The following is a 72,089-nucleotide window of genomic DNA, read 5'->3' on the forward strand; positions in this document are numbered from 1 at the left end:
TGACCAATATGAGGAATCTCACCAGATAACTACAGAAAGGAATTAATACAGTCTGGAACCATGCCAGTGAGAGAGGGAAGGGCTGAAACAGGGTCGACCAAGTAAGCAGGACAATCTGCTAAAAGCCAGATTCAGTTTGACATATGGTGATGTTATTGGGCATTTGATATATGGTTATTAAGGCCTGTTTTGCTTTATTGTAGGCTTTTTGAATTCCCATTTCCCATTCTATAGTTGACTTGTATGTGACTGAAATTTGACATTACCTTCACCATCCCCGTAGGCATATTTCCTGTTTTATTTTTTAATGGACAAATCTAATCCAGTATTTTAAAGGAGTTATTTATGGACTTCTCTAGGAAAATTCATTTACCTCTCCTCTATTAACCAGAATTCATGTCAGAATCATGGCAATTACCAATATACGTTATATTGAATTTTTAACATATCTTTTTTTCCCTACTAAATGATGAAATCATTGAAAGAAACTCTACTAGTATAACCTCTTTTTGAAGTTTTTAACTTTGTTCAAAGTAAATTATCAATATATAATTAACTTATAATTAAAATTTTAGAATGCAATCATCTGTGCCTCAATCTTTGTTTATACTGAGTCCATTGTGGAATTGAATATTGGGAAGACGGAGTCTTTTAAAAATGTAAAGGTAGCTTTATAAATGTATGGTGATTGTAGAAATATTATAACTTCTTTAAGTTAAAATATAATTAATTAGGTAAGGCATAATCCCTTTTGGAAAAGTACTGAATGACTTGTTGGCTACATGATTTTAAGTACTAAAATTTACAGAAGGGAAGGAGTAGGAGGTGTTTAATATGTTCATCTTGTTCATGGTATCCAATCTCTGCTCCAGGATACTGGCTACTTGTGGACTCCATTCAAGTATCCCCTTCTTGCTGTCTGGCTTTCATTTGGGTGTGGTCAATGCAAAGTACAGGCAGGCATCAGAAGGAGGGAGGGGAATGAGGTCCAAGAATCTACTACCCTGGCTTTCTTCCTCTGGGTCATCACAGTTGGACATGTCCTTCTACCACATTTCATAATCCCTGCCAACCCCTGACCCTCTCCTACTTTTATCTTTCAGGGCTCTATAACCAAACCACTCCAGTTATTTCTTCAGACCCAAAAGTGGGAAAATTTCCCTGCTATCATCAGCTCCAGGAGTATTGTACTGATCCACATTGTATTCTCTAAATCTGCCACACCCTTGAATATAGTCTCTTTATCAAACTCTCCTCAATTATAATTATATAGTTCAGGAATGTTGTTGCTTGCTGACAAAGAAGATATTGAAAGTATTACATGTAACATTTGACTATTATTTACAGAACACCTCCACATGGGAGGTGTCCTGAGGTAACATGAAAATATAAAAAGCAAAGGCTGTATCTTTATAAATTAAAGCCGAAATTTGAAAAATTCAGGTTCTTAACTCATTAGCTTTTTCCACGTGGCCTCAAATAATAACTTCCATTTTTTTTTTGCCCCTGTGCTGCACCAGTGTGATTTAAATTTTCACTATATTGGGCAAAGGACTACATGTGGTTATGTGGATGTAGCCACAAGTCTCAATAAGAGGAAATGGAAAAACCAAAGTGTGGTAGAAGTTAAAACACTACCACCACCATACATATATAAAATCAGATTTACATTTTTTAAGGACTTCTTCCCAATATCCAATACCGGAATGGATTCATTATAAACAAAGATTGAGGAACAGATGATTGCATTCTAAAATTTCATTCAATTTTATGAAACCATGCAACAAAAATTTTAGTTCTTCTCTCTTGGACGTCTTTCCTGGATATTTTCCAGTGTGTTATGAGTACAAATTTAAGAGGCCAGTTGAGAAGTGCTTCTTGAATTTGTAGAACTTTTCCTGCAGAAAACAAGTGGGGATATTTTGATTAGATGTGGGTGAAAAATAATTTATTTTAAAGTGAGAGGGAAAAGTTTGACTAATAGGAAAGGAAATTATGCATTATATGGGAATACATATTAACTACATTTAAGACTTATTAAATTGTTTTTTTTAAATATATGGAGAAAACACTTCACTGATAGTGAAATAGATTGTGAGCTCACCTTTATGCCAGAGGGACTTGACTTTTATCCAGTTAACTAAGTTACATTTATTGCTATTGATAGATACCAATTTTCTTATTTCTAGTTCCACATATTCTATGTACCCTTATTTTAACAATATAAAGTTAAAAATGTGTTCTATTGAATGTATATGTGGGGTTGAGAGGGGTTTAATTTTCGGGCTATAAATATCAAAGTTAACTAATACTTAATCAATTTACTTTTATTTCTCAGTCATTTGCTATTTCGAGTAGAAATGATATATGTCTTTGACTGCCATTAATACACATAAATATGAAAATTCTATAATTTTTAAGACCATGAAAGTCAATCAATAATCATTTATTTACTATTTTTAATAGTATTTATTCAGAAAACACATTTTAGTTTCTACTCAACGCCAAGTAATACCTAAAAAAAAAATATAAGAATCTGATCCTAAAAATACTTGGAGTTTAATGAAAAAACAGTCATTTAACTAGATAATATAGTACAAAGAGCTGCCAGCTGAATATATACATTTATATATGAATATATACATTTATATATGAATATATACATTTATATATGAATATATGGATATAAAATCACAAAGGTAAGAGCAATTATATTAGTCAAGATAAGTTATGCTGTGGTGACAATCCCCAAAATCGATGTGCCTTAACATGATTGTATTTTATTTATCTTTCATTCTGTATGTTAAATGCAGGCAGGCAGGTTGCTCTAGTTATTGATGACATCCAGGGATTGAGCTAACAAAGGCTTGATCTTGACACATGCTTTAATAATCACCAATCACAGAACATTATGACAAACTACACACTGAATCTTAAAGCTTCTTCCTGGAAGTGACACATTTTACTTGCCTTTATGTTTCACTGGTCAAAACAAGTCATAAGACGCTCATCTTCAGAGGAAGTGAAGAAGACAACATGTTTAGAAAAGGAGAACTAAAATATTTGTTAGCAGCCTAAATGATTAACGTGGTGTTAAATTGTTAAATCTGAACTCAGAGAATATTCCACAGAGAAGGTAATACTTGAGATAACTCCTAAAATAGGAGAAAACATGCTTTTTTTTCAGGAAGATTAGTTATTTCAAAAAATTTTTGTACCCTGGTCTGTTCTATATGTCCTTGTACTTGACTTATTTTTTTATTTAATAATTTGGGATAATAAACAAGGATTTGTCTTTCTAATTATTAGCCAAAATCTTTCCACACACACACTACATACATATAATAATTTGTAATTTTAAAAAGACTAAAATATTTCACCAGTATTTTGTTTTAATAGTCTATGTCCTTTGTCACATACTCAAACTGATACCAATGTTATTATATGTTTACGAGTGTGTTCTAAGTTATTTCTGAGAGGTTTGTGTTTCCTCTCACACTAAATAATTCCCTCTAGTTGTTTGTTCTATGTCATTTTAAAAGCAAAACTAGATGCTACAAACTTGATTTATTTATTAAATGACCTTCATTAGTTTTTTGATGTCCCAATATACTGGAAGCCCTTTATTAAAAAAGAAAGGAGAAAAATAAATGCATAAAGTATTTTTTCTTACATACCAGAAACTGTTGTTTTGTTATTGTTGAATAGAATTTGAACTTGGTAAAGTTGATGTCTTCTTCAAAATTCAAAAACGTGACAGTGCTAGAGCATATTTTGGACCTGGGAAATTCAATTTACCAGGCCATTTTAGAACATTCATTAGAAGGTAAATGTTCTATTTGAGAGTTCATCTGTGGCTGAAACTACAGCATATTTGATATATTTTTAAAATAGTCAAAAATAAGCTTCAAATATAACATTAGAAAGGTTTTCAAAGACATTTTCTCTTTTCCATGAGAAAAGAGTTGTAGTCTTATTTTTATTTTCCTTAGGAAGATAATATTGGAGGGTGGGATTTTTCAATAAAATATTCATAGTTTTCTTTAAAAGCTGTTTTAAAAAAATTTACCAACTATTCAGATAATGCTGCCAACATTCTACCAGTCTTTCCAAAGGAATCAAGTTGATTTCCATCTTCTTCAGCTGCAAATACAGCTTCCTTTTCTTTATGAAACTCCCTCTTCTCACTTTATTGCCTATTTCTATACTTGTTTCTCATTTCCACAACTACCTACTTCTATTCTCTTTAGTCAGACTACAACTTGTTTCCTGAATGTCCTGATTTTTATTTTTTATTTTCAATTCTATCTTTTGGGTTTAGAATAGTTTCTTCTCGTGTTTCAATGAAATGCCACTGGTTTCTCCTTCAAATTCCTTGGTTAAAAGGAATCAGAAATTCCAAGGCACTGGCTCCTGGATGCACTCAGAATATGCATTCACAGCCCTTGGAATGCTCACAAATATGTATTATTATATATGTTGTACAGAAGAGGAAATTAAAGTTGAGAGGTAATTATTATAATAAAAATAATTATAATAGTTAATGTATTTCTATCTTCTAGGAACTGTGATTTGCCTGTTACAGGAATTATCTCATGTAATCCACACAATAATCCTAAAATGTAGGTAGTATTGTCACCCTTTTAAGGAGAAAATGAAACTCAAAAATAGTAAATAATTGGTCTATAGAGTGTGGACTTTTAACTAGTATTCTATGAAGAGGTCCCCCAAATAGTATTTACAAAATAACTCATAGGTCAATTAACATAATTTCTATGATTTTCCTGAATATTTATTTATTAATTAATCCTAACTCTAATGTCAGATTAATATATACCAAAACACCACATGTGGAATGCTGATTTGTCCTGAGGTTAAAAAAAAAAAATTGTCTTAGTCTGTTTGGGCTGTTTTAGCAAAATACCACAGAATAGGTAGCTTATAAATAGCAGAAAATTATTTCTCACAGGTTTGGAGACTGAAAGTCCAAGCTTAAGATGCTGGTATGGTCACATTCTGGAAAAGGCCCTCTTCCTGGATCATAACTGATGCCTCCTCTGTCCTCATACAGTGGAAGGGGCAAAGGATCTCTCTAGAGCCTCTTTTATAATAGCACTAATACAATTCAGGAAGGCTGCACTCTCATGAACTATGAACCTCCCAAAGTCCCCACCTCATAACGCTATCATCCATGGAGGTTAAGTGTTCAACATATGAATTTGGGGGACACAAACATTCAGACCATAGCATTTGGTAATTTCACCACACAGTCTAATAACCAGTATTCTTACATTTTTTAATTGCTTTTAGCACATCGAGATGCCTCACAGTTATATTACAATTAGTTAAAAAATTTACAAAATATACTATTTTTAAATGCTATTTAAAAATAATCTACTTTGTTATGACACAGGAAAAGACCATAAAACAATATTTAGAAACATAAAAATGTTTGCTGGTCATCTTGTGGCCAAATCTTATGAGAATTATCAACCTTCGAGGTAAAGTATGCAATTTTCTTTTTCACTTAAAAAGCACAATTGCATCACTTTGCTGAACTTTTTATGGCATTGTGAAGATTAATCACATCCATACCTTTTCCCCTTTAACTCTACATGACTTCCACTCTGGATGGAGTATATTTTCCAGTGCCATGATGTTGGGCTTGGCTATGTGTTTTTCTTTGCTTAAAGTAATCTTAGTAAACATGATTAAACAGGTGGGTATGGTTTTCCTTGCTCTCTTGAGCATGTATATTTTGCTGTAAGAATGTGTCATGAGTAACTTCTGATTAAAAGATAATAATAATTAGAAAACACACAGCAGAGTTGAACCTAACTCACAATTCAGAACCAAGACTAGTTGATTCCCTGTAGACCCACAGACTCTATAAATATTTGAGATTGTTTAGCAGCAAAAAGAACACAGATATCAAGTGGTAGTCAATAGTATGCTGAAGAGCAGGTATAAACAAGAAAAATCAGTCCCTTTAAGAAAAATGAGTAGCCACCTTTTAGAATGGTATCCTTTAGAAAACTTGGAGTGTTTGCTCTTACACTTTGCCAAGTTAAACCAGGGATTCCAGCTCATACAGTTATTATCACTTTCATAGTCATTGATTCAGCACTTAACAATGTTTTTATAATTAATTTAGTATATTAGCTATGCATGAAACTCTTCATTTCACTCCTGTGACTTGTAGTTAACTCACGCACAGTGGGCTAACAATCCCTTCCCCTTCTCATCTACGATGTCTTTATAACTTAAATCATTCATGTCTCTAAGTTAATTCCAAGTACCTAATCAGATAAAATTTCATTGATGGCATTGCATTTGTCTTTTCTCCTGTTTATGTTAACTTTCTTCTTGTATTCCAACAATCATATTGGAAACATACATAACATAAAAGTTATGAATGTAGGCTCCGTAATTAAACTGTTTAAATTCAACCACAATTATTTAATCTTGTTAAGCTTCAAATGTCTGCTTTTGGATGGGTTAATATTAATACTTGCCTTTACTGTTATTGCCAGTATTAAATAAATCAATACATTTCTTAGCACCATGGTTGACACATAGTAAGTGCATAGTGGGCAAGTGAAAGGGAGACTATAAGTCCAAAGACTACCATTCTGGTTTATCATACAAGGACCATAACAATATAGTCTAAAACCTCCTTGAGAAACCTACACTATCAAATAACATCCTCGAACACTAAATGTCATGCATACAATTCCTCCTTGCTTTAGTATATGCTTTTTTATTCTGTCTATAATATCTCTATTTTTCCCTTTTTTCTCCAGCAGGTAACTTCTCTATTTAAATATTCAATTCCTATATTACCTCCTCTGAGGGAACCTCTGTGATACATCTCTGATGAATTAGTAATTTCATCTTCATTATCCTATGATTTTTTTTACTATAATTATGAGGTTCTATGTGAAATATCCATCAAACGGTCAGATGCAAGATTGTTTGGGGTCGTTTTTATTCATCTCCATAACACTAATTCCTTTGGACATAGTCAGTATGTGTTTACTAAATGAATGAATGTGTGTATGCAAAAATGAATGAGAATGATTTTTCACTTTTTGTGAAACAGATATTAATATGTGAAGACTCTCTACACATTTGTATTTCCTGCCAAAATTAGTAAATACAAAATCTTCCATGAATTTAATTTTCCATGCATCCACGTATCCTGAGATCTGTGAATACCATAGAAACTTTCCAAATATTATTTTATATATTTTAATGAGTTCATCAGTACTCATAGTTATATAATTTCACTATGTTGGATCTTGTTGTTTTACTCAAAATGACTCTTTCAATTTGTCATATTTGACATTGCAGGTAAATATTAATCATTTTAAGAGTTTCTGTGAATTTTACCATTCTTTGCTATACTCTCCAAATTGGATATTCTCTGTCTACACTTGGAGAGCAAACTTGGTTGTCTTTTCAAAATCTTGAATAATTTTGATACTAATTTAACTGTGATAGACTAACTCCAGCATCTTGATTAGCCTCAATATTTTTAGTGCTCAATGAGGCATTTTTGTCAATGGTTTAAACATTACAAAATTCAGAAATGAACATCTGCTATTCATTTCTTCTTCACCACATAAAAATTCAATTCCAGAAGAAAATCAGAAAACCCTCCAGGATAGTTGCCTCTCCATATTGTCTTTATTTCACTCATGTCTGAAATTGTGTCTGTAGAGTTTAGTTATAACAATAATCTTGTCAGACTGGGTACTCACTATGTGCCAGACATTGGGTAGATTTTAGATAAATTACTCACTGAATTCTAAGTTGACAGTAGGAAGTAGCAATCATTATCTTCAAAACATATAGATAGATGAATGGACAGGTAGATATGGAGCCTCAGATAAGTTAATTTACCTTCAGACACATATTTAAAGAGCAGCCAAAACTGGCTTTGAATTTAGTTCTGAAAAATCCCAAATGCCTTAATCTTTTAATGTACCACATGGCCTCTCCACTATTTTCCACTTAAAAGAGAAATTTAGTTGTTTAGTTAGAGTATGTAATAAAGTATTTCATAACCAAGACAATTCCAAACACACACACACACACACACACACACACACATACCCTCCCCCTTCAAAATGACTTTGGTCCTCACTCCCCAAACTGGGCAAAGTTTTGATGTATAATTATAATATACCAGACATACCCTAGAAGACAAGAGCATAATTTTATCCTGATATTCTTTTGATATAAATGAGCAGGAAAGGCAAAAAATATTCCAGTCTTCCTCCTATTAACCAAAGGAACATCTGAGCAACCTTCTTGAAACAAAGTCTTTGATGTAATTTATGGATCTTAGCAAAGTTCTGTACAAAGCACTGTTGTAAAGATGAATAAGTGCATTATTAGAAAGTTAACAGAAATATAGATCCTTGGTACAGTAATTTAAATAGAGTTCATGATGTAACTTAAGTAAATGATGAATGTAATTTGGAGGAAAATAATGATGAATTGCACATATATTGGACAGAATGTTAATTTTTTATCAGATTAAGGATATTAACTGAATAAAAAGGAAAATTTTATTTTTAAAATAAATGCTTGGTTCACTTGTTTCATAGTATCCTGTACATTTCCAATATAACACTTATTTTATTTATAAATTAAATAAATTCATTTGCTTAATGATTGTTTTTTATTAATAAAACTGTTTTTCCAGAGCAAGAACTAAATTTATCATGTATCCCTAGTCCCAAGCACATAGTGGGGGCTTAGTGATTATATTTTTGCATAAATTAGTGAATGGATTTATTTAGACAGTCTTACAACTGATCTAATAGACAACAACAAATACAAAATATCATATCAGCTTAGAACATAATTTTAAACTATTTTAAAGTGTAGTATAAAATAAAGTTCCAAACCCAGTTTTGCTATGTACTAGTAATATGACCTTAGACAAGTTATTTGATCTCTTAGTGCCTAGTTTCCTCATTTTAATTTAATAATGTCTACTTGCTAGCATTTTGATAAAGTTTTCATGAATTGAGAACAGTGTTTAGTATAGTGCCCAGTAGGGACTATATAAATATTAGATCTTATTTTTATTTTTCATTAAAAACTTGACATTTTGAGGTCCCGCCATCAGGTGTTTGGAGCTCAGCTGAGGATGTGGGTCCTGGTCATGAGGCTGAACAGCCCTGGGGTGTGGGAGGACAAAGGGATCCAAGTCGTATCTTTCCTGCTTTGGGAATCAGTGTCCCGGCTGTCTGGTGAAGCAGAGAGATGGGCACCTGGGGTCCCTCCCGGCCCCATGGAACATCAGAGAAGGTATGAACTCTGAGCTGCAGAAACAGGATCCAGTAGAGAAGAACCAAGTTTGCTGTTGAATCTGCTAGACAGGTTCCTGGAGCAAGAGTGAAGAGATCAGGTCCCATCACTAGGACATTTTAGATTGTGGCTGATAATCTCTACCACACAGGAGCATTGTGAGAAATGCATATGATGGCAAATACAAGGTGACAGACACTCAGTAAAGAAATATATATATATAATTCCATTCTTTCTTTTTGTCAGTGTGTACGTGTATACTTCTTTGTGAGAGTCTGTCTGTACAGCTTTGCTTTTACCATTTGTCTTACGTCTTAGTCAGTATATATATTTTTTAGTATAGTTTTAGCACTTGTTATCATTGGTGGATTTGTTTTTCAGTTTGGTTACTCTCTTCTTTCTTTCTTTCTTGTTTTTATTACTTTTTAATTATTTTTATTTTTAATAACTTTATTTTATTTTATTTTTTCTTTCTTTCTTTCTGTTTTTCTCACTTTTCTTCTGAGCCGTGTGGCTGACAGGGTCTTGGTGCTCTGGCTGGTTGATAGGCCTGAGCCTCTGAGGTGGGAGAGATGAGTTCAGGATATTGGTCCATCAGAGACCTCCCGGGTCCACATAATATCAAACAGTGAAAGCTCTAATAGAGATCTCCATCTCAATGCTAAGACCCAGATCCACTCAATGACCAGCAAACTACAATGCTGGACAACCTATACCAAACAACTAGGAACACAGGAACACAACCCACCCATTAGCAGAGAGGCTACCTTAAATCATAAAAAGGTAAAAAACACCCCAAAACACACCACTGGACGTGGTCCTGTCCACCAGAAAGACAAGATGCAGCCTCATTCACCTGAATACAGGAACCAGTCCCTTCCAACAGAAAGCCTACACAATGCACTGAACCAAACTTAGCCATGAGGGGCAGACACCAAAAATAACAGGAACTACAAACCTGCAGCCTGCAAAAAGGAGACCCCAAATACAGTAAGTTAAGCAAATGACAAGACAGAGAAACACACAGCAGATGAATGAGCAAGGCAAAAGCCTACCAGACCAAACAAATGAAGAGGAAATAGGCAGTCTACTTGAAAAAGAATTCAGAGTAATCATAGTAAGGAAGATCCAAAATCTTGGAAATAGAATGGAGAAAATACAAGAAACATTTAACAAAGACCTAGAAGAACTAAAGACCAAACAAACAATGGTGAACAACACAATAAATGAAATTAAAAATTCTCTAAAAGGAATCAATAGCAGAGTAAATGAGGGAGAACAGAGAAGTGACCTGGAAGATAAAATAGTGGAAGAAACTACCGCAGAGGAGAATAAAGAAAAAGAATGAAAAGAATTGAGGACAGTCTCAGAGACATCTGGGAAAATATTAAATGCATCAACATTCGAATTATAGGGGTTCCAAAAGAAGAAGAGAAAAATAAAGGAACTGAGAAAATATTTGAAGAGATTATAGTTGAAAACTTCCCTAATATGGGAAAGGAAATAGTGAATCAAGTCCACACAGAGAGTGCCATACAGGATGAATCCAAGGAGAAACATGCCAAGACAAATATTAATCAAACTATTAAAACTTAAATACAAAGAAAAAATATTAAAAGCAGCAAGGGAAAAACAACAATTACCATAAAAGGGGTTACCCCTAAGGATAACAGCTGATGATTCAGCAGAAACTCTACAAGCCAAAAGAGAGTGGCAGGACATATTTTAAATGATGAAAGGGAAAAACCTACAACCAAGATTAATCTACCCAGCAATGATCTCATTCAGATTCAACAGAGAAATTAAAACTGTTATAGAAAAACAAAAGCTAGGAGAATTCGGCACCACCAAACGAGCTTTACAACAAATGCTAAAGGAACTTCTCTAAGCAGGAAACACAAGAGAAGGAAAAGATGTACTATAACAAATCCAAAACAATTAAGAAAATGGTATTAGGAACATATATATTGATAACTACTTTAAATGTAAATGGATTAAATGCTCTAACAAAAAGACATAGATGGCTGAATGGACACAAAAACAAGATCTGTATATATGCTGTCTACAAGAGACTGACTTCAGATATAGGGACACATACAGACTGAAAGTGAGGGAATGGAAAAAGATATTCCATGCAGTTAGAAATCAAAAGAAAGCTGGAGTAGCAATTCTCATATTAGACAAAATAGACTTTAAAACAAAGACTATTACATGAGAAAAAGGAGGATACTACATAATGATCAAGGGATCAATCCAAAAAGAAGATGTAACAATTGAAAATATTTATGGACCAAACATAAGAACACTTCAATACATAAGGCAAATGCTAAAGGCATTAAAGGGGAAACTGACAGTGACACAATCATAGTAGGGGACTTTAACAACCAGCTTTCACCAATAGACAGATTATCCAAAATGAAAATAAATAAGGAAACACAAGGTTTAAATGATACATTAAATAAGATGGACTTAATTGATATTTATAGGATATTCCATCCAAATACAACAGAATACACTTTCTTCTCAAGTGTTCATGGAACATTCTCCAGGATAGATCATACATTGGGTCTAAATCAAGCCTTGGTAAATTTAAGAAAATTTAAATCATATAAAGTATTTTTTCCAACCACAATGCTATGAGATTAGATATCAATTACAGGAAAAAACCTGTAAAAAATACAGACACATGAATCAAAACAATATGCTACTAAATAACCAAGAGATCACTGGAGAAATCAAGGAGGAAACTAAAAAATACCTAGAAACAAATAACAATGAAAATATGACAACCCAAAACCTATGGGATGCAGCAAAAGCAGTTCTAAGAGGGAAGTTTATAGCAACGCAATCCTACCTCAAGAAACAAGAAATATCTCAAAGAAGCAACCTAAATTTACACCTAAAGCAATTGGAGGAAGAAGAACAAAAACCCCAAAGTTAGCAGAAGGAAAGAAATCATAAACGTCACATCAGAAATAAATGAAAAAGAAATGAAGGAAACAATAGCAAAGATCAATAAAACTAAAACCAGGTTCTTTGAGAAGACAAACAAAATTGATAAAACATTAGCCAGACTCATCAAGAAAAAAAGGGAGAAGACTCAGATCAATAGAAATAGAAATGAAAAAGGAGAAGTAACAACTGACACTGCAGAAATACAAAGGATCATGAGAGATTACTTCAAGCACCTATATGCCAATAAAATGGACAACCATAAAGAAATGGACAAATTCTTAGAAAAACACAACCTTCTGAGACTGAACTAGGAAGAAATAGAAAATAAAAACAGACAAATCACAAGCACAGAAATTGAGACTGTGATTAAAAATCTTCCAACAAACAAAAGCCCAGGACCAGATGGCTTCACAGGTGAATTCTATCAAACATTTAGCAAAGAGATAACATCTATCCTTCTCAAACTCTTCCAAAATATAGAAGAGGGAGAAACACTCCAAAATCCACTCTACAAGACAACTGTCACACCAATACCAAAACCAGACAATGATGTCACAAAGAAAGAAAACTATAGGCCAATTTCTCTGATGAACATAGATGCAAAAATCCTCAACAAGATACTAGCAAACAGAATCCAACAGCACATTCAAGGGATCATACACCATGATCAAGTGGGGTTTATCCCAAGAATGCCAGGATTCTCCAATATATGCAAATCAATCAGTGTGATACACCTTATTAATAAATTGAAGGAGAAAAACCATATGATTATCTCAACAGATGCAGAAAAATCTTTTGACATATTCAACACCCATTTATGATAAAAACCCTCCAGAAAGTAGGCATAGAGGGAACTTACCTCAACAAAATAAAGGCCATATATGACAAACCCACAGCCAACATCATTCTCAATGGTGAAAAACTGAAACCATTTCCTCTAAGATCAGGAACAAGACAAGGTTGTCCACTCTCACAACTCTTATTCAACATAGTTTTGGAAGTTTTAGCCACAGCAATCAGAGAAGGAAAAGAAATAAAAGGAATCCAAATCAGAAAAGAAGTAGTAAAGCTGTCACTGTTTGGAGATGACATGATACTGTACATAAAGAATCCTAAAGATGCTACCAGAAAACTACTACAGCTAATGAATTTGGTAGAGTAGCAGGATCCAAAGTTAATGCACAGAAATCTCTTGCATTCCTATACACTAATGATGAAAAATCTGAAAGTGAAATTAAGGAAACACTGTCATTTACCACTGCAACAAAAAGAATAAAATACCTAGGAATAAACCTACCTAACAAGAAAAAAGACCTGTATGCAGAAAACTATAAGACAATGATGAAAGAAATTAACGATGATACAAACAGATGGAGAGATATACCATGTTCTTGGATGGGAAGAATCAACATTGTGAAAATGACTGTACTACCAAAGCAATCTACAGATTCAACACAATCCCTCTCAAACTACCACTGGCAGTTTTCACAGAACTAGAACAAAAAATTTCACAATTTGTGTGGAAACACAAAAGACCCTGAATAGCCAAAGCAATCTTGAGAAAGAAAAATGGAGACAGATGAATCAGGCTCCCGGCTTTCAGACTATATTACAAAATTACAGTAATTAAGGCAGCCGCAGAGCACAGGGAGATCAGCTCTGTGCTTTGTGACCGCCTGGAGGGGTGGGATGGGGAGGGTGGGAGGGAGGGAGATGCATGAGGGAAGGGATGTGGGAACAGATGTATATGTATGACTGATTCACTTTGTTATAAAGCAGAAACTAATAAAAAAATACAGGAAAAAAAAAGAATTTATCTTCTAAAAAAAAAAAAAAGACAGTATGGTAATGGCACAAAAACAGAGATATAGATCAATGGAACAGGAGAGAAAGCCCAGAGATAAACCCATGCACATATGGTCACCTTATTTTTGATCAAGGAGGCAAGAATATATAATGGAGAAAAGACAGCCTCTTCAATAAGTGGTGCTGGGAAAACTGGACAGCTACATGTAAAAGAATGAAATTAGAACACTCTCTAACACCATACACAAAAATAAACTCAAAATGGATTAAAGACCTAAATATAAGGCCAGACACTGTAAAACTCTTAGAGGAAAACATAGGCAGGACATTCTATGACATGAATCACAACAAGATCCTTTTTGACCCATCTCCTAGAGAAATGGAAAAAAAAACAAAAATAAACAGTGAGGCCTAATGAAGCTTAAGAGCTTTTGCACAGCAAAGGAAACTATAAACAAGATGAAAAGACAACCCTCAGAATGGGAGAAAATATTTGCAAATGAAGTAACTGACAAAAGATTAATCTCCAAAATATACAGGCAGCTCCTACAGCTTATTGTCAAAAAAAAAAACAAAAAACAAGCAAATCCAAAAATAGGCAGAAGATCTAAATTGACATTTCTCCAAAGAAGATATACAGATTGCCAACAAACACATGAAAGAATGCTCAACATCACTTATCATTAGAGAAATGCCAATCAAAACTACAATGAGATATCATCTCACACCAGTCAGAATGGCCATCATCAAGAAATCTAGAAACAATAAATGCTGGAGAGGGTGTGGAGAAAAGGGAACACTCTTGCACTGCTGGTGGGAATGTGAATTGGTACAGCCACTATGGAGAAGAGTATGGAGCTTCCTTAAAAAAACTAAAAATAGAACTATCATATGACCCAGCAATCCCACTACTAGGCATATACCCTGAGAAAACCATAATTCAAAAAGAGACATGTACCAAAATGTTCATTGCAGCTCTATTCACAATAGCCCGGAGATGGAAACAACCTAAATGTCCATCATCGGATGAATGGATAAAGAAGATGTGGCACATATATACAATGGAATATTACTCAGCCATAAAAAGAAACGAAACTGAGCTATTTGTAATGAGGTGGATAGACCTAGAGTCTGTCATACAGAGTGAAGTAAGTCAGAAAAAGAAAGACAAATACCGTATGCTAACACATATATACGGAATTAAAAAAAAAATGTCATGAAGAACCTAGGGGTAAAACGGGAATAAAGACACAGACCTACTTGAGAATGGACTTGAGGATATGGGGAAGGGGAAGGGTAAGCTGTGACAAAGCGAAAGAGAGGCATGGACATATATACACTACCAAACGTAAGGCAGATACATAGTGGGAAGCAGCCGCAGAGCACAGGGAGATCAGCTCGGTGCTTTGTGACCGCCTGGAGGGGTGGGATGGGGAGGGTGGGAGGGAGGGAGATGCATGAGGGAAGGGATATGGGAACAGATGTATATGTATGATTGATTCACTTTGTTATAAAGCAGAAACTAAAATAAATAAATAAATAAATAAATAAAAAATAAAGGTTCTGAAGAACCTAGGGGCAGCACAGGAATAACAACGCAGATGTAGAGAATGGACTTGAGGACATGGTGAGTTGGAGGGGTAAGGTGGAACGAAGTGAGAGAGTGGCATGGACATATATACACTATCAAATATAAACTAGATAGATAGTGGGAAGTGGCTTCATAGCATAGGGAGATCAGCTTGGCGCTTTGTGACCACCTAGAGGGGTGGGATAAGGAGGGTGGGAGGGAGACACAAGAGAGAGGATATATGGGGATATATGTATATGTATGGCTGTTTTACTTTGTTATAAAGCAGAAACTAACACGCCATTGTAGAGCAATTATACTCCAATAAAGATGTTAAAAAACAAAAACAAAAACTAGGCATTTTGTTCTACACCACGATATCCAGCCACACTGAGGGGATGGGGTTGATGAAGATGACGATGTGTAAGTGCTAATACCTAATCTCTTTTTTTTTTTAAATTTTTTGCTTTATAACAAATTTAATCAGTTATACATATACATATGTTTCCATATCCCCTCCCTTTTGCGTCTCCCACCCACCCTCCCTATCCCACCCCTCCAGGCGGTCACAAAGCACCGAGCTGATCTCCCTGTGCTATGCGGCTGCTTCCCACTAGCTATCTGTTTTACGTTTGGTACTGTATATATGTCCATGCCGCTCTTTCACTTTGTCACAGCTTACCCTTCCCCCTCCCCATATCCTCAAGTCCATTCTCTAGTAGGTCTGTGTCTTTATTCCTGTCTTACCCCTATGTTCTTCATGACATTTTTTTTTCTTAAATTCCATATATATGTGTTAGCATACAGTATTTGTCTTTCTCTTTCTGACTTACTTCACTCTGTATGACAGACTCTAGGTCTATCCACCTCATTACAAATAGCTCAATTTCATTTCTTTTTATGGCTGAGTAATATTCCATTGTATATATGTGCCACATCTTCTTTATCCATTCATCCGATGATGGACACTTAGGTTGTTTCCATCTCCGGGCTATTGTAAATAGGGCTGCTATGAACATTTTGGTACATGTCTCTTTTTGAATTATGGTTTTCTCAGGGTATATGCCCAGTAGTGGGATTGCTGGGTCATATGGTAGTTCTATTTGTAGTTTTTTAAGGAACCTCCATACCGTTCTCCATAGCGGCTGTACCAATTCACATTCCCACCAGCAGTGCAAGAGTGTTCCCTTTTCTCCACACCCTCTCCAGCATTTATTGTTTCTAGATTTCTTGATGATGGCCATTCTGACTGGTGTGAGATGATATCTCATTGTAGTTTTGATTTGCATTTCTCTAATGAGTAAAGATGTTGAGCATCCTTTCATGTGTTTGTTGGCAGTCTGTATATCTTCTGTGGAGAAATGTCTATTTAGGTCTTCTGCCCATTTTTGGATTGGGTTGTTTGTTTTTTTGCTATTGAGCTGCATGAGCTGCTTATACATTTTGGAGATTAATCCTTTGTCAGTTGCTTCATTTGCAAATATTTTCTCCCATTCTGAGGGTTGTCTTTTGGTCTTGCTTATGGTTTCCTTTGCTGTGCAAAAGCTTTGAAGTTTCATTAGGTCCCATGTGTTTATTTTTGTCTTTATTTCCTAATCTCTTAATGAAGACTTTTCTGGCGCCAGTTTTCCATGAAAACAGTCACTTTTTCTTAGCAGTAATTGCCTTTCACAATTAAGCAGATTAAGATAATTCTCTTGAAATTTTAATAAATGAGTGGGAATAGGTTGTCACAATGGAAAAATGTAAATATTGTTGTCCGACAGGCTTACTTTCAAATTCTGGGTATGAGTGTGATCTTAGATGAGTAACTTTGTGAACTGTGCTTTCTTCATCTTTGAAATGGGATTTGTTGAAATTGTTTTTTTTAAAGATTATAACATCCAGAATCTTAGCACAGTTTAATTTCTGACAGCGAATTTGAGACCTCTTTTTTTATTTTAATATGCTTACTCACCAACAACTGCCTCCCTAACCGCCTAAAACTGCATGGTCTAGTGGTTTAAAATGTGCTCTCTCTGGTCCCAGAAGAATGGGTGTTGGATGGTAGTAACTTGCAGTAAGGTAACATGATTTAACAGCCACAGCACTGAAAGAAGCATGCATCTGCTGAGTCAAAATTCTGTCTTCTGCACATTCTCATGCATTGGACCTTGAGGAAAGGACTATATTTCTAAGCTTTTGGGCAACTATGTTGAGATATTGAGCTTATAATTATTATTATGCTTCACCATAATAAAGGCCAAATGAGAAAATATAAGAGGGGATGCATTCAAATCTCTAATATGCTACACAAATGATAGGTTGGGAAACAAATATTACAAAAATGTAATATTTGCTTGGGGACCCATTGAGGCAGACACCATTCATTTGGAATCCAACAGGCATTGCTAGGGAATATGGCTGGGCATTCGGTACTCTAGAATTAAAACAGGAGCTATCAATATGTCTCCAGCTATTGTGAGGTTCATTCATGATTCATTGTGCTTAAGTTTCACTGCTAACAAATCCAGCCCTGCCCACTCAGTACAGCTTTATTTACCAGCCTCATTGCACATCTTCCACATGATATGAAGTCATTCATTGGGGATACATACTGTGTTGCAGGAACCACTTTTTTTTAAGCAAGAAAAATACTGTTATTATCCTGTTTCCAGGTGAAAACTTTAATTTTTTGATGATATCTTATGTTTATACCAAACAGATTAACATAGGCACCAATAAAACAAACAGCTTAGTCTTTACTTCAAGTGTATCAATTATAACACTAAAGTCAAGAGATGTATTAGTTTGCTGAGGCTTCCATATCAAAGTACACTGACTGGGTGATTTAAAAAACAGAAGTTTATTGTCTCACTCTCTTGGAGTTTAGAAGTCCGAGATGAAAGTGTCAGAGAGTTGTTTTCCTCTCAGGCCTCTCACCTTGACCATCTTTTACCTGTGTCTTCACAAGGTTTTTATTGTATGTATCTACATTCTAATCTCCTTTTCTTACAAAGATATTGGTCACATTAGGTTGAGACGAATCCTAATGACCTGACTTTAACTTAATTACCTCTTAAAGACCCAATACAATCACTTTCTGGGGCACTGGGGTTAATTTTTGAAGGACACAACTCAGCCCAAAACAGGTAGTAATGCAACTGTAAAGCACACATTTCTAGGGGAATTTGATGAAGTATTTTAAAACATTTTATCCACTTATTTAATTAACAAAAGTTTAGCAGACATATACTAAATAACTTGGAGCAGGTAACTACATTATCCTCTGAGAAATAATAGTGTGGAGATGTATGAAACATAAAAATCAGAATTTTACAATTTTTAATAATCTTCATAACCACCCTGAGATACTATGCACATTTTAAGAAAAAGTAAATGGAGATAAAAGAAGTTACTTGTTTAGAATCATCTAGCTGGTAGCTGGCAGTCCTGCTAGTCAACCCTAGAACTATCAAATTCTGAAGTCCATAACTTTTTATTAAAAAAAAAAAATTTTTGCTCTACTATGCTGACCCTATAGGAATGCATGGAAGCTGAACTAATCAACTATTATTAGGAACTTCAAAGAATGGAATATTTACAAAGGGATTGGCTTCAAGGGTAAGCTTTAACGTATGACCTTAAAACAAATACTCATAAACCACTGTACTCCCAAACAGCCCTACATTGTGCAGCCCAGAGGTTCAAAATCTTTTCTCTCTGGTCTCAGAAGGATGGATACTGGACAATAGGAACCTCTGCTGTGGTTTAGCAACCAGAGCATTAGAAGATAAATCGAAAAATTTTAGAGACTAGCAAGGAATTCAGCAATACAAGCTGAAAGAGCAAAATGAAGAAAATGATAGGCCTGGGAGGACAGGGTGAGATCAGGGAGCAAGGAAGACTGACTCATTAATATACATGGAAAGACATGGTGTGAAATATCTCAGAAAACCAGCTCTGGGAGAGATTATGGAGGACATCGAATGCCACGTTAAGGGATTTATATAGTAGTATCTAGGCCAGTGGTTCTAAACATTTGTTGTGCAAAGGAAACACCTGGAGGGCTAGCAACCTATTCCCAGAGTAATTTATCTTGTACCTCAGAAAATTCTGAGGCTAGGCTTCCATACGTCCCACACTGAGAACTACGTCTGTAAACGGTGTATAGACAGGAGGGGCTGGAGAGCAGGAGAATGACAATACTGGCAAATGAAGATTGGGAAACTGGGAGACCAGTTAGGACATTACTTCAGTAGATGTGAAGGTAGTTATAAATTCCAAATATTTCACATTTTAATACATGTATAGTATTCTTTTATTCAACTTAATGGAAGAAAAGTTGCTTGTTATTTTAAACCAAGATCGAAACTGTGTTCAGTCTCAATCTCAGAAAGCATTTTAATTCTCTGTAAGCATCTTGGCTGCTTCTCAGATTGTTTTTCTTTAGCTTAAATCTAATAAGATAATAAAGTCACTAAGAAAGGATTAGTGATCCCTGACCTGTTCCTCTAAGATGCTTTTACCACTAGTATTATGAATCAACTGAGCTGACTTAAGTAAAATAAACGACATCCTTTACTTTGTTTAATCTGGCAGTCAGAAAGACCGAGGTCTTTCTTAATGTTCCTGCCAAAGTTTCCTTTGAGTTCATTGCGAATCCTTTCTCTTCTTGAAGGTACATGGTCTCCTATTCTAGTTGTCTGCCCTGTTCCCAAGAGCAATTCTGGGAGAAAGTGAGGAAGCTAACTCAAGGGTATACCTGTACAATTTTCCACAAATACATGGGTGCTTCAGTTAATCAGAATGCCATCATAATTACGGCTTCAAGTTAATGAGATTTTCTCATTAACAAAAGATTAAACCCATACTTCTTTTGGTTCAACCCATGTTTAAAATCATGAGACAGAGACTAATTTATATTCATGTCTATAAGTGTCCTCTCAGAAACAACGCCTGTAGAGTTTCACCCATGATGGGTACACAAAACACAACAATAACAACAAAAAGCAAAACAAAACTGTTGAACTGGACTTCTGCCTTCATACATTCAATCTAATGAATAATATTTAATCACTTCACAGTAGAGAGAGTCTAGTCTCTTTCCTCTCTATATGTCCATAAATATCATCTGTTAATAAAATATTGTTATGATTATGGAAATAATATATATCTTTCTGGAACATTTAGAGACTAGAGACAGCAAAATTAAGAAATTAAAAATAATCACATCCTAACATGAAAGAAATAAGTTTTTTTAAATTTTATTTATTTTATTTATTTTTGGCTGTGTTGGATCTTTGTTGCTGCGCAGGGGCTTTCTCTAGTTGTGGCGAGTAGGGGCTACTCTTCGTTGAGGTGTGCGGGCTGCTCATTGTGGTGGCTTCTCTTGTTGCAGAGCACAGGCTCTAGAGCACAGGCTCAGTAGTTGTGGCACATGGGATTAGTTGCTGAGCGGCATGTAGGATTTCCTGAACCAGGGCTCGAACCCGTGTCCCCTGAATTGGCTGGAAGATTCTTAACCACTGCACCACCAGGGAAGCCTGAAATAAATATTTGTATTTAAAAAATTTAAGTATTTAGTTTTTAAAGATATGCATTTTTTGCATATCCTTCGGACTGCATATTTAAGCAGAATAACTATATGCATAAATATGTGTAGAATCATGCACACATATATCCATATATTCATAGTTTGTGATACAACGCTGATGCCCACATTCAGCTTTTGCCTAGTACAGCAAGTTTTAGCCAAGGGGTTTTTGTATGGTATTACTGATTACAATTAATAGTTCACTTCCAGACATATCAAATTGTGTTTCAATGTATCCATTAATTCATTTACTTATTCATTCAACATTTATTGACTCACTGCTCTATCTAAAACCCTGTGGTCAGCATCATTGTAAATACACATATGCAGAGTGCATACTCTCAAGCTTCAAATAGTTAGCTTATAGAGTAGTTTCTAGGCCTATGGAAGAGCCAGTTTTGTCTTTCCACTAGAAGCCTCTCAGCAGTGCCTCTGTAGTCTATATAATTCATTTGCTTACAAGGCTTATGACTCTTCAGAATAGAAGAGGAATTCTCACATACCAAGGAGAATTTTTTTTTATTTTTATTTTTTGTCAATCAATCAGCTGACTATATTGACAAGATACTGATTGGTTACATGTTGAAGAAAACATACAATACAAAATACAGGGCTTCCCTGTTGGCACAGTGGTTGAGAGTCAGCCTGCTGATGCAGGGGACATGGGTTCATGCCCCGGTCTGGGAAGATCCCACATGCCACGGAGCGGCTGGGCCCGTGAGCCATAGCTGCTGAGCCTGAGCATCCGGAGCCTGTGCTCTGCAATGGGAGAAGCCACAACAGTGAGAGACCCGCGTACCGCAAAAAAAAAAAAAAAAAAAAAAGTTGCTTCCATCTCCTCCCACTACCCACCCACCCCCAAATACTCATCATCGTGATTTGGTCAGAACAGGGCTCAGAGCCAGAGGTCAGGGTGACCAAGGACAAAGGAGAAGGGGGCTGTGGGCAATGGGTTCGTGGCTGTCACATCAATGCTGTGGTAATGCTGTGGGTTCTGTCTCAGCTGTGAGTCAGGGGGCAGAGGTGGGGTACGCTGCAGTCTGATGACAGCCAGCTGAGGGAAGAGATGTCTCCCCCTTCCCTGGCCTCTAGGGCCTGCCCCATCACCCAGAATGAAGCGTATGCATGACCCATATGCTTCTTCTTGTGTTTCTCAAGAATATTATGGAACCATGCAAATAGAGAATGTCTCAAGAACAAGTTCCTTCTTTAACATGTGTTTTATTTGAGGACGTGCATTACAAGATGGCTGTACATGTAAGAGAGGAGTTAGGAGCTGGAGAAGGAGTTCTTGAGCCACTCAACAGCAAATATTTACCCTTTGGGAGAAGAGATGGGTCCTCATTCTCTGGTCATTACTTACTGGGACCATGGAGTCTGGAGTTCGGTAAAATAGACAGTTATTCTATTTTTACTGTTAAGATCTGGGAGAGTATTAAACAAAACTATGACTTTTGTACCTATCAAATAGTAGCATCATGATCTATTTACCATCGTTCTGGTTGAAACAAACTATACTATAGTATAGTATACCCTATACTATAGGGTATTAGGGAATTTTGTATCAGTTCAGTAAAATCACTTTTAAAATTAATATATCTGATTTCATTTTGAACTGTATTTTTTTATTTTTTGTTTTATTTCAGAAGCTTGGTCCAATTTTTGTAATTTAGATTATTTGGGGATTTAACAAAACGTTTCGTTTCTATCTTATTTCCGGTTCTTGATATCTTAGATAGATATAAACTAAAGGTCACTTTATCTTGATTTGTTTTCAAAGATAATGCCATGCTATTTTTCTGTCTGAGAAATGTTCTATTCAATCGTAGCAAGTTTGTTGTATAAAATTCACCATTCACTCATTCATTCATTCAATAAATACTTACAGTATGTGTACAGTGCATCAGATTCTGTGTTAGATGCTAGATTCTGGACTAATAGAATGACATGATGACTTAAGATGACATAGAACAAATACTTTGAATGAGTATGCAAATGAAGCCAACTAAGTACAAAACAAGGGTATCATAAAATTGGTGGTGTTCTAAACAGTTCTTTGAAGAGAATAGGATGCAGGATGTATTGAGAATGAACTAACTTGACATGTTTGGGAAATATGGAGTAGTATGGTGTGGTAGGTGTCAAGACTGGGCATGTTGGATGATAGAAAATGTGAGTGTTAAGAAGAGGACAAATTATGAAGGGTCTTATTTGCAAGCTATGGGATAAATGTGCTATAGCAACTATGAAGGCACTATTTTCATCAGCTTCCTATTCAGGATTTTGGTAGTCGTCAGACTTTTTTTACAATCACATTTCATAAAGTGGTGATAATTAACAAGGATAGGATTTTCATCTTTCTTCTCTACCTGTTTTCTTATGATGTGTCCTTTTCCTAAGAATGACTTTACCCACTATATCTATGCAGAAAATTCCTGCTTATCTTTTAAAACTGATTTCAAGATCACTGTTCTAGGAAACGTTTTCTTATCTCCTATTCATCCTGGCAGCCACACCCCTCCTCTGTGCCCTTTATCCACATAAATATCCAATTCATTACAATTGCACTGACATTGTAACTGTCAGATTCCTTCACTGATCTAAGAGATTTATGAGAAAGCGATTGTTACTAACTCATCCTTGAATGCCTTGTTTCTAGCTTATGGAATGAAATGGAGCAGAGAGTCAATCAATGCTTGTTGAAAGAATGACAGAGCCATAGCATTTCTAAAGAAAGACTGGCCCTCTAATCAATACCGTTTTACCGCCTCTATACTTTGACATCGAAAACATCATCAACTGGATTATTTTAAAATAAATTGTATGCTCTGTTTTCATATGTTTATTACATAATGAATATATAGTCAAAAGTTAAGCAATTCTAAAGAACATAGGGCAGAAAAAACATACCAGAATCCTAGAACTTAGCGATAATCAACGGTAGTATTTTAGAATTTGTGCTTGCAGTTTACTAAATTTTATTAAGGAAAGGTCGATTTTGTTTTATTTTGTACTATGTATGGTACTTGGCAACCAGTTTAATTAAACTTATTATCTCGTAAAAATTTTCAGTTTATTAATATTTCTTCCTCATTTCATTTTTTAATGACTGCATGATGTTGCATCATATGGATTGGTTATAATTTCTTAGCCATTTTCCTCTTTAGGACATCAATGTTTGTTTTTAAAAACTTCTCATTGTAATAATCACATGAAGAAGATTGTTTACCTCTATCTTTGACTGAGCCTGTGACTGATTTTTTATGAGGTTTATGTAGAAATGACATTGATAGGTAAAGGAGTGCCAGAGTTAAAACCTTTTATATATATTTCTAAATTGCCAACTGGAAATGTAAAATAATTTATACTGCCATCAGCAATAACTAAGAACCTGAGTTTCCTTGAACAGTTTTATATTATTATTATTAAAAACTGTCAATTATGTGAAGTAGGCATATCATTTTAAAATTTGCATTTTTTTAATGATAGAAAAGTTTGGATAATTGGATATTTTCATATTACTAGACATTTATTATTCATTGTGTGATTATATGTTGTAATTATTAATTTGCAAATTTACAATACTGTCTATTGAATGGCTGTCAATTGTTTATTTGTTGTGACTTATATTTTTAAGAATAACTTTGTAATATATTGCATAGATTTTCCTTTTTGATTCTAATGCTAATGGATTGGTCACGTCACTTTTTATTTGTCTGTGTTTTACAGCTAAACACTAGTAATGACAATGGATATCCTTGAGTTTTTCCTTGAGTTTGACTCTAATGTGAATGTCTGTATAGCATTATTCATAACTTATTTTAGCTTTTAAGGTCTGAGATAGATGATCTTTCTTATAAGAAAATATCATTTTACTCTTATTTCACTGAATTTTACTTTGTTTAGGCATAGATGATGCAGTTCATCAAATATTTCATACATTTAACTAGGTGTAATTTTTTTATAACTGAAGAAATCAATGACATGAATTGATACTCTAATATTGAAACACTTCGCATATCTGAATAATTTCCTACATTTTTATGGTTCCTTATTCTTTCAAGGAAATGAAAGAAAAATATTTTCATCTATAGTCGTAAATGAGTTTGCTCATTTTCTTTTATTGAAATTTCTTTGCCATGTTGTGACTTTAGGGTTGATTGACTGGATAAGTCCTATGATTTGGAAATTTACAGACTTTCTTTTCTCTTTCAATTAAGTTAATAATCTATAGGTGAGTTAAAATTATTACCTTTGAGAAATGGAACACTCAGTTATAATTATCTCCATCTTATTCCAAACCACTATTATATATTTTGCTAGTAGTATTTTAGTAGCCTCCTAACCAGTGTCCTTACATCCACCCCTGTGAACCTACATTCTATTTTCCACACAGCAGCCAGTGACCCTTTCAAAACACACATCAAATTATGTCAACCTTTTGTGTAAATTCCTCCAAAGGCATCTCATGTCACTCAGAGAAATAGACTAAACATTCTTACCATGAATTCACAATCTACAATTTGTACTATAGAAAATAGTACTAGTCACTAATTAATTTATTGAATGTACAACTAAAGCATGAATATAGCATAGTTAGGTGGGGGTATACTCCACCCCCTGCAGCATTACCTCTTATTCCTCAACCCCAGATAGAGCTGGCATAGAACTCACTCACTCTAGAATCTTAATATATCTATTCAATGTTATCTGAATCTTACAGAGGTGGTGGTGGGGTGTTATTGTAGGAAATGTAATAGGCCATGCAGAAGATAAAATGGAGTCATAAGCTAATATAAGTATACACACAAATGTATGCAGGTATGTATCTGTATGCATATATGTGTGTGCACATACACTATGTACAATTTAATGGAAGCAATACATGCATATGATTTAAAAAACACATGAATTGTGAAATAATAAGTCTGGGAATATTTGTTCTTCAGTAATGTAAACTTGAAAATCTTTTGGCTGGAAGAAATCCAACCCAAACAACGCCATACCTGAAATTCCATGGAACGTCCTAGCTCCATTGTATTCGATTCTCTCTCCAGATAGATTATTTTGGTTCAGTTATGTAATTAACCTACTTCATATGACTATAAATCACATCCATATTAAATCCAACTTTGACATCTAACATATCTTTACTCCTGAACGTGTATGGAACAACATGAGATGTAAGTGTAATTTCAGGTACTTCTTCATGTCTTTACACTTATAAAAATGTTAAAATCTTATCAGCAAGTACCTTTTAGATTATAAAATGAAAAGTTGGAATCATAAACATAGAAAAAAATGCTGGTTTGCATAGCAGTTTTTAATTGGCAAATTGCCTGAGAATACTACTGTGCATAATCTTTGCTCTGGTCCTGTAACTTGCTTGCAGAAAATGTTTAATTATGAATTTCCATTTATATTTTTAATACTTGACTAATAACACTACAAAATAAGGTCTTCCAATCCATTCCACTATACAGCATATAGAATGGCAGGCTCTGACTATTATTTTAGGCCTGGTCAACAAAAACCCAAAGCACAAAATATTTATTGTATGTGAAACTTGGTGGAGAGAGATAATCAATTTGGTTAATTCAGTCTTAAAGTCTGTAAGGATGAAGTAAAAATAAGCAATTCTGAAGCACATTATCAAGGTAGTAGCTCTGAGTAGACTTGGCTTAAGCTATGACTATGTTATACCAAAAACTGCTTCTTGTTTCATTTTTTATAGAGAAATGTTTATATTGATTTCTTTTTATGCAATTGTCTTCATATTTATTTCCTTTTCTGTAAACAATTTAGAAGAAATTGGAGACAATGGATGTCTTCCTATTGGAATGGAAGGAGAAGGGGGAAGATGGCAGTGAGGAGAAAAATGAACTTTTCCCCAGAGAATGAGGTCTTCATTTTTTAATAAATGTTTGTCAAAGATCTACTCTGGCCAAACTGTGCTACAATTTATTGAGTCAAATATACACAAAAACAATAATAAAGAAATAAATTGCTTTAAAGGATCTAGAAATAAATGTCAGAAAAACATTAAAAAAATTAAAGGGCCCTGACATTTCAAAGTCTTGCTGCATAGATATTGCTTTAATAACTGATATGTTTGGCCAAAGAAAGTTGTTAATTATGTTTGGAAAAAGTAAAAGGGAAATCACTGTTTAGATTCTTGCTTTTTTCTTGTAAGACTGAGTTCATGCACAGTAAATGTTTGGAATGAAGGGATAGGCAGATGAATTATGATTACTTATCTACTTGTGTGATGATTGTTAGGTCTATTACTTTAACTCCACCACTACTCTCCCTTCAATGTTTGTTTTTAGCAAGACAAAATGCATACAATTTTTCCTTTGTCATTACTACAGATGCTTATGGGATGAAACTGATGAATGTGTGACCTTTCAATGAATATCAATATTCTCATGTCAAGTTTCTGATCTAAAAGTGTTACCTAAACTTAGAAGCCTGTCTTTGTAGAACAAAAGGGGAAAAGATAATGGTTAAAGCAAAAAATAAAAATTACTTGCAACATAACATACTAATATAATAGAACAAATTGAATAATGTAATTAAAATCACACCAGTAAGCCATTAATTTAAATAGGCAAAGCGCCTCCTTAGTTAAGTTGTCCTATTTTTGCATGTAATTTTTGTTGGAGAGGTTACAATTCATTTAAAAAAGAACAAATTCAAACATCTAACCTATTAATATGCATTCATTTTTTGGAGGTAGAACAAAATATGTTTCTATTTTGTTAATCAGTGACACATTTCAATTACCCTGAATAGTTTCAGTTCAGTTTCATAACATGTTTCAAATTCATTAGAAATAGTGATATATTCTAGAATTATAAATGATTTCAAACACGTTTACCTCTCAATTCTCATTTATCAATCAACATGGCACAGTTGTAAGTATTCTGAGATCCAAACCACTTTTGCGAATGTGATCATTCATTGGCCACTAATCGTTGAAAGTGAGAACTCTTGAGTCAGACTAATGACTTCAATACCTGGCCTGACCACTCATCAGCTACATGTTCATATAAAGTTATTCAGCTTCCCTAGGCTTCAGTTTCCTCATCTGTAAACGGAAAAAATAATAGAATCTTTCTCAAAGGTTTTAGGAGTTAAGTGAGGTATTATATAAGAACTGATTAAAACAACCCCTGGCATACAAGAATTAGATATTTTATTACATTCATGATGTTTTCCACTGAGCACCAGCTATGTGCCAAGAACTATGCTGGGAGCTATAGATCCAATGGAAAGCAAAGAGTTTGTAAAGAACTGTTGCAGGGAGAGAGTAGGAGAGAGCAACAGAAGGAGGGAGAGAGAAAGAGAACTATAATTAAAGTGTATTTGTATTTTACAAAGTAATATACCATGTCTACAATGCTGGACTTTAGCTACTGTGCTTGTTCCTACTTCACCATTTCTTTGTTATTTCAAATATCAGAAGTCTTTTTAAGAGAATTACAAACATGAAATACATTGACTGTTGATGTTATTTGCCTTTGTGGAACTGGGGAACATTACTTCCACATTAATATAAGTTTAAGGTCAATACTAAAAGTTGGATTAGTGAACACTAGGTGGCGGCATTTATGAAAAATTAACTTGGAATAAGCTACTGTGCCGAATTAAAAAAAAAAAAATCACAGACACCTCTTTCACAACAATGACTTGTTTTTTTTTTCAGTTTGTTGGTTGTTCATTTTTTGTTTTTACTATTTCAAAGATAATTTTTTTTTTAAATCACAAGAAAAAAAAGAGAGGAGGGGAAAGATATTTAAATGTGTTTCTCTTGTTTTACAGTTAAGAATCATTGAACACTTTACTCTTGAATGCCCACTTGCAGGTAGATGTTTGCTGAGAGGAAATATTTTTGAAAGAAACTCTTTTTAAATGCATTCCCTGACATTTAGGGACTAAGGATTACAGAAACAATTGTGCTTTGAAAAAAATGTATACAATGGATATAATTAATTGAATGCTTAGGAAAGTTCCAAGTACAGGGTTAAAAACATCACAGGTGTCACCTCATTACGTTTTTCTACAACCTAATGAGGTAGGTACATTTTGGGTCCTGTTTTGTAGATGACGATTCAGAATTTCAGAAAGCTTAAGAACTTCTGAAAGGTTACACATATAATCGAGGAAGTTGAGTCTCAAATTTCAAATCCGTATCATTCTGAGTCTCCACGGAGATTTTAGCCATTTTGTTGTACAGATATTTAAATAGCAGATTTTAACTACTTGATTTCTGTAAAATACACAATTTTGAAACAGAGATATCAGCAAGCGACACTGAATGTGACTCAGAAATGATTCGATCTGCAGATTGGAACCAAATTACATACAAAAATTTTGAAAATATTGATCTCTTAATTATCCAGAGAAAATATTTGACTTTGTCAGATAAAGTCAATTAAAATGAATCATTTTATTTTTCAGTTGTCTGAAGTACTATTTTAGATTGACTCAGTTATTTATATAAATAGAACTCTAACATACTACACAAGAAATAGATTCTATTTTTCACTGTTCTTGAAATGTCTTAAATTGATGAGATTCAAGAAAAAAGAAAAAGGAAAGAATCAATTGATTTTTAATATAGATACAAGTTGCATTATTTAGATTGTAAGTAAATGGTATGTAGACTTCTAGCTTTTATATTTTCAATGTTTGAGTCATGTTATAAAATATAACATCTAAACTTTACAAAATGCATATTTTGACCCTAAATCCCCAAAAGGCGATACTCTCACCTTAAAATGAGACTCTTCACTACTCAATTGTACATATTTATGTAATTATATTAATATTTTAGGGACTTCCCTGATGGTTCAGTGGTTAAGACTCCACACTTCCACTGCAGGGGGCATGGGTTCTGGTCAGGGAACTAAGATTCTTCTTGCTGTGTGGTGTGACCAAAACATTAATTAATTAAAAAATATTTTAAATAGGAAAACTAGTAATACACTCAAATCCTTATAGAATTATGAGAAAAAATTTGCTAATTGTCAACATTTCTTTTTTGTAGTAGAAGATAGAGTGAAAGAAGAAAGCAATCCCATTCAGTCATTTAATTAGAAATTTTCCATATCCCAGTTGATTTCTTATTTACATATATCATTTACATATATCAATGTTTTGTCTTAATTTGGTAGATAAAAATGGATCTTTTTCATACGAAATTATAACATCAATCTGTTAGACCCATTTAAAACATATTTTATCATGAATTGATAATACTCAATGTAGAAAATGTGAAATATATGGAAGCATAAGCATTATTAAAATACACATACTGTTCCCAATCTACAGATAAGCATTATTCATATTTAGTGTATTTTTCTCTAGTGTTTTCTTGATGTATTAACTCTGAATATGAAAAACACAGATGCACAGGCACATAAACACAAACACACATATATCACATGCACACCTATATGTCTCAAAATTGGAATAACATTAAATATAACACTTAGATTCTGTAGGTTTTTGTTTTTTGAATAATTAAACTTTATTTGTTGAAGTTCTTGGCATTGCATTAAAAAATAAATGATGATTATCCATTTTGGAGAAAACACCAGATCTCAAGAACATGATTTGTACTATGAAATTTGAACCTTACACAAAGACAGGAACAAGAGCTAAATTGAGTAGGTAAAACATCTATATTTATTTTTCTCTACTTTATAAAATCATATAGTTTTATTGTTAGGCTAGACCTATGTCAAGATTATCTGTTTTAACTCTTCCATTAGCCTTACTTTTCTCAAGATTCCTATTTATTGTCATTTACTCAAAACAGTTTATCAGTGATCCAACTGAGTCACTTTTAATGTAATATTTATTTTACCTATTTCTTTGCTCTCTGCCACTGCTGTCTGACCCATCGTAGCTAAATATTAGCCAGCTAATCTTTTTTTTTTTAAATATATCTTTATTGGAGTATAACTGCTTCACAATACTGGGCTGGCCTGTCTCACAATAAAGTGATTCAGACGTATGCATACATACATCCCCATATCCCTTCCCTCTTGAGCCTCCCTTCCATCCTCCCTATCTCACCCTCTAGGTCATTGCAAAGCACCGAGCTGATCTCCCTGGTTTTTTTAACATTATTTGTATGTACATTCCCTTGGGTGTAAATATTCTTTAAGAAACTATGTGATGTGACATTGTTTTCATTTAACAAAATTCATTTAAATATTCCTGTATAGATACATACTTAGGTTACATTCTACTATATTTTTGTAATAGATAATTGCAGCAATAACTTTATACATCTATTTTGAGTGTTTTTCTGATTATTTCTTTCAGGTAGATGCCTAGATAAGAAAATACTGGATCACAGGATGTGAACACTTTTAAGATTCTTTATGTAAGCAATATGTCAAATTGTTTCCCAGAAATTATGTACCTAGTTTTACTTCTACAATAGCTTATGAAACAGCCTGTCATAACACACACTCAGCAATTTTTAGCATTTTCATTTTAAAAATCTTAATAAAATTGGTGTGGAAAAAATAGTATTTTGTTATTTTAATTCTCACATCCGATTACTAGTACAGAGCCGTTGTTCATGTCTTTATTTTTATTTGTATTTCTTTTGTGCATTGCCTATTCATGTTTTTTAGGCAACTTTGTTGAAATGAACATAAAAGCATCATCAAAACAACATGGTTGCCATACAACTACCAATCAGCTTGAAGCCAGCTTAGCTCTTTTTTGTTTAGCATATGAATAATGTACAAAAGAATGCTGGAAAAAAGAAGTACCCCTAGGGTAGAAAACTGATGCTAATAGTATTATTGTTTTTCATGAAAATTTAAAAAAGAAAGTATGTTTGCTACTTCCCTTCTATTCCCTTGGCTAAATTTTGTTTTCATAATGTTTATTCAGTTAACATAGGTATTTTTAGTATTTCTCTGGATAATTTTTCCAGTCCAGCAAGGTTAATCCTAGAATAGAGATGCCAGATTTAGCAAATAAAAATTGAGGATATCCAGCTAAATTTGAATTTAGAATAAACAAAATGACATTTTTAGTATATATATATATATATATATATATATATATATATATATACTCCAAATATTGCATGGGAAAGAGTTAGGCTAATATATATATTATATATATTAGTATATATATATATATATATATATATATATATATATATATATAATATATATATATATATATATAATATATTGATTGTTCAGTTGAATTCAAATTTAACTAGACACTCTATCTTTTATCTGGTAACTCTATCCTGGAGTCATCATACACAGAGCTGGGGCATTTGTTCCTACTCTCCATAAGCTAGTTGTTCCTGTCCTACCACTGAGCTTTGATAAATACAGAATAGATAAGAAATAGATAAGGACCAGTCATGCTTTCACTTTCCCTCCACTTCTGAAAACAAGTGCTTTATGTTCAAGACTCTAGAAGTGTTTTATCCTCAATACATATCTCAACCCTATCTACCTATTCTAGGGAAGGAGCTGGGGGTAATATCTCTCCTCAATCCAGACTTAGCCTGTAAAGCAAAAGGTTCTAAAGACAGACTTCTAGAATGTCACAGTCTTTATTTCAATGATGCAAACAGCAAATATTCTTGGATGACTGTAATATTTAGCTGCTTTTTACACTTTCATGTCAATTTCTTGTAATGTTCTCTCTTCTTCTGGTATGTAGCACAAACTATATTTTCTGCCAAACCTTCTGTAGATAGAAATGATACTGTTATCACTAGCCTGCATTCAGGGAATTGGTGCATGGTCAGAGTTTTATCTTACTTCTATCTAGACAAACCCATCAATTAAGAAATGAATATTTAAAAGGTTAGTATATATCAGGCACTATGTTATGCATTTATCAGTGAGATGAGATTTCATGTTATCTCATTTAATTCTCAACTCCTTGGAGTTATCTTATATTGTACTTCCAGGCTTTCTATCATGCTATCTCTGCCTCTCTTTACACCCATCTTCCTACCAGTTCTCTTTACCCTTCAACACCTAGTTCAAGCACTGTTTCCTTTAGGTAGCCTACCAGGCCCAGTTCAACTGGTTTGAGAGGTGTCCATCTGTTCTTCCTCAAACCTCTGTCTTTCATCTGGGTTACAATAACCCTTGGCTGCCTAGGTACCAGGGCACCCCCAAGGTGATTGTCACACCCATGACCCCTTCTCTGGATAAATGTAAACCCCATAGACCCCCACATGGAAGTTTCCCACACATCAGAGGTTATTTCCTCTTATGTGTGAACCACATATCTGGTGAACCACAATCCATCCACAGTTGATTTAGATGAGATCTTCCAATGATAAAGGCCAGGCTATGGGTTGGCATAATATACCTTTTTGTATGAGTGCATTTCAGTGAGTCTATCAAGCTCAAATTAATTGGGTCCTTTCTCACAAAATCTGAAACAGAGAAGGAGAGAATAGTTGAACCATATTAATGCCAGATCTCTGAAGTGAAATGTAGTAAACTCTTATTGTTGTTGAGGGAATGGAAAGAAAATTTTGTTACTGAGAAAATGTGGAAAATTTTGACCCTTAGTTTTGAAGAAAAGCCATCCTTGACCCCTAGACTATGCTAGGCCTACTGTTATATGCATTCTTCTTAGTGTCACCATTTTGAACTACGTATTTATTTGCATGATTAATATATTCCTCTTCTATAAAGCTGTAGAGGGAAGAGACGGATTTGTGTAGGCACTCAAAAAGATATACAGCTGAGGAGCTTCAAGATGGCAGAAGAGTAAGATGCAGAGATCACCTTCCTCCCCACAGATACATCAGAAATACACCTACATGTGGAACAACTCCTACAGAACAACTACTGAACGCTGACAGAAGACCTCAGACCCCCCAAAAGGCAAGAAACTCCCCATGTACCTGGGTAGGGCAAAAGAAAAAAGAAAAAAACAGAGATAAAAGAATAGGAATGGGACCTGCACCAGTGGGAGGGAGCCGTGAAGGAGGAAAGGTTTCCACACACTAGAAACCCCTTCGCGGGTGGACACTGCAGTTGGCGGAGGGGGGAAGCTTCAGAGCCACAGAGGAGAGCGCAGCCACAGGGGTGTGGAGGGCAAAGCAGAGAGATTCCCATATGGAGGATCAGTGCCGACCAGTACCCACCAGCCCGAGAGGCTTGTCTGCTCACCCGCCGGGGCGGGGGGAGGGGGCTGGGAGCTGAGTCTCGGGTTTCGGTCAGAGCGCAGAGAGAGGACTGGGGTTGGCGGCGTGAACACAGCCTGAAGGGGTTAGTGTGCCATGGCTAGCCGGGAGGGAGTCCGGGAGAAAGTCTAGAGCTGCCGAAGAGGCAAGAGACTTTTTCTTCCCTCATTGTTTCCTGGTGCACGAGGAGAGGGGATTCAGAGCGTCACTTAAAGGAGCTCCAGAGACAGGCGCAAGACGTGGCTATCAGCGCAGACCCCAGAGACGGGCATGAGATGCTAAAGCTGCTGCTGCCACTACCAAGAAGCCTGTGTGCAAGCACAGGTCACTATCCACAGATTCCCTCCCGGGAGCTTCTGCAGCCCGCCACTGCCAGGGTCCTGGGATCCAGGGACAACTTCCCCATGAGAACACACGGCGTGCCTCAGGCTGGGGCAGTGTCAATGCTGGCCTCTGCTGCCACAGGCTTGCCCAACATCCATACCCCTCCCTCCCCATGGCCTGAGTGAGCCAGAGACCCCGAAGCAGCTGCTCCTTTAACCCCATCCTGTCTGAGCAAAGAACAGAGACCCTAAAACGACCTACATGCAGAGGCAGGGCCAAATCCAAAGCTGAGCCCCGGGAGCTGTGCGAACAAAGAAGAGAAAGGGAAATCTCTCCCAGCAGCCACAGGAGCAGTGGATTAAATCTCCACAATCAACTTGATGTACCCTGCATCTGTGGAATACCTGAATAGACAACAAATCATCCCAAATTGAGGAGGTGGACTTTGGGAGCAATGATATATATATATATATATATATTTATATATATATAATATATATATATATATATATTTTTTTTCCCTTTTCTTGTTTTTGTGAGTGTGTATGTGTATGCTTCTGTGTGTGATTTTGTCTGTATAGATTTGCTCTTACAATTTGTCTTAGTGTTCTCTTGGTCCATTGTTTATTTTCTTTATTATTACTTAAAAAAATTGTTTTCTTAATTATTTTTTTATTTTAATAACTTTATTTTATCTTCTTCTTTCTTTTTTTTTTCCTCCCTTTTATTCTGAGCAGTGTGGAGGACAGGATCTTGGTGCTCCAGCCAGGCGTCAGGGCTGTGCCACTGAGGTGGGAGAGCCAAGTTCAGGACACTGATCCACAAGAGACCTCCCAGCTCCATGTAATATCAAATGGTGAAAAATAACCCAGAGATCTCCATCTCAGTGCCAAGACCCAGCTCAACTGGACAACCAGCAAGCTACAGTGCTGGACATCCTATGCCAAAAAACTAGCAAGACAGGAACACAACCCCATCCATTTGCACAGAGGCTGCCTAAAATCATAATAAGGCCACAAACAACACAAAACACACCACCAGACATGGACCTGCCCACCAGAAAGACAAGATACAGCCTCATCCACCAGAACACAGGCACTAGTCCCCTCCACCAGTAAGCCTACACAACCCACTGAACCAACGTTAGCCATTTGGGGCAGACACCAAAAACAATGGGAACTATGAACCTGCAGCCTGTGAAAAGGAGACCCCAAACACAGTAAGTTAAGCAACATGAGAAGAAAGAGAAATTCACAGCAGATGAAGAAGAAAGGCAAAAACCCACCAGACCTAGCAAATGAAGGGGAAATAGACAGTCTACCTGAAAAAGAATTCAGAATAACGAGAGTAAAGATGATCCAAAATCTTGGAAATAGAATGAAGAAAATACAAGAAACTTTTAACAAGGACCTAGAAGAACTAAAGAGCAAAAATAAAGAGATAAACAACACAAAAAATGAAATTAAAAATTCTCTAGAAGGGATCAGTAGCAGAATAACTGAGGCAGAAGAACGGGTAAGTGACCTGGAAGATAAAATAGTGGAAATAACTACTGCAGAGCAGAATAAAGAAAAAAAAATGAAAAGAATTGAGGACAGTCTCAGAGACCTCTGAGACAACATTAAACACACCAACATTCGAATTATAGGGGTCCCAGAAGCAGAAGGGATAAAGAAAGGGACTGAGAAAATACTTGAAGAGATTATAGCTGAAAAATCCCCTAATATGGTTAAAGAAATAGTTAATTAAGTCAGGGAAGCACAAAGAGTCCCATACAGGATAAATCCAAGGAGAAAAATGCCAACACACATATTAATCAAAATATCAAAAATTAAATATAAATAAAAAATATAAAGAAAAAATAAACAAAAAAATAAATATAAAGAAAAAATAAAAGCAACAAGGGAAAAACAACAAGTAACACATAAGGGAATCACCATAAGCTTAACAGCTGATCTTTCAGCAGAAACTCTGCAAGCCAGAAGGGAGTGGCAGGACATATTTACACTGATGAAAGAGAAAAACCTACAACCAAGATTACCCTACCCAGCAAGTATCTCATTCAGATTCAACAGAGAAATTACAAACTTTACAGGCAAGCAAAAGCTAAGGGAATTCAGCACCAGCAAAGCAGCTTTACAACAAATGCTAAAGGAACTTCTCTAGACAGGAAGCACAAGAGAAGGAAAATATCTACAATAATAAACCCAAAACAATTAAATAAATGGTAATAGGAACATACATATTGATAATTACCTTAAATGTAAAAGGATTAAATGCTCCAACTGAAAGACATAGACTGGCTGAATGGATTCAAAAACAAGACCCATATATATATTATCTACAAGAGACCCACTTCAGACCTAGGGACACATACAGACTGAAAATGAGGGGATGGAAAAAGATATTCCACACAAATTGATATCAAAATAAAGCTGGAGTAGCAATTCTCATATCAGACAAAATAGACTTTAAAACAAAGAATATTGTAAGAGACAAAGAAGGACACTACATAATGATCAAGGGATCAACCAAAGAAGAATATATGACAATTGTAAATATGTATGCACCCAACAGAGGAGCACCTCAATACATAAGGCAAAAACTAACAGCCATAAAAGGGGAAATCAACAGTAACACAATCATAGTAGAGGACTTTCACACCCCACTTTCACCAATGGACAGATTATCCAAAATGAAAATAAATAAGGAAACACAAATGTTAAATGATACATTAAACAAGATGGACTTAATTTAAATTTATAGGACATAACATCCAAAAATAACAGAATACACTTTCTTCTCAAGTGCTCATGGAACATTCACCAAGATAGATCATATCTTGGGTCACAGTTCAAGCCTTCGTAAATTTAAGAAAATTCAAATCATATCAACTATCTTTTCTGACCACAATGCTATGAAACTAGATATCAATTACAGGAAAACATTTGTAAGAAATACAAACACATGGAGACTAAACAACACAGCACTTAATAACCAAGAGATAACTGATGAAATCAAAGAGGAAATTAAAAAATACCTAGAAACAAATGACAATAGAGACACGATGACCCAAAACCTATGGGACACAGCAAAAGCAGTTCTAAGGGGGAAGTATATAGCAATACAATCCCACTTTAAGAAACAGGAAACATCTCGAGTAAACAACCTGACACTGCACCTAAAGCAATTAGAGAAAGAAGAACAAAAAACCCTCAAAGTTAGCAGAAGGAAAGAAATCATAAAGATCAGATCAGAAATAAATGAAAAAGAAATGAAGGAAATGATAGCAAAGATCAATAAAACTAAAAGCTGGTTCTTTGAGAAGATAAACAAAATTGACAAACCATAAGCCAGACTCATCAAGAAAAGAAGGGAGAAGACTCAAATCAATAGAATTAGAAATGAAAAAGGAGAAGTAACAACTGACACTGCAGAAATACAAAAGATCATGAGAGACTACTAGAAGCAACTGTATGCCAATAAATGGACAACCTGGAAGAAATGGACAAATTCTTAGAAATGCACAACCTGCCAAGACTGACTCAGGAAGAAAGAGAAAATATGAATAGACCAATCACAAGCACTGAAATTGAAACTGTGATTAAAAATCTTCCATCAAACAAAAGCCCAGGACCAGATGGCTTCACAGGTGACTTCTATCAAACATTTAGAGAAGAGCTAACACCCATCCTTCTCAAACTCTTCCAAACAATTTCAGAGGAAGGAACACTCCCAAACTCATTCTACGAGGCCACCATCACCTTGATACCAAAACCAGACAAGGATGTCACAAAGAAAGAAAACTACAGGCCAATATCACTGATGAACATAGATGCAAAAATCCTCAACAAAATACTAGCAAACAGAATCCAACAGCACATTAAAAGGATCATACACCATGATCAAGTGGGGTTTATTCCAGGAATGCAATGATTCTTCAATATACGCAAATCAATCAATGTGATACACCATATTAACAAGTTGAAGGAGAAAAACCATATGATCATCTCAATAGATGCAGAGAAAGCTTTCGACAAAATTCAACACCGATTTATGATAAAAACCCTGCAGAAAGTAGGCATAGAGGGAACTTTCCTCAACATAATAAAGGCCATATATGACAAACCCACAGCCAACATTGTCCTCAATGGTGAAAAACTGAAGCCATTTCCACTAAGATCAGGAACAAGACAAGGCTGCCCACTCTCACCCCTCTTATTCAACATAGTTTTGGAAGTTTTAGCCACAGCAATCAGACAAGAAAAGGAAATAAAAGGAATCCAAATTGGAAAAGAAGAAGTAAAGCTGTCACTGTTTGCAGATGACATGATACTATACATAGAGAATCCTAAAGATGCTACCGAAAAACCACTAGAGCAAATCAATGAATTTGGTAAAGTAGCAGGATACAAATTAACGTACAGAAATCTCTGGCATTCCTGTACACTAATGATGAAAAATCTGAAAATGAAATCAAGAAAACACTCCCATTTACCATTGCAACAAAAAGAATAAAATATCTAGGAATAAACCTACCTAAGGAGACAAGTGACCTGTATGCAGAAAATTATGACACTGATGAAAGAACTTAAAGATGACACAAAAAGATAGAGAGATATACCATTTTCTTGGATTTGAAAAATCAACATTGTGAAAATGACTCTACTACCCAAAGCAATCTACAGATTCAATGCAATCCCTATCAAACTACCACTGGCATTTTTCACAGAAGTAGAAAAAAAAAATTCACAATTTGCATGGAAACACAAAAGATTCCAAATAGCCAAAGCAATCTTGAGAACGAAAAACGGAGCTGGAGGAATCAGGCTCCTGGACTTCAGACTGAACTACAAAACAACAGTAATCAAGATAGTATGGTCCTGACACAATAACAGAAAGATAGATCAATGGAACAGGATAGAAAGCCCAGAGACAAACCCATGCACCTATGGCCACCTTATCTTTGATAAAGGAGGCAAGAATATATAGTGGGCAAAAGACAGCCTCTTCAATAAGTGGTGCTGGGAAAACTGGACAGTTACATGTAAAAGAATGAAATTAGAACACTCCCTAATACCATACACAAAAATAAGCTCAAAATGGATTAAAGACCTAAATGTAAGACCAGACACCATCAAACTCTTAGAATAAAACATAGGCATAACACTCTATTACATAAATCACAGCAAGATCCTTTTTGACTCACCTCCTATAGAAATGGAAACAAAAATGAAAATAAACAAATGGAACCTAATGAACCTTAAAAGCTTTTGCACAACAAAGGAAACCATAAACAAGACGGAAAGACAATCCTCAGAATGGGAGAAAATATTTGCAAATGAAGCATTGACTAAGGATTTAACTCCAAAACATACAAGCAACTCATGCAGCTCAATATCAAAAAAAAAAAAAAAAAAAAAAACCCAATCCAAAAATGGGTCATTTACCTAAATAGACATTTCCTCAAAGAAGATATACAGATTGTCAACAAACACATGAAAGAATGTGCAACATCATTAATCATTAGAGCAATGCAAATCAAAACTACAATGCGATATTATCTCACACCGGTGAGAATGGCCATTGTTAAAAAATCTACAAACAATAAGTGCTACAGAGGGTGTGGAGAAAAGGGAACCCTCTTGCACTGTTGTTGGGAATGTAAATTGATACAGCCACTATGGAGAACAGTATGCAGGTTCCTTAAAAAACTAAAAAATATAACTACCATACGACCCAGCAATACCACTACTGGGCATATACCCTGAGAAAACCATAATTCAAAAACAGTCATGTACTAAAATGTTCATTGCAGCTCTATTTACAATAGCCAGGACATGGAAACAACATAAGTGTCCATCAACAGATGAATGGATAAAGAAGATGTGGCCCATATATACAGTGGAATATTACTCAGCCATAGAAAGAAATGAAACTGAGTTATTTGTAGTGAGGTGGATGGACCTAGAGACTGTCATACAGAGTGAAGTAAGTCAGAAAGAGAAAAACAAATACTGTATGCTAACACATATATATGGAATCTAAAAAATAAAGAAGAAGAAAAGGAAAATGGTCAGGAAAACCTAGGGACAAGACGTGAATAAAGATGCAGATCTACTAGAGAATGGACTTGAGGATATGGGGAAGGGGAAGGGGAAGCTGGGACAAAGTGAGAGAGTGGCGCGGACATATATACACTACCAAACGTAAAATAGATAACTAGTGGGAAGCAGCCGCATAGCACAGGGAGATCAGCTCGGTGTTTTGTGACCACCTAAAGGGGTGGGATGGGGAGGGTGGGAGGGAGGGAGATGCAAGAGGGAAGAGATATAGGAACATATATATATGTATAACTGATTCACTTTATTATAAGGCAGAAACTGACACATGATTGTAAAGCAATTTTTCCTCTAATAAAGATGTTTTAAAAAACAAAGAAATTGGAAACATAATTAGACTAAGTTTTAGGCTAAAAGGTCGTAGTTAACAAAGAATAGTGTAAGAGCATCAGGATTGGGTGAGATGATAGTAAGACTTATGGTGTGCAGATTACAGGAATTTGTAGTTGGTAATACTGATGAACTTAAATTTCTACTTTTGACATGAATAGTGGAATAATGTAAGCAAGTGTGTATCTCTTAATCAATAATCCTTTATAAATACTCCAAATCTGTGTTGTTGTAAGCGTGAATAAACTTGAATTGCTCATAAAAAAAAAGAAAGATATACAGCTGAATGAATTTTGAATGAACTGGGATATTCACCATTTTCTCCTCCAAACACCTGGTAAACTCCTGTGTTCTACATTTTACTTAAAACAAGGATCCCTCTGCTTAGGTTGGCTTTAGAAACAACTGTTGAAATATTGCCATAAGTTAAGCCTTAGTTCATACCCTACCTCCTTCCACTAATCTTCATGGATAGTCCTACCCAAATAGTATTCTTACATCTGTAAATTCAGGACTTTTTTTTTTTTTAATGTGGGATATATTCTCTTTCAGTGTTTGTACTGTGTCCATTAAAAACAAAAGAAAAGAAAAAAAAAGAAAAAAAGAAGAAATCAATAACTTCAAGAACAACAAGAAATTACTATGGAAACACAGAAGAATAAGTGTTATATTCTTATGAAAGTGATTAGTAAGAGTAATAAATGAAGTATATCAATCAATCAATCAACTTCCTACTCTAAAGGAAGTGACTAAGTTACCTCTAATCTCTGACAACCAGTATCACAGGCTCACACCTGAATGTACAAAATATGTTTTTGTTTTTGTTTTTTTTATATTTTTTTATTAGTTTCTGCTTTATAACAAAGTGAATCAGTCATACATATACATCTGTTCCCACATCCCTTCCCTCATGCATCTCCCTCCCTCCCACCCTCCCCATCCCACCCCTCCAGGCGGTCACAAAGCACCGAGCTGATCTCCCTGTGCTCTGCGACTGCTTCCCACTATCTATCTACTTTACGTTTGGTAGTGTATATATGTCCATGCCTCTCTTTCGCTTTGTCACAGCTTACCCTTCCCCTTCCCCATATCCTCAAGTCCATTCTCAAGTAGGTCTGTGTCTTTATTCCCGTTTTACCCCTAGGTTCTTCATGACATTTTTTTTTAAAATTCCATATATATGTGTTAGCATACGGTATTTGTCTTTCTCTTTCTGACTTACTTCACTCTGTATGACAGACGCTAGGTCTATCCACCTCATTACAAATAGCTCAGTTTCGTTTCTTTTTATGGCTGAGTAATATTTCATTGTATATATGTGCCACATCTTCTTTATCCATTCATCCGATGATGGACACTTAGGTTGTTTCCAGCTCCGGGCTATTGTGAATAGAGCTGCAATGAATATTTTGGTACATGTCTCTTTTTGAATTATGGTTTTCTCAGGGTATATACCTAGTAGTGGGATTGCTGGGTCATATGGTAGTTCTATTTTTAGTTTTTTAAGGAACCTCCATACTGTTCTCCATAGTGGCTGTACCAATTCACATTCCCACCAGCAGTGCAAGAGTGTTCCCTTTTCTCCACACCCTCTCCAGCATTTATTGTTGCTAGATTTCTTGATGATGGCCATTCTGACTGGTGTGAGATGATATCTCATTGTAGTTTTGATTTGCATTTCTCTAATGATTAATGATGTTGAGCATTCTTTCATGTGTTTGTTGGCAGTCTGTATATCTTCTTTGCAGAAATGCCTATTTAAGTCTTCTGCCCATTTTTGGATTGGGTTGTTTGTTTTTTTGCTATTGAGCTGCACGAGCTGTTTATAAATTTTGGAGATTAATCCTTTGTCAGTTGCTTCATTTACAAATATTTTCTCCCATTCTGAGGGTTGTCTTTTGGCCTTGTTTATGGTTTCCTTTGCTGTGCAAAAGCTTTGAAGTTTCATTAGGTCCCATTTGTTTATCTTTGTTTTTATTTTCATTTCTCTAGGAGGTGGGTCCAAAAGAATCTTGCTGTGATTTATGTCTTAGAGTGTTCTGCCTATGTTTTCCTCTAAGAGTTTGATAGTTTCTGGTCTTACATTTAGGTCTTTAATCCATTTAGAGCTTATTTTTGTGTATGGTGTTAGGGAATGATCTAATCTCAAACTTTTACATGTCCCTGTCCAGTTTTCCCAGCACCACTTATTGAAGAGGCTGTCCTTTCTCCACTGTACATTCCTGCCTCCTTTATCAAAGATAAGTTGGCCATATGTGCGTGGGTTTATCTCTGGGCTTTCTATCCTGATCCACTGATCTATCTTTCTGTTTTTATGCCAGTACCACAATGTCTTAATTACTGTAGCTTTGTAGTATAGTCTGAAGTCAGGGAGCCTGATTCCGCCAGCTCCGTTTTTCGTTCTCAAGATTGCTTTGGCTATTCGGGGTCTTTTGTTTTTCCAAACAAATTTTGAAATTTTTTGTTCTAGTTCTGTGAAAAATGCCAGTGGTAGTTTGATAGGGATTGCATTGAATCTGTAGATTGCTTTGGGTAGTAGAGTCATTTTCACAATATTGATTCTTCCAATCCAGGAGCATGGTATATCTCTCCATCTATTTGTATCATCTTTAATTTCTTTCATCAGTGTCTTATAATTTTCTGCATACAGGTCTCTTGTCTCCTTAGGTAGGTTTATTCCTAGATATTTTACTCTTTTTGTTGCAATGGTAAATGGGAGTGTTTTCTTGATTTCATTTTCAGATTTTTCATCATTAGTGTACAGGAATGCCAGAGATTTCTGTACGTTAATTTGTATCCTGCTACTTTACCAAATTCATTGATTTGCTCTAGTGGTTTTTCGGTAGCATCTTTAGGATTCTCTATGTATAGTATCATGTCATCTGCAAACAGTGACAGCTTTACTTCTTCTTTTCCAATTTGGATTCCTTTTATTTCCTTTTCTTGTCTGATTGCTGTGGCTAAAACTTCCAAAACTATGTTGAATAAGAGGGGTGAGAGTGGGCAGCCTTGTCTTGTTCCTGATCTTAGTGGAAATGGCTTCAGTTTTTCACCATTGAGGACAATGTTGGCTGTGGGTTTGTCATATATGGCCTTTATTATGTTGAGGAAAGTTCCCTCTATGCCTACTTTCTGCAGGGTTTTTATCATAAATCGGTGTTGAATTTTGTCGAAAGCTTTCTCTGCATCTATTGAGATGATCATATGGTTTTTCTCCTTCAACTTGTTAATATGGTGTATCACATTGATTGATTTGCGTATATTGAAGAATCATTGCATTCCTGGAATAAACCCCACTTGATCATGGTGTATGATCCTTTTAATGTGCTGTTGGATTCTGTTTGCTAGTATTTTGTTGAGGATTTTTGCATCTATGTTCATCAGTGATATTGGCCTGTAGTTTTCTTTCTTTGTGACATCCTTGTCTGGTTTTGGTATCAAGGTGATGGTGGCCTCGTAGAATGAGTTTGGGAGTGTTCCTTCCTCTGAAATTGTTTGGAAGAGTTTGAGAAGGATGGGTGTTAGCTCTTCTCTAAATGTTTGATAGAAGTCGCCTGTGAAGCCATCTGGTCCTGGGCTTTTGTTTGATGGAAGATTTTTAATCACAGTTTCAATTTCAGTGCTTGTGATTGGTCTATTCATATTTTCTCTTTCTTCCTGAGTCAGTCTTGGCAGGTTGTGCATTTCTAAGAATTTGTCCATTTCTTCCAGGTTGTCCATTTATTGGCATACAGTTGCTTCTAGTAGTCTCTCATGATCTTTTGTATTTCTGCAGTGTCAGTTGTTACTTCTCCTTTTTCATTTCTAATTCTATTGATTTGAGTCTTCTCCCTTCTTTTCTTGATGAGTCTGGCTAATGGTTTGTCAATTTTGTTTATCTTCTCAAAGAACCAGCTTTTAGTTTGGTTGATCTTTGCTATCGTTTCCTTCATTTCTTTTTCATTTATTTCTGATCTGATCTTTATGATTTCTTTCCTTCTGCTAACTTTGGGATGTTTTTGTTCTTCTTTCTCTAATTGCTTTAGGTGCAGGGTCAGGTTGTTTACTCGAGATGTTTCCTGTTTCTTAAGATGGGATTGTATTGCTATAAACTTCCCCCTTAGAAGTGCTTTTGCTTCATCCCATAGGTTTTGGGTCGTCATGTCTCCATTGTCATTTGTTTCTAGGTATTTTTTAATTTCCTCTTTGATTTCTTCAGTGATCACTTCGTTATTGAGTAGTGTATTGTTTAGCCTCCATGTGTTTGTATTTTTTACAGATCTTTTCCTGTAATTGATGTCTAGTCTCATAGCATTGTGGTCAGAAAAGATACTTGATACAATTTCAATTTTCTTAAATTTACCAAGGCTTGATTTGTGACCCAAGATATGATCTATCCTGGAGAATGTTCCATGAGCACTTGAGAAAAATGTGTATTCTGTTGTTTTTGGATGGAATGTCCTATAAATATCAACTACATCCATCTTGTTTAATGTATCATTTAACATTTGTGTTTCCTTATTTATTTTCTTTTTGGATGATCTGTCCATTGGTGAAAGTGGGGTGTTAAAGTCCCCTAGTATGATTGTGTTACTGTCGATTTCCCCTTTTATGGCTGTTAGTTTTTGCCTTATGTATTGAGGTGCTCCTATGTTGGGTGCATAAATATTTACAATTGTTATATCTTCTTCTTGGATCGATCCCTTTATCGTTATATAGTGTCCTTCTTTGTCTCTTCTAATAGTCTTTATTTTAAAGTCTATTTTGTCTGATATAAGAATTGCTACTCCAGCTTTCTTTTGATTTCCATTTGCATGGAATATCTTTTTCCATCCCCTTACTTTCAATCTGTATGTGTCTCTAGGTCTGAAGTGGGTCTCTTGTAGACAGCATATATATGGGTCTTGTTTTTGTATCCATTCAGCCAATCTGTGTCTTTTGGTGGGAGCATTTAGTCCATTTACATTTAAGGTAATTATTGATGTATGTTCCTATTCCCATTTCCTTAATTGCTTTGGGTTCATTATTGTACGTATATTCCTTCTGTTGTGTTTCTTGCCTAGAGAAGTTCCTTTAGCATTTGTTGTAAAGCTGGTTTGGTGGTGCTGAACTCTCTCAGCTCTTGCTTGTCTGTAAACGTTTTAATTTCTCCATCAAATCTGAATGAGATCCTTGCTGGGTAGAGTAATCTTGGTTGCAGGTTTCTCTCCTTCATCACTTTAATTATTTCCTGCCACTCCCTTCTGGCTTGTAGAGTTTCTGCTGAGAGATCAGCTGTTATCCTGATGGGGATTCCCTTGTGTGTTATTTGTTGTTTTTGCCTTGCTGCTTTTAATATGATTTCTTTGTGTTTAATTTTTGACAGTTTGATTAATATGTGTCTTGGCGTATTTCTCCTTGGATTTATTCTGTATGGGACTCTCTGTGCCTCCTGGACTTGATTAACTATTTCCTTTCCCATATTAGGGAAGTTTTCAACTATAATCTCTTCAAATATTTTCTCAGTCCCTTTCTTTTGCTCTTCTTCTTCTGGAACCCCTATAATTCGAATGTTGGTGCGTTAATGTTGTCCCAGAGGTCTCTGAGACTGTCCTCTGTTCTTTTCATTCTTTTTTCTTTATTTTGCTCTGCAGCAGTTATTTCCACTATTTTATCTTCCACCTCACTTATCCGTTCTTCTGCCTCAGTTATTCTGCTATTGATCCCATCTAGAGTATTTTTCATTTCATTTATTGTGTTTTTAATCGATGCTTGATTCATCTTTAGTTCTTCTAGGTCCTTGTTAACTGTTTCTTGCATTTTGTCTATTCTATTTCCAAGATTTTGGATCTTGGAAATAGAATCTTGGATCAGCTTTACTATCATTATTCTGAATTCTTTTTCAGGTAGACTGCCTATTACCTCTTCATTTGTTAGGTCTGGTAGGTTTTTATCTTGCTCCTTCACCTGCTGTGTGTTTTTCTGTCTTCTCATGTTGCTTATGTTACTGTGTTTGGGGTCTCCTTTTTGCAGGCTGCAGATTCGTAGTTCCCATTGTTTTTGGTGTGTGTCCCCAGTGGCTAAGGTTGTTTCAGTAGGTTGTGTAGGCTTCCTGGTGGGGGGGACTAATGACTGTGTTCTGGTGGTTGAGGCTCGATCTTGTCTTTCTGGTGGACAGGTCCACGTCTGGTGGTGTGTTTTGGGGTGCCTATGGCCTTATTATGTTTTTAGGCAGCCTCTCTGCTAATGGGTGGGGTTGTGTTCTTGCCTTGCTAGTTGCTTGGCATAGGGTGACCAGCACTGTAGCTTGCTGGTCGTTGACTGAAGCTGGGTGCTGGTGTTAAGATGGAGATCTCTGGGAGATTTTCGCTGCTTGATATTATGTGGAGCTGGGAGGTCTCTTGTGGACCCGTGTTCTAAAGTTGGCTCTCCCACTTCAGAGGCACAACACTGACTCCTGGCTGCAGCACCAAGAGCCTTTCATCCACCCGGCTCAGAATAATAGGGAGAAAAAGCAGAAAGAAAGAATTAGTAGAAGAAAGAAAGAGAGAGGGAAAGAAAGGAAGAAGGGAAGAAAGGAAGGAAGGAAGGAAGAAAGAAAGAAAGGAGGGAGGGAGGGAGGAAGGATGCAAAGAGAGAAGGAAAGAAAGGAGGGAGGGAGGGAGGAATGAAAGAAAAAGGAAGAGTGAATGGAAGAAGGGAGGGAGGGAGGGAGGAAGGAAAGAAAGAAAGAAAGAGAGGAGGGAGGGAGGGAGGAAGGAAAGAAAAAGAAAGTGGAAAGAAGAAGGGTGGGAGGGAGGGAGGGAGGAAAGAAAAACAAAGAAGGAAAGGAGGCGTGGAGGGAGGGAGCGAGGAAGGGAAGGTAGGAAAAAAAGAAAGAGCAGGTAAAGTAAAATAGAATAAAGTATGAAATATAGTAGCGTTATTAAAATTAAAAAGTAATTATTGAAAAAAAAAACGGACCGATAGAACCATGGGACATATGGTGGAAGCAAAGCTATACAGAGAGAATCTTACACAGAAGATTACACATACACATTCACAAAAAGAGAGCAGGGGGAAAAATAAAAAATCTTGCTCTCCAAGTCCACCTCCTCAATTTGGGATAATTCGTTGTAAAAAGAGGAAAAGAGTGAGAAGTCTGAAATCTTGCTCTCTAAGTCCACCTCCTTAATTTGGGATAATTCGTTGTAAAAAGAAGAAAAGGGGGGAAAGTCTTAAATCTTGTCCTCAAAGTCCACTTCCTCAATTTGGGATGATTCGCTGTCCATTCATGTACTCCACAGACGCAGGGCACATCAAATGGACCGTGGAGCTTTAATCGGCTGCCTCCAAGGTTGCCCAGAGAGATTTCCCTGTCTCTGCTCTCACAGCTCCCGGGTCTCAGCCTTGGACCTGGCCCCGCCTCTGCGCGTGGGTCGCCGGAGGGCGTCCGTTCTTCGCTCAGACAGGACGGCTTTAAAGGAGCCGCTGATTCGGGGGCTCTGGCTCACTCAGGCAGAGGGGAGGGAGGGGCGCACAGTGTGGGGCGGGCCTGCGGTGGCAGAGGCTGGCGTGACGTTGCAGCAGCCCGTGGCGCTCCGTGCGCTTTCCCGGGAAAGCCGTCCCCGGGTCCCGGGACCTCGGCGGTGGCAGGGTGCATAGGCCCTCCGGAAGGCGGGGCGGACAGTGACCCGCGCTCACACACAGGCCCCGCAGCGGCGGCGGCGGTGGCGGCGGCGGCAGTGGCGGCAGCAGCCCCAGCATCCCACGCCCGTCTCCGGGGTCCGCGCCTTACCCGCGGCTCGCGCCTGTCTCCGGCGCTTCCCAAAGCAGCCCTCTTAATGCCCTCTCCTCGCGCACCAGGAAACAAAAGGGAAAAAAGTCTCTTGCCTCTTCGGCAGCTCCAGACCCTTTCCCTGGACTCCCTCCGGGCTAGCCGTGGTGCACTAACCCCTTCAGGCTCTCTTCCTGCTGCCAGCCCCAGTCCTCTCCCTGCGCTCTGACTGAAAGCCAATACCCGAGCCTCAGCTCCCAGCCCCGCCCGCCCCGGCGGCCGAGCAGACAAACCTCTCGGGCTGGTGTGTGCCTGAGGGCACCGATCCTCTGTGCCGGAATCTCTCCGCTTTGCCCTCCGCACCCCTGTTGCTGTGCTCTCCTCCGCTACTCCGAAGCTTTCCCCCTCCGCCACCTGCAGTCTCCGCCCGCGAAGGGGCTTGTAGTGTGTGGAAACCTTTCCTCCTTCACGGCTCCCTCCCACTGGTGCAGGTCCCGTCCCTATCCTATTGTCTCTGTTTATTCTTTTTTTCTTTTGCCCTACCCAGGTATGTGGGGAGTTTCTTGCCTTTTGGGGGGTCTGAGGTCTTCTGTCAGCGTTCAGTAGGTGTTCTGTAGGAGTTGTTCCACGTGTAGATGAATTTCTGATGTATCTGTGGGGAGGAAGGTGATCTCCGCGTCTTACTCTTCTGCCATCTTCCTCCGGGTCCACAATATGTTGTTGACTGAAAAAATGTTAAAAAAATTGAGCATGATCTTGTCTTTTTTTCTGTGTGAAATCTTTTCTAAGAGGTAATAAGATTTCAAAACTCAAAGGAGCTGAAGAAATAATTGAGTCTAATTTTCTAGGTTTATAAATTAGGCTAAAAGTCCAGAGAGGCTGTGACTTATCAAGTTAGAGACAGCTAGGTTATTTTACATAATGATAAGTGTTCTGAAGAAAATACACTAGAGTAATATGATAATTACTCAGAGAGGCTGAAGGACACTACAGAGCTAGTGGTCACTGAATGCCATTTGAATTGAGAGCAGAGTTACAAGAAAGAGCTCACTGTGCCTTGCACCAGGTCAAAAGCATTTTGGGTGGAGACTATATAGCATATATAAAGGTCCTGAGGTTAATAAGAATTTGACCTGCTTAAGGAAGGAAAAGAAAAGGATACTGGAAGTGAGACTGAAAGTTGGAAAAATCGAGGCATAGGAGTCATCAAGGAAGGCTCTGTAGGCTATGGCAGGGCATTGGGTCTTATTTTACATTAATGAAAAGTCATTGGAGATTTGTATATATTTGTGTAAATTTATACAAATCCATGTTTTTTTACATTTATATTTATTAAATCTCTCCTGTATACTGAGAACTATTTGCAACCATTGCAATCAGATATGATTTAGATAAGTTCTCCTGCTCTCTAAAACCTCACAATCTATTGGAGAAGCATATCTAAAAACTTTAAATTTATAACAAAACATAATCAGTGCCTTAATAGAGGTAGATTAAACTGTTAATTCTATGAGGACAGGGATAACATCTGACTTATTCTTTTCTGTATCTTCAGCTTATAACATAGTGTCTGTCACATAGTAGGTGCTCAATGAATGTCTATGAGAGGAAGTAAGGGGGGGAGAGAATACAGTAGTTGGGTAGATCAGTGGTGTGAATTCTGTCTTCTAGGAATTGGAACGCCTTGGACTTAGTTTTCCTATTTGCTTTCTACAAGAGCTTATTCTGTGAAATGACAGAAAGTTTGCTTAATCTTCATTTTTCCATGAATAAATTATTTTTTGCACTTACTGAGATGCTGCTGTTATACAAACATGGATTTTCATGGTAGGTGTAGAAGAAGCTATCAGGAATGTCCCTGGTGAGATTGCATTAGACAGTCAGCTTATCTAGAGATTGGGTGACAGAAATAGATCACCCAAGCACCGGGAATTTGCTTGACAGGTTTTGTGAAAATGCCTGCTGACCTGATAAGGGCTTCATCGTGGAGAATTTGGGTGATGGTGATAAAGTGGACATACATGGTAAGAAAGTGGGGGCACAGTGACTAGTGTCACTGAAGAGAACAGAGTCATCAAGGAGGGGAAAGAAGGGAAGGAGGAAGGCCTGAGGATTACAGGGGGAATCTTGAAAACTGAATATTCTCCTGAATAGGTAATCAGAGAAAAGGAACTATTGGTGTAAAGCTTAAACAATATCCTTCTAGAAACCAGATAAATACTGGGAAGGCAGCTCCTTTGTTTGTGAGCAAGTCACTGTGATTTTCATTAGATGCTCAAAAGCAAACACACAATGGAATTATTTACCATTGTTTCCTTCTCTCTTCTCTGGTAACAATCTGGGATGGCAGCAGCAACCTTATTCTGGGAGAAGGCTAGGGAGAAGGGAGTTTATAGACCCTCAGAACTAAAAGGGCATTTGAAGATCATCTATTTCAAAACTTTCACCCACAGACAAGGCAACTGAGGTTTAGAGACCTCAAGCAACTTGCCAGGGTCACTTTGCTGTTTCACTGCAGAGCCAATTACAGAATCCAGGTCTCTTGATTCTCAGTCAAAAATGTTTCTGCACAGAAGTGGACTCCCAGCTGCTTTTTTTAGGCACAGTGATCTGAAGATGGTTTGGCCAGGGGCAGAGCAAGGAGTGGTCAGTGAGCTCAAATTGTTCAGCCAGTTCAGCCAGTTCATTCTCCAATAACCATGTTGGTTTTTCAAGTCAAAGAGTAAATAAACATGAGTTGGGGTTTAAGGTCAAAGAGACAATAGTTAGGTGAGAAACGAAGATCCTTACAGGCCATCCTAATAAATAATGTTAACTGGTGTATTTTAGTTGCCACATATAGCAACTATGCATTGAGCTCACCTTATGCAAATCTTAAAAGTTGTCTGGTATGGTAAGTATTAAATAATCACCCTATGATTAACTGAATGTGTTACAAAGCTATGAGAAATCAAGGGATGGGCAATAGATTTGACTTTAAAAGTACCTGTGTTCCAAGCTCTGCTCTACCTCTTAAAAACTCAGAGAACATGGGGGAGTTAGAGCTGCTTTGTGCCTCAATCCATCCAGCCTAAGATGAAATTAACAGTCTGAAAAATTGTTGTAATGAGTGATTATCTTGTATAAAATATATATGTACACATGCACACATGTATCGAGGACAATCAGTAGTAGATTTAAAAATATTAATTTACAATCACTATAAAAATAAGGCAAAAATTAAAATTCTGAGTCAATACCCATGTGGTCAATATAGTTGGGAATCTATAGAATCTGAGGATTTACAGAGTGAACTTTCAAGTTGTGAAGATCTACATTCCTGGTTCTCTCACTTTGCAAATATTTGAACACTGGGCAAGTGACAATTATGTTAGACTTTTCTTATTATTAAAAAAAAAGGTGGGAGCAGGGAAAAATGGGAACTTAGTGAGTAAGTGCTGTGAGTCTTAAGTTAGTTAGCCTTGTAAAAACTTAGTTCTGTGCCTGGCTTAGTTAGTGATAGCTATTATTATTATCATCACTATGATTACTATAGGAAATTCCTTGAAGATTTTCAGACATGGCACCTTCTGAGATAGGGAATGGGAAAATCATGACTGGGACACCAAGTTTCACTCCCTGGCTCTGCTTTTTTTCACTTTTCATCATCACTAACCTTCTCCTGTAAGGAGCGTATTTAATGGAGATTGAGCTAAGGCATCATCATAGATGACTCAAAGACTGTGACCAAGTCACACACAACAACCTATGAAGAAATAGAGCCACTTAATGGGGTTTGTCATGTATCAATAGTCCTATGTCTTTCTGAAGACAGTGTACAAGTATATACTCTTCTCTTTTCATAATGACTAATATAAAAGAAAAACTGTCATCACCTGACAGAGATTATATTACTACCTTAGATCTAAAATATATACAGAGGAAAAGAGAATACCTCTTCTCTTCGTTCTCACATGAAGAAACAGAACAGACAGCATTCTACACTAGTTAGGGGCAGAGCTGGAACTATAATTTGAGATTCTTTTAAGAGTTTTTCATATAATCAGGGTGAATTCATATATTCTATTTTCTATTCATATTTCTATTTTCTTAAACATTTAATATTGAACATAATTAAGTCCCATAAATAAACATTTAATTCCATGAATATATCTCTTTTGAAGATATTTCATGAGAATTGTTATTTGCACATTGAATTCAGGACAATGAGCTGCTTCAGAATGGAATTATCACCCTCTACCTACCAGGAAGGGCATTATAACAGAAGAAACCAAGCATTGATATAAGTTTCAAAGCAATTCAGGGAAAAAATAAAAAAGTTTGGGTTTAGAATTACTACCTGTTATGTCCCAAATGAATCCGCTGATCCAATATCCATTTCCCTCAGTAGAGAGGAAATAGGACATATGGAAAAGAGTGTGAGTTTTAGTGCCAGAGAGACCTAGAGTACCTATCCAGTCTCATCATTGACTATTTGTAGAATTTATTGCTCCTCAGTTTCCTTATCTGTAAAATGGGACTAATAGTGAACTACACAAGATTGTTCTAAGAATTAAACAGAATATAAAATTAAGCAGCACAATAACGTGTTAAATAAATACTGGTTATAGTCCTTTCCCCTTTTCCTTAGTTCTTGGGGATTCATAGCTTCAAAATGTTAGCCTTCCCTTTCCTGCTGGGGTTTGTTTTTCTTAGGAGCAATCCACAGACAGCATTCCTTGCAACCGTATTCTTTGAACTGCTGAGTAATCCCCCTCAGTGACATGAACCATGTCAGTCTTTGACTTACATTATCATGTCTATGATCACCAATAGCTGTTTGGCTTCTGTTCACCTTATGGTTGTATTTATGATGATCCCTTTAATTCTGGACTAAAGGGAGAGAAGCCTTCTCCATTAAACACGTCAGTGGAGAAAGACATGCAAAATGTTAGTGTCAAAGTAACTTCAAAGGAGTAAATACTACTTAACTTTCACCTGAGAGATGAGAAACAACTCAGAAGCCCCACATTGAGAAATCGAGGCATCCCATGATGAAATTTTCAGATATAAAATTTCAGCCTTATTGTGTTAATTGAATTTCCAGAGACTGGCTCTGTACGGCTCTAAGAAAATTACTACAACTAGAGGAAATATTCTGAAATTAAGAAAAAATTAGATAACTTAGAACCACCGAATTTTGTGCTTAGAGGAGGATCTCAGAAACATTTGCCAATGATAGGCTAATCTGCTTGGAAAACTGGAACCATCTTCTAGACCCTATGTGTTTAAAAAGATATTTTAAAATTCTTCTATTACTTCCATGATAATATTTTTAAAATATAAGAATATTCAGTGTCATTTTAATAACAGTATCAAAATAGCATAATGTCTCAAGATTTTAGTGCCAAAATGTAGGTTTATATTTACAATCATGTTGGCACCAAAATAAATTGCTTCAATGACATGACAGTATTTAAATATGATTTCAGTGTTTTTGAAAAATTGGTTAAATGGAGCACGAAGACCCTGGATTTTCATTTTCCTTTTTAAAAGCACCAACGAAGTATTAAAAAACACTGCTCTGAAATATTTGATCTGATTGCTAAGTGGGTGACTGGAAGATTTCATTAAACTTGTAAAAACTTAGTATTCTCATTTACAAAATAGGAATAATAATCATCTTACTGACTTTTAATCAAATGACATGATTTAAAGTGTTTAACTTGTGGTCTCACATAGGAGGTGTGCAGTACACTTGATCACCCTTTCCCTTCTTTTACACTCTGCTTATATACTCTCTTCTAGAGGCCATCAGCCACATCATTTTATATATAATTAAAGAAAATAAATAATGGGCATGTTTTGTTACTAATAAAATAAATGCAAAAGTACTAATATATAAAATGACTTGAGAGTATATCATTTCAGGAAAACATCTCTAAAATAGATCATTAAGGAAGAGTTCTTAACAGTATTTTGGGAAATGTTACCGCTTAGGACAGTATTCTGTTCTGACTCGGAGAGGAGACACCAAAACTTTTCCCATCCTGGCAGATGAACCCTCCAATTCTATAATCTATAAACAAAGTAACCCAGAAATGGAGGCTATAGTTAAAGAAATACAAACTTAGCCAGGTTTCTTTTGGCATTGTGTCTACTCAGTTTAGGAAGATTCCTGGGTAGACTTCCACCAATGAGTGGCAGCTTTCCCCAATTTCATCTTCTGTCTTCCAAAATGATAGCTTCTCTTGAAGCATTGGCACACCAAAAATTGTGTTGCCTTCTCATTTTTGTGCTTGCCACTGTATTTCATGGCCTGAGTGCAGATCCATGCTGTATGTTATGACCCTGCCAAACTCCATCCTTCTCCTGGAAGATTGAATCTTACTCCTAAAATTCCCAAACATTTAATGTAGAGGCAGGGCTGAGCTGATATGAAGAAACCAAATACAGCAATCCAATATTAATTCATTCAACAAATAATGATTGAATATAAATTTGCAGGGTCATTTTGAAGATTAAATGACTAAACAGTAAGAATGCCTAGCACAGTGTCTGGGATGCATAACAGATAAACTTATAAGGTGCTTGCTCTAATTTATCTTTATTCAACTAGTGGAGACTTTATAAATCTCTGTAGGAATTTAGTATATCATTTAACTCTTTTTTAGCTACACTACATATAACATGATAAGAATTTGTGAATGTTGGAGTAGAAGGGGAAATACCTGCTAGGGTTCAAATCACTGGAAAGAACAGATGAGATGGAAAGATGCTGGATTTAGGCAGATGTGATCCATGTCAGGATAAAGTCTTAATCCTGAAAGACAGGAAGGTGGAGATAAAGGCCAAAATTATATTCACGTTGTAAATAGGTAGAGTCAAAAATTGAAACCATCCTGTAAAGAATGTCCAGATCCTCTTAGAGGATTGTCTGGAGCCGGGCCAGGTGCTGGCATGGAAGAGTCTGGAAGAGAGTCAGCTCATGTGTGATAAAGAGATAAAGAGAAACGGATCATGGGAGTGATAACCAGTTAGAAAATCCTGACTGAGGGAAATCCAATTGTGTAATCCAAGGTGACAGCATCCAGGCAGGGGCTGTGCTGTGTAGGCTGAATGTCTGAGAAAGGGAGACTGGAACACAAAGAGAATAACTAGTTTAAAGATTTATGGTAAACAGAGATCATCCAAAGTGATTTGTATATTACTTGAGCCCAAATGGCTACTGCTGGCTGCTTCTTGTCTTTTGTCTCCTTTAATATCATCTCCAAAGTGTCAAGAGACATGTATTATTTAAGTATAAAAACCACGAGCAGGAGTAAATCCTGGAAAAATCAGATTAGGTGTGAGACCAGGAATTTGTGCATGGGTGAATACTTTGTCTCATCTGGGTAACTTTGCAGACTCTTGTACCCAGTGTGAGGCAGTGGATGAGGCATGACGATAAGGTATTCAGCCTGATTTTTAAAAACACTCTTGAACTTTTTTTCTGTATCCAAAGATGTGCTATATCCACAAGAGTGAAGATAATGAAATTAATTCAGTTACATCTGTTCCTCACAATGATTTAAAAAATGTCTTCTGAACCACCCTTTGAACCAAATATATTTTTAAAGTTTTAAGTTTATTTTTAAATGAAAAATGCTATTGTTCAATTTAAACACTCCACCATTTCACCAGGATTCACTCTGATTGATGTTCAGCAGTTTTTAAAAGTCAAATCTACCTTCAAGTGGTAATGATTTCTATTACTGGTGACATTCAATACAAGTTTAGTTGGGTAAACGTTTTTAACAATTTTCCATGGTGAGTTATAGAAGGTGAGAATCTAAGTCAGGACAAAAATGTTTCTTGTGCCTGTGGAAATTGCCACTTTATATGTTATCTTATAGACTCATCTTGTACAGCTTTTATGTCCTCTTTTTATTGACACTTTGATTTTTTACATGCCATAGAACTGGTTTGATTTTGCATAAAGCAGAGAACATGCCAAGAGAATAAAATAATCAGTCTTAAAGTAGTTATCTTGTTTGTATCATATTCCTGTATAATTGGTGAGTTAACTAAGAAGTATCTATAGGTTTGTATAATAATCAGAGTTTGTTGCTTTTGTTACTACTTTAGCGTTTACACAACTTCTTCCATGGACATTATTCTGTTGATTCTCAAAAACATTGTAGGATATTCATTTTAGGATGTAAGTAATTTTCCATCTCTGTTTTAAAGATAAAAGTTGAGTTCAGGAAATTAAATGATTTGCACAGGCTACATAGTAAAGTGGAAGAGTTTTTGCTAAAAGTCATTTCATGAAAGATTTCTTTCCACTCCACTATGTGAGGCTCCAAAAGATTTATCTGACATAAAAATGAATGCTAGTATAAAAGACATATTCTAAAAATTCAACAGAGAAGAAATCCAGGAAATACCATATAGCAGAGTATTTTGTTTATGTGTGTGTTAGGGGTATGTGTGTGTCTGTGTGAGAGAGAGAGAGAGTGAGTGCACATGTGTGTATGTGTGTGAATGTTTTTATTAGGTGGGGAATAAAGGCAATTTAGATTAAATATACTGAGAGTGTTCTTAGTTTTGTAACATATAAACCTTGAGGAGTGACATAAGGAAAACTAAAATAATATGGACATTATTTATGTTGTCTCTGAGCCAAATAAGGGTAAGATTTTCAAAATATATAACAGGTTAAACTATAATCATTCTCCACAAATCTCTGTGTTCACTGATACTCCCTTCTCTGGCTGTTTTTACACAGTGTCTGCTTACCTCTCTTCTCCTAATTTATAACCTACTCTTCCTTAAAAGACTGCAGTTTAACGTTTACTTGTTTCAAGAACTTTTTCCCTTTTCAAAATTCACTCACTGAGCTTTTCTTAACTCCAAAGGCTTAAAACTTCATGGATGAGTGAACAATACTTAAATTATATCTCATCTCTCAGTTTTCTTTTATTTAGGAAACAATTATTGAATAACCACCATGTGAATTTAGCTACAAATTCCTCCCCTCAACTTGAATAACACATTGAATAACAAAGTGCTTAAAGACAGATGAAAAATATTGTACCTTGTATCTATCCACAGTATCAATACAGAGATTCTCACAAATTAGGAAACATAATTATCGTTTAATTGATTATTAGGGTCTGTATGATACCTTTATTAAATTCATAAAATATTATTAAATCTACACCAGAAGGAATTGTTTAATTATTAGTACATCAAAAGGAATTGTTTAATATACCACTGATGTAAAAATAACTATTTAAAAAATGAAGATATCCAAGTAAATTTAAAAGTTTGTTCACATATGGTTAAATATGATTTCTAAAATAAAATATTATCACACAATTAATTTGTTCATCAGTAATCAATACCCTTTTTTGTGGTTGGAGATCAAATATTCAGCTTGGCTCCCTTTTAGCTTATCAACTATATGAGTAGATAAAAAATTAACATGACATTGTCCATATGAGTGTGTGTGGTATGTGACTATAAATTCAAGTAAAAATATCTTCCTGATGAAATCTCATAAGAGGAGATAAAGAGCATATGGACTTGCTTTCTAAGTCACATGTGTATATTTTAGTAGACAATAATGGTATTTTATTGTCTAAAATCTTTTTATGGGTAAACATCAAGACCACAGAATGGATTTCAAAAATGCTTTGCAGTAATGATTTACCTTATCTCTTACAAAAAGACTGCCATGTTTTAGATGTTGAAAAATAAAGAAGAATAATTCTAGTCATTTGGTTGCCTGGCTGCTTTGGATACATGGTGGAAAGGAGGAATGATAAAAATAATAATTGGTTATAAAACTCCACTGGGATAGAAAGTGCCAGTGCACAACTTCAAATTCCATTTGCATTTAAAAGAAGCACACTCAAAAATAATTTTCTCTTCAAACATTGCTAAGCCTGAATTTATTTAATATAACTCCAGTAGGGCACATTTCTGGTAGCAATTGAACATATTTCCTTGCTCTGATGTTAAAGCTAATTTATTGAGCAAGTTGTGCCAAAATACCCATCAGAACTATTTTGAGGTGTGGAAGTCGTGTCACCTGATTCTAATACCAAAAACATCCAAGTTATATTGTGTTTAAAATTTCTTGCTAAAATATTCAATCAAGAGAAAAATATAATAGTTAAAATTATCACCCAAGTTTACAGACTGAAAGTTTTAACTAGATCTACATGAGAATTGCAAATGTTTCTATTTGTTGATGATATTTCTATTGTCTGAGATTCTAAAGCACCCACATTTATAGCAAAAATGCATAATTCAAATGCCATACATTGGAATGGGTTTTGCTATTTGAGAAACAGAAAACAGTAACATTTTTCAGCTGAAAAGTATGCTTAAAATTTACTCTCCCCCAAGTTTTTCCTTGTGGAGATGAAGAAAACAAGATCCAGAAGATATTCACTTATTCCCGCATTACACAGCAAATGGAGCCCAAGTTCAAATCTCCTGCTTGCTAGTCCAGAACTCTTTCCTTTACTGCACCATGTCATTCCGGGTCACTATTCATGTGCCTTCATGAAGATGATTGGTGTTCGACACCCCACTGTGAAATTATTCCACCATATCTGAGGCCTGTCTTTCTACTAGACCCAGGTAACAGGAGTAGGCAGATCAAATGGGCCTTCAAGCATCTTTCCCTTATCCCATGCTGAGGAACATTTTGTGGCTCTCTGGCTTGCTCAAGACTTGACCATGGAAGTTTGCCCCCTTGCACAGGAGTAAAACATGGGTGTTAAGAGTTTGGTAATCACATTTTTCATCCTAACTCCACAATTCCCCAATTCAGACTTATGTGAATTGGAGAAAGTTAAATACCTTTTCTTGAGTTGAATACACACATCTCTCAAAAGAAAATTTACCAAACTCTCAAAATTTTGTCTAGCTGGAGCATATAATAACTGTCAATAAATGATGCCTATTATTCTTATTTTTAGTAAACTTGACATGATTCACTAGTATGGAGTTACTGTCAAACAAGGCTAATGCAGCAATGGACATATTAATGGAGAAAGGTGTCTGGAAGGGGAGAACTGCTATTTCCACTCCGTTCTTTATTGTCAGCCCACTCCTGGGTAAAAGCTACAGTTCTGTATATAATAAGGCTCTATAAAGAACATAGACATACTTGGGAGTACTATTTTTTCTCTTCTCAACTACAATGTAAGTTTCTTCAAGTGAATCACTGTTTCACTTGTCCTTATAAATGTTGCACCAAATACATAACCTCAGCTTTCTTATTTTTAAAATGCAAAAAAAAAAATCACCATTTACAGGGTTGCTGTGGTAATAAATGATGACAAAATTATGAGCAAAAAGTCTGATACATGGTTTTTACTCCTTAAAAAGATATTATCTTCTCCTCTTGCCTCAGTTGTGTCTGCCTTCTTAGATATGATGTCTGGTTTCTACATTTCCTGGTTATACCCTTTGCCATTCTGAAAACAGTCTACCTTCTTCACAATGTCATCCAGGCTCTGCTCTCATACAGAAAGTGGCTTACTAATCTGAGATGTCTGTGTTCTTGTCTTTTAGATTTTAAAATCCCAGATCCGGAAAATAAAAATGAGAAACAACTACGAATGTAATCAGGTCCATCCTCCCATTGATTGACTGAGCTCTTACTGTGGCCCTTCCACTTGGTTAAGCATAATACACCTCCTGCTTCATCTACTCCTTAAAATATCTCTATAAATAAGTGTTATTATCATCTCCATTTTAGGAAACAGAAAAATTAAGTTCAGAAAAGTTAAATCACTTGTTTCAAAAAACATAGCTTAGAGAGGTGGGATAGGGAGGCTGAGAGGGAGATGCAAGAGGGAGGGGATATGGGAATATATGTATACTTAGAGCTGATTCACTTTGTTATACAGCAGAAACTAACACAGCATTACACAATGTTAACTAACACAACATTTACAACATTGTAAAGCAATTATACTCCAATAAAGATGTTAAAAAAAAAACATAACTCATGAACAACAGAGCTGAGAGTTTAACCTCTTTTGTCTGATGCCAAAGCCCTGGTTCATAATCATTTTTATTTATGATGACTCCTTTCAATTTCCATCCATTGATCACGGTTCTCCCTGTAGATCTGAACAAAAAGTATAAATCTCTTTCATCTGACAGTCCTCTACACAATTCAAATCAATTATCACCGGGTGTTGTAGCCTTGAGTTTCTGTTTCTCCAGCCTAAAAAAAAAAAAAAAAAAGAAAACAAACAAAACTAAGGCCCTTTAGTACTTATGCATATGACATCATCACAAATCTTGTCAATGTACTGATCACCCTTCCCTTAACAGCCATGACTACTTTATCAAGCCTCCACTGAAAACAGGAAATTTAAGAAACCTCTACTTCTCTTTTTTTTTTCAGCAAAGAATGGAAACACACAATCATGTTTAATTTTTACATTTTCGCCTAATGATTTTGTTATTTTTTTCTTGACATTCACTTCATAAAATTACTTATAATAAAACCACATAGCATTGAGAGATGAATTAATACTTTAAAAACATATTGATCTGTGTGTCCCTGTTTGGTAATATTACAGCATATATAAGGGATAGAAAGGACAGATAACGTTAGCATAGTCATTTTTTTCCCATCCATTCAATAAGCATTTATATAGCATACACTATGTGAGGAGTGATGAGTCAGTCACTAGAGATAAAAAGATGCCCAAGATGTCTGCTTTTTCCATAGGAGGTTTATAGCCTAATAAGAGAAAACAGACAAGAAAATAAAGAAGAATTGATAAAATATTTTGTAATAGAAGTCTTTATATACTTTTGTGGAAACACAAAAAGAGAAGGATTATTCTATTGAGAGAATCCAATTAAAATAGAGGTGATGATATTTCAGCCGAATCTTGAAAGATGTGTTGCTCACCAGGAAGCCAAGGTAGTGGCATTAGGGAAGACCAAAAAGATTGAGTCTTAAGGAAGCATAGATATCTGCCCTAATTTGTATAAACTAGCAGCAGAATTAAAAACAGAACCCCCTGTGGACTCATCCTGAGCTTTCTAGGCTTCCTCTCAACTCTAGAGCTACCTGGAGCCAACCCTACCCACATAGCAAGTTGAAGTCCTGCCAGGTAGGGGAGAGGCTGACTTCCCAGTAAGAAAGCCAGTGCCTGGTTCATCTTGCCTCAAACTAGCCCTTCTAAAAGATTACTTGAGCCTTCTGAGTAGGCTGATGTTAGGCAGATACCTAAGCCAGCACAGAATAACCTGCTTGGGCATGACTTGAAGATTCCAGAGAGACCTGTGATACAGAGGATCTTGAAAGGATGCTCTATCTGAATCTTTTCAAATGATATTTTGGGAAATTGAAGTAGGGGTGCAGCAGGAGGATATGGGCCGGGCGAGGAGAGAAAGGAACTGAATGCATAGTGAGCCTTGACTGACATTCACTGAATCAGCAGCTAATTTGAGGTTGATAACATCCTATCAGAGCTGTTAAGTTTCAAAACATGTCTGCAAATTCTTTGACACTTTTCCCACAAAAAGTGGAGTCTAATTCCTCACCCCTTGAATATGCATCAACATTAAATGACTCACTCCTCATGAATAGACTAATATACAAATTCCATAAATTTCTAACTGGCTCTCTCCCCCAGGTCTTTGGAACTCTGCACGTCCATGAATGAAGTCCAGCTCCCTTGAACTCAATATGCTTCAGTAACCATATGAAGACAGAGAGACTAGCTCAAGAAGCCCCAGCTGTTCTATTCCACAGCTGTTCAACTCCAAGTCCCAGCATGTGAGTAAAAGAGACTGCAGATATTCCAGCCCTCAGTTTTTAAGCCATCCTAGCTGATGGTGAGAAGAGGAAAGAACTTTCCTCTTTTCCTGACCAGATTGCAGATCCAGGAACAAATCATGCTGTTTTATTTTATGCCACTCAGCTTTGGAGTAGTTTGTTATAGTCATAGCCACTGGAACATTAGCACAGATGACCTGAGTCAGAAAATTTCAGCATTTGCTCTCACAGAACTAGAGAGTACCAGAGCCAGGTGCTAACCCCCAGTTTTCCTTGCACCAAAACTATGGTCTTTTTCTCATTCTACATGAACCAATAGGTCTCCTTTCAGCTGCAGACTCTTGATTACCTGTTTCCCCACTGTGATGTCTACCACACTACAGTACTAACAGCTTCCTGTTGGTACCAATCGTCTAAAAGCTGTTATCTGGTTGCAAATCTCTTAGAAAGAACATGTGACACTGATATAATAGTAATAATAACCAACTGTATATACATTTGTAGTTTAAATGAGTCATACCTGTGGTAGTTAGGCTCTTTCAGGAGAAGGAACTTATATCCTCTCCCTTGAACCTATGATCGATTTTACCAATAGAATGTAGAAGATGCAATATTCTCAGACTTCTGAGTTCTGGCCTCTAATTTCTTTTTCTTGAAACCCTGAGCCACCAAAAAATCCCAAGGTAGACTGACAGAGAGAATAGCCACATGAAAAGATGATGGAGGATAACTTGCCATGTGGAGAGAGAGGCCAAAGGGAGGAGCACAAGAGAGCAGACATCTAGCCTCTGCTACAGCTGTCATCCAACTAAAACACATGAGACAACCCAGTGAGGCCAGAACAGAAATAACTCAGCTGAGCCCAGGTCAACCCATGGAATTGTGCAATACAATAAAATGCTCTGAAGTATAAGACTTTAGTGTGCAGAATTCTCTAATTTATGGATGATGGTACTATCCTTCTACCACACCCACTTACCTCCCTATATTTTTTTCTCACATTACTTATGAAAATTGGTTCTTAGAAAACTATACTTGTATGTGGATGCTTTATAGACATTTTGGAAAATGGGTTGTTTTGGGGCACTTGTGTTTTCCTAAAGGAATCATCCATCAAGTTTCACTGTACCTTTCAGGAAGTGAGAAGTTCTGGAGTTGACTGGAAAAAGCTGTGTTCAAAAGTTGAGCAGAGTTCCTGGATGACTTGGGTAGTCTGAATACAAAAGAACTGACTAGGTTCCTAGTCATAAAGATGCCACCCCAGGATGAAGCCCTCTGGGCCTTCAGAGATCCAGGCTAGAATTTAGAGATAAATTTGCTCAGAATGAAGTTAGTGTATGAGAAAAAAAATGAGCTCTATATCTTATTAAGTGACCACACCTAATAAAGTGGAATAGACATCAACCTGGGAAGATTTCCAGTTTAAAATGAAGGCTTTCTTAACACCCGTATTTGAACTGGAATTCTCCTGTACTTTAAAAAGTGCATAGCCTGAGTAGTTGCCTGCCTCCCTCTGTGTCTTGAATTACAGAAATCATCCACTCATCCTATGCAGCTCCAGCTTGAAATCCTAAGTACTTTGATGACACATTTTTCATTAAATATTGGTTTGTAAAATTAATTGAAAAAATTGTGAGAAAAATATCTGTTTTAAGGGTGACTTCCTTCTCATTTTACAGTTTTTATTTTAAAAAATTAATTCACATTTACAAAGTCCCTGTAACTATTTTTGGTCCGAGGATACAGTGATAAATGCAATAAAAATGTTTCCATTCTTTAAAGAGCCTAGAGTTTTCTATTTCAAGGCAGGATTTTTCCTGAATTCCATGTAGCTCTAAATTTTAGGAAATATTTATCAGTGATAATATGTTTCTGTTCCATGGATAAGACCAAATGAGGCTCAAAGAAGAAATGAGCTTATGCATGTGAAGTATTTCACAGACCTGTAGATTATTACAAAACAGAATTTACAGATAAATAATCCCCAATAAAGCTAAACAAGTTACCCAAAGATGTCAAATGCCCAATATCTTACAAAACTCATGACTTCTAATTTGCATTTCAGCATTCTTAGTTATCAGTTCCCAAAGACGTTTATAGTATGACTTTTCCAGTTCACACTCAGATGTTTCCTGTGTTATTAAGGCATTGAATTGGTTACTTCAAGTTTTTATAGAGTAGTTGAGATCACAGGCTTTGGAGTCATAGTGCCCTGGGTTCAAAACATGACCTCTCTCTACTAGTTGCATTATCTTGGACAAAATGATAAATTTCTAGGAGCTCAGTGCTTCCATTGTTAAATATTGGCTTGGCCAAAAAGTTCATTTGGGTTTTCCATAAGATGTTACAGAAAAACCTGAAAGAAATTTTTGGCAAACCCAATAGATTCTTTCTGCCCTCTTGGAATTACTCAATTAATGATAGCTATGAATTAGTAGTTTTCCTCAACTGGACTTCCATTTTATGTTTTATCCTTGGAAATTTTTAATTTTCATGAAAAGTCTCGGTTGTAAAGTAAAGCAATACTCTCATGGTTCTGCACATCCAGTCTCTGGCACTAATGATTATAAATAGGTGTTTGGCGAATGAAAGTTATTTTAAAACGGCAAGGGACCCACACTCAGAAAAAGACATTTCCACCTACATGTATTTCAATATTATTTTTCAATGTCAACAAACACTACCACTTTGAGATAAGAAAAAAATATTGAAGAAAGTTATGAGAATAGTTTAATTTACGAAGCAGTGGATAACCAAAGCTAATTAGGCATTGTCTAAGTACCTCAGAGAAAATATAGTCCAGTTTTTTTGGCAATTCCAAAGACCCTTTGATCATACAGCTTTCATATGTGATTCGGCCTTTTGTCTCCTAGTGAATTTGACCATGGTCTTCTGTTGTATATTCTAGAGCTGAGCAAGGGAAGCCAGCTTCTTGGCCCAATGTGGTTGTAATTTTTGTATTATTTGTGAATGTGTCTCTTCACTACTTTAGGCAAAAACATCTTTATTCTAAGTTAGTCAAAAAAACAATGTCAACTCATATGGTCTAAATAGTTCATTATCTAAGATTAGCGAAATAACTTTGGCTCTAAATATTTATTTTCTGTAAATAAGTTAGTTAGATTCTGGGTGAATTAATTATGTTATTAGCAAGTGTTTTAAGCCCATAAAATTTGATTAAAAACTTACCAGTATGTTCTCAAATACTTGTTCTTCTACTTGCACTTAACTCGGAAGGCTGTGACTACTTTACAATGATGTGACCATTGCTGGAGTCAAAGTTAAAGCTGTATAGGTTAAAACCCCAGTTATGCTATTGTACCAGATGTGTATTTTCTACCGACTTATTTGACCTTTTCTGATCCTTACTTTTCTCATCTGTACAATGTGGATAATAATTGTTCTTGGCATTAGTGTTGCCGTGAGGGGTAAATGAACAGTACCTAGTCTTGGAAAGCTCTTAATATATGTTAATTACTATTACTATCCGTATTACTATTGCTCTTATTATTATTTTAGCTATTAGTCATAGAGAACAGTCATTTATAATGGATACCATTTTTTTGAACATCAGCAGTGTGCCTAGCCCTGCACTAAGACTGTATTTCTTCTCTCTCAGTGACTGAGAGAGAGTCTCAGATGAGTGCACAGGTGCTGCTAACATCCTTTGCCTTGATCTGGGTACAGACTGGATTGGTATATACCATTTGTGAAAATTTATCAAACTGTGTCCTTTTCATAAAAACATCTTTTGTTATGTGAAATACTGTTCAATACAAAGTGAAAAAAAAAAAAGAACCAAAGAGTTATAACAACAATACAAAATAGTTATATCCTACACTCATGGTGTCTATGTGAGCCAGTTCTGTATGTTAAGATATAAGTAGAATTCTACAGAATGGGGCTTGTCATCAGGCTATTGTTTTCCTGATAGAAGGGAAGACTCAGGTCGACCATGACTTTTGCCTTTTACCCTCTCCATTCCCCTTTTCTCATTCCTGGGATTCAGGCATGAACCTGGAGTTATGTCATATCCTTTGTAACAGTAAAGATAAAAGTCACATGTTAACATAGTAAAGAAGGAAGCTAGGAGGAACCTGGGCTGTGACTTCCTTTAGCAAATAACCTGGATTGTGACCTCTAGACTTCTTATTATTTAAGAAAAACATATCCTTATATATTTATGGCATGAAGTCTTAGATTTTTCTTTTGTTCTCTCTATTTCATTCCTTTTTTTTTTTTTTTACATGTAGCCAAATTTAATCCTAACTTTCCAACCTTTCCTGAGAAACTACAATATTTACTCTCATGGCCAAGTTGTGTGAAGTTAAAATTTTTTATATGTAGGATTAGAGAAACCAACTGTCACCACCTGGGTGGATATGTCTGGAGAGCTTATGTTCGTTGCTGGGAATTACTAGTTGCTTGCACATGTAATATTACAATGAAATATTCAGATTTTATCTTTTTGCTACATTTTATATTCACTATCTTCAATGCCTTCACTATCTAATGCCTAATAAATTGGAAAGCCCATCTTAGAAAGAGCTAAAATTAAGGTAAATATACTCCACTGTTTGGTTTTTAAAATGAAATTGAATGAGACTGAATACTCTATGTTTTGTTAATCAAATTGAATTCCTAAGAAGGACTTCAACTGCTCTGTGCTGAGCAGCAGTACTGTACCAAGTAGATATTCTTCTAAGAAAAGTCATTTGAAAGATAGCATGTATTTCTGCATATACATTTTGGAACTAGCAAAGAAAAAAAATCAGCAATTCAGCAAATGTCACATTTGTTCTTCTAGTTGTTCAGGCTCCAAATTTGAAGTCACAGTTAATTCCTCAGTTTCTGTCACATTCCACATCCAATCCATCAATATCTGTCCTCTTTATGGTCAAAATACATGCAGAACCCGTACACTCTTCTCCACCTTCACCTGCTGCAAATCCCAGCTGTTCTTTCCTAGACAATTGCAATATCCTCCTTCTCCTAACAGTCATTCTGGATTTTGACTCCTGTCTCTCTTTCCTATAGGCAGAAGGCAGTTCACTCCTCTACACAAAAAACTACCTATGTCTTCCCATCTCACTCATATTATGATGCATAGGGTTTATTTTGACAAAAAATCTTTTTGTGACCTGGCCCACTGCTATCCTTATATATTACAACTTTTTTTTTCTTACTTTATCAGGATATGCTTTTGACTCAGAGACTTTGCATTTGCACTTCCCTCTGCTTGAAACACTTTCATCCCAAATGATATCTTGACTCACTCCCTTCTTTTGTTCATAGCTTGGATCAAATGTTCCCATACCATAAAGCCCTATACTGACCACTAAATCTAAAACAACTAACCACCTTCTGCTTCCTTCTTCTTTCTCTATCCCCATTATCCAGCTTTCTTTCATACTATCTATCATGGGAATTAGTATATATTTAATTTATCTAATATATCAGATATATTTATTTTCTGTATAAAATGTAAGCTCCATGAAAGCAGTTATTTTACATATATTATTCATCAAAGTGGTGCATAAAATGAACTGAACAAATAATTTAGTGAACAAAAAACATCAAATTCTGCTTCATCTTTGGACATGAGTTCAATTACTGGAACAAAAGTTGGAGGAAGAAAAGAAAGAAAACATCGAAGAAATCTGCTTCCCCTGGAATTCTTTGTGTAAGACATTCTGACAATTCTTTGTCAGATGCCTGATGCTAACAACGCAGTTACTTAGGACACATTCATCATGGTCAGCATTCCACATGCTGCAATGAGAGGAGGAAACCAGCCCCTCGGGCTGACAACTCTCCCAGCACTGACCCTCTGTTAAGCCTCATATCACCCCAGAGTATCCCAGCCCACAAATGACAGGCCCTCAGTTTCAGTTGGGGGACACAGGACAGGTAGAGAAGCTCTGTTCTGCAGCTTCAAAAGATAAAAGAATGCCCTGAGAATTCTGGTTTAAGATTTATGGCTATGAATCTGATAAATCATCAGAGACAAATGTGGTTTGTTTTTCTCTCTTGTCAAAGATTACCTCCCTCCAGACTTCCATAAATGTCTTTAGGTTGTACCATCTTATCACTGCAAGAATAGTGTAGAAGTATGTGAAATGCTCATTTAAATCCCATCCCAGCATCCCCAGCTTCCTCTGCCTCCTCTTGCTCACACTCATGCTAGCTTTTTTTTTTCCATATGTAAAGCATGAATACACACACACAGAGGAAGATACTATCATCTTAATTTTTTTTCTGGTAGTTTTGAACATGCTTTGCATGAGCAGTTTCAATTGTGAACTCTGACCTGCTTATCCAGGCAATGCATTCCAGGTTTCAGCGGAAAGGGTTTTTAATGAAACTATCATCTTAGGAAAGCAAGTGATGGTGTTTTATTCAAACATATCTAATTCTTAAAAGGTTACGTAAATAACCTAAGTCACAATCACATTCAATTCTGTTTTTCTTTCTGCAATTGGACTTTTTTTTTTTTTTTTTCTATTTCTCTGTTTGCTTGTGGGGTCATACCACTAGGAGATCTGAGGAATTAAGGCAGAAAATTTGGAAAGGGGCCAAATGTATTGAGTTACCATTCTAGTTTTCTAAACCCTTCAAATAAAACCATTGAATATATCATTTTATGATATGAATATTTGATTTCATAAGCTGTAAATTATTATTTGAATGTTTGATTTTTAAATATTTTTAAATCATAAAACTTCTAGTTATTCCACAAATTTGATGTGCCGGTATATATTGAGTAAACCTTCACATTTTCTAATAATAGAATGTTAATGCTTTAGTTTCTATTTCCTGGACTGGAGAATGCTTAAATATTAGAGGACTCAAGATATATATTAAAGAAAACTAAGCTTTGAAAAAAGAAGCCAGGTATTCTAAGCACTTTAATTATTTTTCTACTTCATTCCTGTAGTATTTCTATGAAGGAAGGTCACTACATCTAGTTTACAGATGAGGAAACTAAAGTTCATACAAGTGAGCTGATTCTTTTCAATGGTACCCAGCTGGCATGTGTAAAAGTCAGTGCTCAAAGATGGATCTGACTCCTAACCTGTGTACAAGATACAAGAAAGCTTACATGGAACCTGTGTACAAGATACAAAAAAGTTGACATGGAATTCCAATTATTTTTTGATATCTATCTGAGTCTTTGATTCCTTAGAATATATGAGACAGAGAGGATTCTAAGAAATCTTTGTAGAAGAAGTAAAATTTAAAATGGACTTTAAAAGAAAGATGATATTAAAACAAAGATAAAGAAAGATAATAAATGTAGAAGGGATAAAGGGAATAAATACTCTTGTGAGAGAAGGGAAATTTATTGTTGGGTAGAAAAAGCCTAGATCAATTAGAGCTGTAATTTTGTGACAGCTGATTCTATGACCGGAGAGATAGTTGGAGTTAGGAGATGGAAAATTCTGGTATATCAAGCTTATGAGAATCCTGCAGATACTGGTGAGACCCTGAAGATTTTGTGTAGTGGTGACATGTGTAAAGCTGTGGATTAGGATTATTCCTCTAAAAGTCAAGTCTGGGGAAATTAAAGGGGAAAGAATCGAGATAAAATTAGAATTAGAAACCTGTCACAAAGACTAGTGCAGATGGTTGTAATTATGCAGCTTTGTAGGGAATGTCTACACAATCATGAGGAGGACACTTTGCACATCACATTAAGATAATATTATGTACCCTGAATTTTTTTCCATTCATTTATTTTTACTGTTTAGTCAGTACCTCCTCCAAGCTCAGGAGTTTGGATACATAATGGATATATATAGTCCCTGACCTCAAAGAGCTTCAATTCTAGTAAGATGGATGAACGAGACACCAAGCAGTTTTAATATGGTGCACTTATTGCTACGAAGGTGGCAAATACTGGGGGCTATTGCAGCATGTGGGAATTCATTGCAATTGCAGTTTTTCTATATCTTTGATCCACAAGTTATTTAGGACTGCTTTGAGCTATATACTTTGATTTCTTTTCTTTTCTTTTTTTTTTTTTTTTTTTGCGGTAAACAGGCCTCTCACTGTTGTGGCTTCTCCCATTGCAGAGCACAGGCTCCGGACACTCAGGCTCAGCAGCCATGGCTCATGGGCCCAGCTGCTCTGTGGCATGTGGGATCTTCCCGGACCAGGGCACGAACCCGTGTCCCCTGCATCGGCAGGCAGACTCTCAACCACTTCGCCACCAGGGAAGCACCTTGTTTGATTTTAATTTCCACGTTCTTGGTGAATGAATAATTCTATGAACACATAAAATGCTAATGAGAAAACAAAATTAGAGATCCAGTTGCGCTAAATGAACAAACACTCGAGAAGTTAGGTGACAGCTTTGGAGAACAAGGTGGGCCTGAGTATGGAGTGTAAAATCCTTTATACTTCCAAACAGCAGTTCTGGAAAGGTCCCTAGTAGTATTTGGATGACCAATAGTGACAGTTGTAATTTAGTAGCAAAAGCAATTATTAAAGGGTATGAATACTAGGAGGCAGTTTTCATGGTGATTTAAAATGTTTTTGATAATGAAATAGGTATTTCAAAATAAATCAACAATTATAGCATTTCAGATTTTACATTTAAATTTGAAGTGAGAAAACATGTATAGGTTTGCAGCTATATTTTTCTTAGGATGAATATTTTCTCTCGTTAGAAGTAAATGAATAATTACAGACTGAGTTTAAAATAAAATAAGGGAAGGTAGCATGTCATCTGGCTACAAAACAAAACAAAAAGGAGGCTGAACTGGGTATCAGAAATCTCACCTTGGGCTTCCCTGGTGGCGCATTGGTTGAGAGTCCGCCTGCCGATGCAGGGGACACGGGTTCGTGCCCTGGTCCGGGAGGATCCCACATGCCGTGGAGCAGCTGGGCCCATGAGTCATGGCCACTGAGCCTGCGTGTCCGGAGCCTGTGCTCCGCAACGGGAGAGGCCACAAGAGTGAGAGGTCCGCATACTGCAAAAAAAAAAAAAAAAAAAAAAAAAGAAATCTCACCTTGGTTATAGTGATATTCTTGATAACCATAAGGAGTAAGAGCAATCTAATATTAACTAACATCCATGGAGTTTCCTGTGCTTCTCTTTCTGTCCTTCTCATTATCTCTGTATGATACACCCATTCACTAACCTCTCTTCCTTCCTTTCCTACTCTTTCATTTACATATCTGTTAACATTTATCTGGAAAAAGCAGAGCCAAATGATTAAAAAATATTCACAGTGACCCTTTCATCTCTCCCAGTTGAAGTTTCTTTATTCCTAAAATGAGGATAATAATATATTGCTTATTTCCTAGAGCAGTTTTGAGAATGAAGGTGATGATGTATATGTGGTGCTTAGCACAGCCCCCAGCATATGGGAGG

Source organism: Mesoplodon mirus (genome assembly GCF_964341445.2).
Source record: "Mesoplodon mirus genome assembly, chromosome: 2".
NCBI lineage: Eukaryota > Metazoa > Chordata > Mammalia > Artiodactyla > Ziphiidae > Mesoplodon > Mesoplodon mirus.